The sequence below is a fragment of the Oncorhynchus mykiss genome, chromosome 4, assembly GCF_013265735.2.
Source record: "Oncorhynchus mykiss isolate Arlee chromosome 4, USDA_OmykA_1.1, whole genome shotgun sequence".
NCBI lineage: Eukaryota > Metazoa > Chordata > Actinopteri > Salmoniformes > Salmonidae > Oncorhynchus > Oncorhynchus mykiss.
Genome location: NC_048568.1, coordinates 10,703,894 through 10,764,841, shown reverse-complemented (window position 1 = coordinate 10,764,841; position 60,948 = coordinate 10,703,894). Strand labels below are relative to the sequence as shown.

At 43.5% G+C, this 60,948-nt stretch overlaps 2 protein-coding genes across 4 annotated transcripts; both read right to left on the bottom strand.

The window, feature by feature from the left end:
- Positions 1-325: 325 nt before the first annotated feature.
- Positions 326-16,728, bottom strand: LOC110522062 (grainyhead-like protein 1 homolog). 2 transcript variants are annotated; one of them, XM_021600133.2, is made up of 15 exons: positions 16,429-16,728; positions 15,493-15,685; positions 12,508-12,581; positions 12,020-12,371; positions 11,437-11,519; positions 11,101-11,257; positions 10,802-10,913; positions 10,206-10,300; positions 9,390-9,627; positions 5,694-5,818; positions 3,260-3,288; positions 2,988-3,073; positions 2,346-2,431; positions 1,685-1,749; positions 326-1,440 (listed from the first exon to the last, which is right to left on the bottom strand). In XM_021600133.2, the coding sequence occupies exons 1-15, from the start codon at positions 16,446-16,448 to the stop codon at positions 1,326-1,328; spliced, it is 1,830 nt and encodes a 609-aa protein (XP_021455808.1). In that variant the 5' UTR covers positions 16,449-16,728; the 3' UTR covers positions 326-1,325. The 2 variants fall into 2 exon arrangements, with proteins under 2 accessions (XP_021455808.1, XP_036831502.1); XM_036975607.1 differs by lacking the exon at positions 16,429-16,728 and adding an exon at positions 16,286-16,417.
- Positions 16,729-16,875: 147 nt separating this feature from the next.
- taf1b (TATA box binding protein (Tbp)-associated factor, RNA polymerase I, B) lies at positions 16,876-30,296 on the bottom strand. Of its 2 annotated transcripts, none has more exons than XM_036975608.1 (15): positions 30,168-30,296; positions 26,132-26,230; positions 25,827-25,917; positions 25,639-25,736; positions 25,357-25,449; positions 24,955-25,078; positions 24,625-24,799; positions 24,305-24,404; positions 23,200-23,347; positions 22,788-22,959; positions 21,605-21,648; positions 20,534-20,624; positions 20,268-20,338; positions 18,832-19,066; positions 16,876-17,326 (listed from the first exon to the last, which is right to left on the bottom strand). In XM_036975608.1, the coding sequence occupies exons 1-15, from the start codon at positions 30,183-30,185 to the stop codon at positions 17,083-17,085; spliced, it is 1,803 nt and encodes a 600-aa protein (XP_036831503.1). In that variant the 5' UTR covers positions 30,186-30,296; the 3' UTR covers positions 16,876-17,082. The 2 variants fall into 2 exon arrangements, with proteins under 2 accessions (XP_036831503.1, XP_036831504.1); XM_036975609.1 differs by lacking the exon at positions 30,168-30,296 and adding an exon at positions 29,940-29,959.
- Positions 30,297-60,948: the final 30,652 nt, after the last annotated feature.

Here is a 60,948-nt window from a genome sequence, read left to right as displayed (position 1 = left end):
TTTGAAACAAGTAGCATGGGACAGCCTGACTGCATGATGTTCAGGATAGGACTAAAAGAGTTGTGAGAAAGATGGTTCTCAAGACTCTATATTATTTTTCTAACTCAATTTAAAGGGCAATAAAACACACTTTCTGATGTGGTTCTATTTATATGAAACTCAACTTGCATCCCAAATGGTACCATATTCCCAATATAGTGCACTACTTTTGACCAGAGCCTAATCACCAAATCTGCACACATTCCTGCTTCATGCCTCGTTGATGCAGTTGAGTTAAGTTCCCTCACAAAAACACAATGTGCAAAGAAATACTTAGTCTGAAGAACGACTTTAACAAATGTAATAACCACTGTTGTTAAGCATCTGCTAACAGGACTGATTTCAAACCAGTTCTCGCATGACAGACAAGGTTTTGAAACACTAACGCACACTTCCTGACCCCCACCCCCATTTCCTGTTGCCAAGAAATATTCACATTGTGTCATCACATATGGAGCTGACACCTATATATCTAGATTCAGATACACTCACCACACTTGGCACAAAATGTAAATATAAATACATTTAATTGAATTCATATATTACTTTTTCATGATGTAAACATACAAATAAAAAATATTAAAGTACATACTCAGACAGAAATAGCCCTAACCGGTCACCGCATCATGTTTTACAAGTCCATTTCTTAAAACTGACCACTGCATATCTTTGAAAATAATACATAATATGAACTTTTATGAACACTGACATTCTAAACAACACTCTGCCATCTCGCCTGGAAAATAATTCATTCACAGCGACATATACTGTAAAGTAGTAGTACAAAATGTCTACATTTAAGCAAGGAAAATATAATTGGCTGTTACACAATATTGTTTCCAAATGTTCCTCAAAAATAATTTCAACTTTTAACATGGAGACAGTGAATCAATCAGTCATATTTTAAGTGAAAATGCAACAAGAATCTTGCCAGCGAACGAGGTAGCAATGTTGCGCAACCAGAAAATGGCCTTGTAGTCACTGGTGCAGCAGAAAGGCAGAAGTCATGAAAAGATCTAGTTTTACTTGTAGAAGTATGTTACAGTTGTGTAAACAGGTGACTAATCTTACTGTTCTGGGTCCCTACTCACGCCCTTGGAGCTCAATATGTGTCCCTCCTCCAAGGACCTGACCTTGGAGGCACCAAACAGAAGAAAAATGTATAAAACAGGGAGGTTCAATAACCTGTACTGGTCCAATAAGAAATTGTTATTTTCGTTTTCCATTGCGAAACGTTTCGAAACGTTGCTGGCCCTAATGTATACCCCCCTGTCCAGGTTCAGAGCTCAGATCTCGGTCAGTGTCAGCAGGACCTTTCCCCCCACCTCCTCCATGCGGATGTGGAAGGCATCCTCGTTGGAGTAATGCTTGATGATGTTGTCGTCCATATGAACTAGGATCCTACAGACAAGAGAGTAGAAGTGATTTACTTATTTTCAAAGTGGAGTTTACTCTATAAACATGTTCTAGATTATTTACTTTCCACCCGTCCCAAATGGCACCATATTCCCTATGTAGTGCACTACTTCTGACCAGAGCCTTATGGCCCTGGTCAAAAGTAGTGCACTATATAGGGAATAGGGTGCCATTTGGGACACACCCTATTCCCAGTGACCTACATCATGAGCGGTGACACCGGTCTTACCCTTTTTTGCACCTCTTGTAGACTTTCCCCATTTTTCCAAGCGGCAGCTCATATTTATCAGATACCTAGAGATGTGATGAAAAACATGGGAAACCCCCTATGAGAACTGGGCGTGAACAGTCAGACAATACAATACATTCCACTGAACGTCTGTGTGCCTTCTCTGATGAGTGACTGCTTCCTGACAGACACAAACAGGAAACAAACCTATCTGACTGTGACACTGTGGTTTGCATCCCAAATAGCACCGTATATACACTATACAGTGCACTACTTTTGACCAGAACCCTATGGACCCTGGTCAAAAGTAGTTCACTATAAAGGGAATAGGGTGTCATTTAGGAGGCATCCAGGGTGGCACACTTCACACAAATAGCTATGTCTGCTTACTATGTATTTAAACCCACGGGGGGGAAAAAAATCAAGGTCACTTATATGGCACACACTCAAAACATACAACACTTATCAGACAAAGTCCGACTACAGCTATTTTTGAACTTTGCCAGTTGAGAAATGATATCCCTGGGATAAATACAGTCATGTCAAAGAAGAAGTTCGGAGCTAAATAGATTCATTTTAGACTCATCTCCAAAAACCGAGGAGTTCTGAAAATACTTCTGCAAAAACAAAGGTTCTATGGAACCCAACAACATCTGCTCACAGCCTCCAGTAGTCCTGCCAGAGTGGGCGTCCTCAGCATTAGAGCATCAAACACCTCCTCTGTCTCCTTACGGACGTAGAGCAGCACTAGAGGAACACAGAGAGAGACGAAACCAAAAGTCAGATACCACACTAAAAGATTGCCTACCACACCAACCCCCTCAGTGTGAGGGAGAGGTACATTCAAATTCCACACCAACCCAGTCAGATACTACCACACCACACCAACCCCCAGTGTGAGGGAGAGTTGCCATAAGCAAAAGGAGGTAGGAATACACACAAAGTATGTTTTTCGACATGGGTGTGAGACAGTTTCAAACATTAAAATACTGTGTGGGTTTCTCTCCCAGTCAAGTAACTGAGGTAAGATCTTAGCAACTAATACAGCATTGCCCTAATATCCTGTTGGGTGATATTTCCATGGTTGTGGTGTGTATTCATGCTGAAAAAACTTCCACTCACCCCCCATAAAGATAGTGAATTGGCACCCTATTCCCTATATAGTGCACTACTTTTGACCATAGCCCAGGATAGGGGGCCATTTTGGACACCCCTTTGTTACACTGAGAGCAGGCTGGACCATAATAATGCCTGTCTGCCTGCCTGCCTGCCTGTCTGCATATGTCTCTACTGTTTGATGTACCCTTTTCTGGCTCCTCCCTCCTGGCTCTCTTGTGAGTGGCAGAGTCAAATTCCTCATCATAGTGGAGCAGTCTCTTCTGCCCCAAGCTGCAGAAAAACAAACAATACATGTATGACTCGTGAGTATGGATGAGTACGGAAAATGCAGTTAATCACTTATTATGGGTATGCAGCATTTCCAATTATTATAAAAAAAAATGTTTTTGACATTTATAGCATCTATACATGTTACCTGATATTACAAGTCTTGTCTAAAAGAAGAACTGTACTCACCCATCCTCACCGTCATCTGATATGCATGTCTGATAAAGGATAAAGAGCTAGATTAGATACCCGATATCCGTATCTATACTGATATCTATGCAAATAACGTCTGCTAAAAAGCAGTGGTAGAAAAAGCACCCAACTGTCATACTTGAGTAAAAGTAAAAATACCTTTTAATAGAAAATGACTCAAGTAAACGTGAGTCACCCAGTAAAATACTACTTGAGTAAGTCTAAAAGTATTTGGTTTTAAATGTACTCAAGTATCAAAAGTAAATGTAATTGCTAAGATGTACTTAAGTATCAAAAGTAAAAGTATAAATAATTTACAATCCTTTATATTAAGCAAACAGCACCATTTTCTTGTTTTTCTTATTTCTGGATAGCCAATGGCACACTCCAACACTTAGACATAATTGACTAACAAAGCATGTATGTTTAGCGTGTCCTCCAGATCAGAGGCAGTAGGGATGACCAGGGATGTTCTTTTGGTAAGTGTGTGAATTGCACCATTTTCCTTTCCTGCTAAGCATTCAAAAAGTAATGAGTACTTTTGAGTGTCCGGGAAAAAACGTACATTATTTTCTTTAGGAATTTAGTGAAGTAAAAGTAGTCAAGAATAAAAACAGTAAAGTAAAGTATAGATACCCCCCCAAAAACGATGTAATTAGTACTTTAAAGTATTTTTACTTAAGTACTTTACACCACTGCTAATAAATATAACATGTAAATGACCCAGAGCATAGTCTTTGTTCATGTTTCGGATCGTTAGTACTCTAGTTGTTTACAGGGACAACCACCTTGAGGGGGAAACCCGAGCCCCTACAGGACAATAACAAGGACATCATGTGATGTCACATCTCCAGAATGTTCTTCACCTGGGCTATTTGTTCAGCTGCTATTGTCTCAAGCCAACTACACTGAAACTCTCCAGTCAGTGTAGCACCAGCACCCTTTGAGGGCTGCCGTCTCTTAGCTGTGATAGTCCTTTTGTGTTCTTTATGTTGCACAACACACATTTTCTGAAAAGATGTCTCAAAAATGTAATGTATTTACATGTGATCTCACACAAATTTAAGTAAGTCTTGTTATATGAGCTTTACTCCTCTATTTCAGCTGATTATCGTATTTAAATGAATCAGAAGTATTGTATGCAACCAGGTGTATATTTTTTTATAACTCATTTGTATTACAAATTATTATTAAATGAAATGTTGCTCAGTCCTAGCAAAGGCTAAAAACAAAACGTCCCTAGAGACTATGGTAAGTTTGACGATATGCTGCAGTGTAATATGGGTAGGGTTGCATTCCAGTTTCTTTCCCAAACCTGGGAAGGTTTTTCCAGAAATCCCAGTTGGAGGATTGCCTCCCAGCGTATTGCCTCCCAGCGTATTGCCTCCCAGCGTATTGCCTCCATTCCAGGAATCCTCCAACTGGTATTTCTAAAAAGTCCAGGAACTTTGGGAAAGTTACTAGAATTTTGAAACCCTAAACATGGGTAATGTAAGATTATTTTCTTGGGGGTGGGGTAGATCAGCTTTAATACTTCAGATAGATTGTAGGTTCTATAAATGTAATTGTTTGCATGATTTTCCCTTTACTTATCCCCCCACCCTACCATACCTACCCTACTTGGAGTAAATTAAAGGACAGCCATACTTCTACTGCTACTTACAGTTATTTCGCTCACATCTAACGGTACCTGTAGTTAAATAATTATAAATATCTCCTCTTTCTTCAATTGCTGGATTTTTCACCCACACCGACCCTCCGATGTCCACAGATCAATCCATCTTTCCTAGTATAATGCCATTTAGCTATTTCCTTTAGCAACACATCCCTCCATTTTACTATGATGTCTAACGAGGGTCCTGAACCTCCCTATTCATAACATTTCTACCTAGTATATTGCCCTAAAAATAAATACTTTGATATTTCCCATTGGCTGATTCTGGTTTTCAGGTCCCCTAACGTTACAGTTTGCAGGTCCACCTGAACCCTGATATTATGACATAAAAACCATTCCTGGACCTGACTCCAAAAGAGAGCCACCAATGGACATAATTTTACCATTTTTGTTTACAATGTCCTTCATAAATATGATATCCTTTTAGTAAATCCCCTCCCCTCCCAGATGTGTTTTTCTTCTCTCTCAGTATATTGGAGTTTAGCCATATTATTTGCTGTAATATCAGGATCTGCCTTTTCTGGAGGATGAAATTGAAATGGTAGCCAACTCTGTATGACTTCATTTAAAAAGGAGGATCCTTTAAACAGGGATCCACTGTAAGGTTTTAAGATGCAAAAAAAGCCCACTCTTAAACACAGGATGGGCCTCTCTAAGTACCTTTCTAGAAAACCAATTTGGATTTAGATACAATTTCTGGACAATGGAGGATTTAATGCTTTAATATTTTAACTTGACATGTAATGTAGGACTTACATGGTGGCGCTGGGTGCTGGGGAAGTAAACCTCAGGGATGAAGAGGACCGGCTGGGAGTTCATATCACTCATGGCTTTGAACGATGTTATGTCCACATGCTTCAGCTTCAGAGGGTCTTCCACACCTGCGATAGGACAGCAGGGGGAGGTAGAGAGGTTAACATGGGAGCAGGATGGGACGGTAGTCTCGCTCACCAAAATAAGGGGCCCTCCGTCTGGGCGCTCCACCATCGGTTGTGAGAAGAGACCAATGGGACTTTTCCTTTTCTTCAAGGTGATTTTTATTTGATTGAGGCAGGTCTACTATTGTATGTCAACTCTAGAAACTGAGTTTCTTTACCCTTGACATGCTGTTTCCCTGGCTTGCTTTTTAGGGGTTAGTTGAGGACAGGATTTTGTGAATCACACAAAGAAAAATGTATTCGTTATAAGCACTATATATTAATCTTGGTTAACCCAGAACTAAAGTCTTGCGTAATTGGTCAGATGTTCGATTAAGTTCTGGGTTCATATGTTTTGAGAAGAGATAGAATGAGGATTGGAAACGGACTGAAGAGCTCCACCCTCTCTCTTTGCAAGTTGCGGGCAAGTCTATGGGCCAAATGTCCCCAACCCATCCAAAATTCAAAAGAAGCTAATACCTGCAAAATTGTGATTCGTCCAAAGCACCGGAACTAAGAGCAGGGACACACATAAGGTTGTCTACCGTTCACCAGGCGAGAGTAATTACACCTCTGAACAGTGTAGGCAGTCAATCTCTTTTGTGTTCACACAGAAAATACGTTTAAGTCATCAGCCACAAAGCCTTGTTAAAATACTCCAAACCAAAAGGTGGCAGTAGCCTTGTTTGGTAATGCATGTCCGCGTGTGTTGCTTAGTTTATGGTGTAGATGCCAATGCTAGCTAGCTGAGCTAATGTTGCTATTTTGTAGAAAGCCCTTGATGATACTAGCCAGATGGCCACAGCTAGATAACTATCTAGAAAGATGACAAAGAAACAATTTAATCCACTTTCCATAATCCCATACTGCCAGCCCATAGCTAGCTGGCTAAACATTTCGGCAGTGAGATTGTCGATGTGTTTCATTCTTAAATGCTGCTCGTTATCTCACATGTATCGTGACAGATCTACGGTACCATTTATGTTTATGTTATCTGTAATCGAGATATTCAATTATATATATATATATATATATATACACACACTACATGACCAAAAGTATGTGGAAACCTGCTCGTCGAACATCTCATTCCAAAATCATGGGCATTAATATGGATTTGGTCCCCCCTTTGCTGCTATAACAGCCTCTACTCTTCTAGGAAGACATTCCACTAGATGTTGGAACATTGCTGCAGGGACTTGCTTCCATTCAGCAACAAGAGCATTAGTGAGGTTGGGCACTGATGTTGGGCGATTACACCTAACTCGCTGTCGGCATTCCAATTCATCCCAAAGGTGCTCGATGGGGTTGAGGTCAGGGCGCTGTGCAGGCCAGTCAAGTTCTCCCACACTGATCTTGACAAACCATTTCTGTATGGACCTTGCTTTGTACACTGGGCATTGTCATGCTGAAACAGGAAAGGGCTTTCCCCAAACAAAGTTGTCTAGAATGTCCTTATATGCTGTAGCGTTAAGATTCCCTTCACTGGAACTAAGGGGTCTAGCCTGAACCATGAAAAACAGCCCCAGACCATTATTCCTCCTCCACCAAACTTTACATTTGGCACTATGCATCCGAGCAGGTAGAGCTGGGTGGTATACTGTATTTTACGATATACCGGTATTGATGCATGGACCGGTTTGGTTTTTACTTTACCTTCTATAACAGCATTTGAATGTTTGTTAAATGTGATACGCTGTGTGTAATGTCCATATATATAGTTTATTTGCTACTTGAGTCATCCATCTCCACTCTCTCTCTCCATGCCACTTTCCACACAGACCTAGCCCTGCCCCCTGTCACTCAAGAGACATATATGATCAATGCAGCACATGAAACAATATTGATGGCAATGATGGTGTTTTCAATTTTCTTCTTAATATAAATCCACTAGAGGGGCCTCCCGGGTGGCACAGTGGTTAAGGGCGCTGTACTGCAGCGCCAGCTGTGCCGCCAGAGAGACTCTGGGTTCGCGCCCAGGCTCTTTTTAACATATATATATATATATATAAAACCACTAGCTTGTTAGCCGCTAATGCTAATCACAAGCTAGCTGATAAATGTACTGCGTCCGAGCATATTTTTTGTGCAACAATATCTTCTACATCAAAGAGGAATACACAAAGCAGGAATGTTAACTACATGAAGTAGCTAAGAGAAAACATTAAATGAAGCCAAAGATTATAGGGTCCCCTAGGAAACACTGGTCAACACTTTGGTTCCTACCCTGTCACAATAACTCCTCCCTGGCATTTTCATTTGTGAAACTGTATTTAAAGTCCTTACTAAAATATTCTAACTTTAGAATTTGAATAATAATTACATTTCCATGAATCCAACAGTTCACCCAAGTGTTTTGCTCTAAATCACAAGTCAAATCGCAATTGCAACATTTGGTTAAAAATAAGGCCTAGATTGTTTGCCCATATTGTGCAACCCTACGTGGCAGTGTGGAAATGATCTCAAATGAGTACAGGAAATGCAGAAATATATGGAAATGCAGAAATTTTGTTTGGGTGTAAGTTGTATTGAACAGATTCATCCATTGAACTGCCAAATGGTGAAGTGTGATTCATCACTTCAGAGAACATGTTTCCACTGCTCCAGAGTCCAAATGCGGCTAGCTTTACAACCACTCCAGCCGATGCTTGGCATTGCGCATGGTGATCTTAGGCTTGTGTGTGGCTGCTTGGTCATGGAAACTACTCCCTTCACAAAACAAGTCCTCAACTGGCAGCTTCATTAAATAGTACCTGTAAAACACCAGTCTCAACGTCAACAGTGAAGAGGCGACTCGGAGATGCTGGCCTTCTAGGCAAGTTCCTCTGTCCAGTGTCCTTTTGCCCATCTTAATCTTTTCTTTTTATTGGCCAGTCTGAGATATGGCTTTTTCTTTGTAACTCTGCATAGAAGGCCAGCATCCCGGAGTCGCCTCTTCACTGTTGATGTTGAGACTGGTGTTTTGCGGGTACAATTTCATGAAGCTGCCAGTTGAGGACTTGTGAGGCGTCTGTTTCTCAAACTAGACACTAATGTACTTGTCTTCTTGCTCAGTTGTGCACTGGGGCCTTCCACTCCTCTTTCTATTCTGGTTAGAGCCAGTTTGCGCTGTTCTGTGATGGTAGTATTACACAGCGTTGTACGAAATCTTCAGTTTCTTGGCAATTTCTCGCACTGAATAGCCTTCATTTCTCAGAACAAGAATAGACTGACAAGTTTCAGAAGAAAGTTCTTTGTTTCTGGCCATTTTGAGCCTGTAATCGAACCACCAAATGCTGATGCTCCAGATACTCAACTAGTCTAAAGAAGGGCAGTTTTCAGCTGTGCTAACATAATTGCGAAAGAGTTTTCTAATGATCAATTAGCCCTTTAAAATTATAAACTTGGATTAGCTAACACCAAATGTGTTTTTCTTTTAAAAACAAGAACATTTCTAAGTGACCCCAAACTTTTGAACGGTAGTATATATGTATGGGTGTGTGTGTGTGTGACTTAAAGACTGACTGATTGATTGTATCAGGTGTACTGTACTCACAGGCTGCAGTTGTCTCCTGTCCCCTTCCCTTCCTTTGAGTCTGCTTCCTCTCCTCGTCTCGGATCTTCCTCTCGGCACCTTTGTCACAGAACACCTTGATCTGGCAGTAGGCTCTGTGCACTAGCTTGTCACCATGGCCACCACAGCTGTAGGTGTCAATCTGGAGGTTGAGAGGAAGGCCCCGCACTCCCTTTTGAGGGGAGAAGTCTGTACTCAGACAGTTCACTGACACAAACACCTGATGGGGCAAAGATCAAGGTACATAAGGATTCAAATTCTTAAACACTCTATTGTTCATCCAATTTACATTGGACAGAAAAGTCTATGGCATGAGGCTCACATACAACATTAAATAAACACACCAATAATGACATGAAAACATACACTGTTAGAGTAGTAATAGACAGAATCTTTTACATGTAAATGAACAGTTCTGATGCACATGTATGGGTTTATTTCCATTGAGTCTGACATTTCCTTCATGCTGGTAGAAAACCAAGGTAGAAAATTGTAGACTCTAGAAACTATAGTCGTGGGTTGTTTCAAAGTGTTGTGTATGATTGATTTACTTGTGTATGTCTCCCCCAGCTGGAGATTGTTTGTAACTACTTTATTTTTCTGACAAAGACATACATTTTGCTCCAAATTCTGGTGTAGAGTGAAGTTGCCTCTAGACTAGAGTCTCTAGAGTCTAGACGTTGATCTTGCATTTTTTACACTATTGGTTCAGGTTAAGATTGGGGGAGGGCAAGTTGATCCTAGATCTGTACCCAGGGGAAACTTCACCCCGGAGCCCAAAATATTGGCCTATTTTACCCGTGGCTCGTCCTTAGTGTCCCATGTGAAAGAGATGGCATTGTAGGCAATCTCCTCAATACTGGCAATCGTATTGAAGCTCTCTTTGTAGTCAGCTGGGATGAACAAACAGGGAAGAGATACAACAGATGGTTTACACACAAACAATAATGTTTAGTGACTGTTTTGGTTGTGTGTGTGTGTGTGTGTGTGTGTGTAAAGCAGCATCGTTCTTGTTTGGAACAATCGATTGACTGCATTTGACCTAACACAACAGCATGCAAACGTATAATGAATTTAACAGCGAGGAAGACGGACTGCGCTGCTTGAGTGACAGAGGGCGTGGCTTGATGTGTGCAGAAAGCGGCCACAAGAGCAGAAAAAAAACATAGCAAATTATAAAAACAGACATTGCACACGGCTGAGATGCATTTCAAAATATTGCATGCGATATGGATTTCTTGCGATATGAATATTGCACATGTCAATACTGCGATTTCGATGTGAATTCAATTAATTGTGCAGCCCTAGTGTGAGTGAGAGCGTGTGCATGCATGCGGTTGTGTGTGTGCGTATGATTGCAGTGTGTGTATGAATGCGTGTGTGTAACCCCTTACCAATATCAATGCAGCGCTGCTTGGCTGTGTGCTGTCGGCTGTGCCAGTATCTCCAGTGTTTGAGCTGGTCTTCTGTGAACTTTTCCTCTCCAAACACCAGCATCACCACACTCTGAAATATTCCATCAGTAAGTCATTCCCAAAACATTCCCCAAACCTAGAGACACACTAGATACTTGTAGAATAGAAATAGATGAGAGATGAAAGAGAAGGGAGAGAAAGACACAGAGAGGGAGGGAGGAGAGACAGAAAGAGCGATAAGAATAGAAACAGAAGAGATACAATAGAGAAGCTCATACTCGGAATGCTCCATTGAGGTGGGGTAGGACCGTGGGGCCCCCTAGCTCTCTTAGGGTGATGGGGTAGAACTGGCCCTTGTTCAGGTAACTCATCTGGCCACTGCCGCTCTTGGGCCGGATAGACTGGGGAGCCTCCAGCATGTACTCAAAGTGTTGACTGAGAGAGAGAATATTCTTTGTCATCATACATCCTTGATGTCTGGTGACTATGAAAGCATTTTTGAAAACACACAAAGTTCAGTTCATTTATTCTGCCTTTTAACATGAATGTGTAAAAGGAATGTCTCTCTCAATGTGTCTCCCAGTCTCTATCCCATGTTTGACTGTGTATGTTACCTTGCAGTCAAGCTGTAGTAAGGGTATCCACCGGGAGGGATGGAGGTCATACGTTGCTGGAGCTCCTCCGAGAGAGGGAAGACCTGTGGGTCACAACAAAACATTTCAGGGGAACATTAGCACCATAGACATAGGATACGACCCAAATGGCACCCTATTCACTTGGCTTTATAGTGCACTATAGGGAATATGCCATAATAATCTGTATAGGTGACCATTACATATTATACTACAAGTGAAAAGGCTGTTTTCTCACAAGCCTGCTACTTTTACAGAGCGTGAGACACTCTCATTCATTTCAATGGGGTGGCAGGTAGCCGAGTGGTTAGAGAGTTGGGCCAGTAACCGAAAGATTGGTGGATCGAATCCCCCCCCTGAACAAGGCAGTTAACCCACTGTTCCTAGGCCGTCATTGTAAATAAGAATTTGTTCTTAACTGACTTGCCTAGTTAAATAAAGGTTCAATTAAAAATGTTTTACAAAAAAGAATCCTGGGTGTAAGCAGTACAGCTCCACAAGAGGATTGTGCTGCTCAGTGTAAAATGATGCCCTGGTTCAATCTGGTTCTAGTTAGAGGACCTACCTCATTGGAGCTGTCCTTGTAGGGCTCTGTGTAGGTGGAATCGGGGGTGAGGCTCTTGGCTCTGGGGCTGTACTGGCTGTGGTTGAGCTGGTGACTGAAGGCCATTCCGTCGGACTGAGAACTGTGGGAGCTGTGGGGACCAGGGGGGAGGCCCACTGGGAAGGAGTGCAGGGCCAGGGTCCGCCCTGTGCTGATGGAGTAGGAGGGAGGGCTGGAGAGGCAGACTATGGAGTCTGAGGCTGGGTAGAGAGCCCGGATCTTGTCCCCCCGGCTGGGTTGGCTGCTGCCCTTGGCCGCAGTGTTGCGAGGGACGGCCCTCAGGGGAGAGTCTTGGAGTGGCATCATGACATTTCTGAGGAGATGATCAGAGTAAATGTCATCTCAGAGCGCAACCTTCTTTACTTCAACACACTTTGTCTCAATTTACAGTAAACGTAAAGTATTCCAAGTCATAACTGGATAACAACATAACTAATTATATTCATTACATTTTGTTTGGATCAGTATCGCCCAGGAGCACTTCTGTTTTGGGCTGTCCAGCCGTTCTCCTATCTCGTGGCACCTAGAAAAGTAATACAATACATATGATACATTTATGGAGGTGGAGGTACTTATAGAATCGTTATAGTATAGTAGGTATATAGTAGTAGTACTATAAACTCAGCAAAAAAAGAAACATCCTCGAACTGTAATTTGCATTTATTTTCAGCAAACTTAACATGCGTAAATATTTGTATGAACATAAGATTCAACAACTGAGACAATACTAAAGATACTCTAAATAAGATTTCCCTATACGCAGATGACATTCTCCTCTATGTAACAGAACCCCAGGCTAGTATCCCAGCTATTCTTGATGTGATTAATTTGTTTGGTACCTTCTCGGGATACAGAATAAATTGGAACAAGAGCAAATTAATGCCCATACGGTTGCAAAACACCTCTTGGCTAGAAGATCTTCCAGTTAAGTTATCTTCAGAAAAATGTACCTACCTAAGAATTGTAGTTACCAAACAATACTCCTCACTATTTAAAGATAATTTCCCCTCTCTGATGCAAAAACTCAAGGCAAACATACAATTTTGGAGAACTCTCCCAATTTCTCTGCTCGAAATAATTAATGCCATTAAAATGGTCTTCCTCCCACAACTGCTCTACCTATACCAGAACATCCCAGTTCTCAATCCCATACCTAAATCCTTTCATAAACAACTGTACTCAATTATCAATCCTTTCATCTGGGATTATAAAACACACAGGATAGGTAAAAAAAAAATCTGTAAATCCAAGATGGAAGGAGGATGGTCTCTCCCAAATTTTATATTTGACTATTGGGCCGCTAACCTCCGCACTGTTACGTTTTTGCTGGCTTAGTATGGAGCGTGAGGAGTGTCGCCCCTTCTCTATTGGCGCTGTGATTTTGTCGCCCGTCAATCTGGAGATGTCACTTTATCTTAACAATCCTATTATACATAGCACAGTCCGAATCTGGAAGCAAATTAAAGTCCACTTTGATCTTAGACCAATGTCATTCATGCTCCCTGTCGCCAGGAATCCCTCCTTTGCCCCCTCTAACCTTGATAACACCTTTGAGCGATGGGGAGAGTTGGGGATAAGTACCATAGGGGATTTATACATAGAAGGGACCTTTGCTTCCTTTGAGTTGCTGAGGGAAATGTATAATCTTCCCAGAAGTAACTTTTTCAGATAGTCTCTAATTTGTGGGTATGTTAGAAAACACCTCCCAACATTTGGGAATGCTAAACCTTCCATGTTTGACGGATGCATAAAAATATGCCCCACGTCAGACAAACTGATATCGCGTCTATAGGACCCTTTTCAATCTGTTAGCACGCCTTCTACAAATGCCATTAAGGCAAAATGGTGAGGAAGAACTAGGGACTGACAATTCGGTGGCAGACTGGGAAGAGAGCTTGGAGAATATCCACACATGCTCCATTAACTCCATCGTCTCATACAGTTCAAGGTATTACACAGATTACACTATTCCAAACTAAACTGCATAGGATATTTCCTGATACATCCCCTATGTGTGATAAATGTCAGGCTGCGCAGGGTACACTACTCCACTGCTTTGCCCTATGCTCTAGCTTGTATTGTTATTGGCGTGGAATTTTTAGGATCCTCTCTGAAGTTCTGGAGACTTCAATAGACCCAGACCCGCTTCTGATAATCCTGGGAGTGTCTGATTCCCTAAACGGATTAACCAACCCCCCAAAACAACTAATCTCTTACAGTTTCATTTCGGCCCAAAAAATTATATTGTTATTTTGGAAAAGGAGGGAAGCGCCCTCTACCAAATTATGGCTCAGCGAATTGGCAAACACTGTACATTTAGAAAGAATTAGATATTGTGAACAATAAATTATCAACATTTGATCAAATCTGACAGCCTTTCCTCTCCTACCTGGACAAGTCGGCGCTGTGAATTTGTACTTATTAACGCACTCTCAATTGTAATATTTTAATCTACCTTTGGGCAGCATGTGCTGGCCCTGCCATCTGCACAGTGGGGGTCCATGTTCTCTATGTCTTGTTTTGTATTATTTGTTTTGTACCTAGAACTCTGAGTCTTGTTGTTTCTGTTTGCTCTTTTATGTTTAGATAAGAATTGTATACTTGTCTTTTATACCTATACACCATTCTTGTGTGAGTTCAATAAAAAATATTTCAACAAGTAACGCTCATTTCTTCGACGATAAATGTGAATCCGACCATCACCCCTGGTGAGACAAAACCACGACTTGTCAGTGAAGATCACTTTTTGCCAGTTCTGTCTGGTCCAGCGACGGTGGGTTTGTGTCCATAGGCGATGTTGTTGCCGGTGATGTCTGGTGAAGACCTGCCTTACATCAGAGCTACAAGCCCTCAGTCCAGCCTCTCTCAGCCTATTGCGGACAGTCTGAGCACTGATGGAGAGATTGTGCGTTCCTGGTGTAGCTCGGGCAGTTGTTGCCATTCTGTACCTGTCCCGCAGGCGTGATGTTTGGATGTACCGATCCTGTGCAGGTGTTGTTACACATGGTCTGCCACTGCGAGGATGATCAGCTGTCCGTCCTGTCTCCCTGTAGCTCTGTCTTAGGCGTCTCACAGTATGGACATTGCAATTTATTGCCCTGGCCACATCTACAGTCCTCATGCCTCCTTGCAGCATGCTTAAAGCACATTCACGCAGATGAGCAGGGACCCTGGGCATCTTTCTTTTGATGTTTTTCAGAGTCAGCAGAAAGGCCTCTTTAGTGTCCTAAGTTTTCATAACTGTGACCTTAATTGCCTACCGACCGTAAGCTGTTAAGTGTCTTAACAACCGTTCCACGGGTGCATGTTCATTAATTGTTTGTTCATTGAACAAGCATGGGAAACAGTGTTTAAACACTTTACAATGAAGATCTGTAAAGTTATTTGGAATTTGACGAATTATCTTTAAAAGACAGGGTGAGTTTAGTAGGTACCTTGTAGTAGTCGTAGAGGAGGCCCAGAGCGTTGGCACTGTCCTCATCTCCATTGATGCTCATCATGGCCTTGGAGGCGGCTGTCAGGGGGTTCTCCAGGAAGGCTCTCCATGCCTCGTCATCCTCCGTGAATGCTTGCCGCTGACCACCGCTGTACGACGGCTCATTCTGGAGCACCAGAACACCCCTCTTTCTGCACAGTGAGTGGGACAGTCCAACATTTAGTTCAGAATCCCCCTTTCTACAGTCCCAACTTTTAGTTTCGAATCCCCATTTTTCTGCAGTGGGACAGGTCAACATTTAGTTCAGAATCTCCCTTCCTGCACAGTCCAACATTCAAAGTTCAGAATCTCCCTAATTATGCCCAACAATAGCCATAACCTCTTCCATGTTCCATATTACACGGACAGAAGCAGCTACTTCTAGCAGTAGCACTCTTGACAGATCTATTATCCTGCTCTACCAGCAAGACAGGTATTCAATTCGTTGTCTGTGTCATGGCAATCAGACTAATCACTAATGTCTATTAGTAGTAAATTAATGTAATCGCTTTGTTTAAATATAAGATGTCGGGTACAGAAATAGGACGAGTGTGTCAGTATTTGAGTACATTGTCTTAAATTCAATGCACAATCAAGTGTATTACACAACTGTCATTAATGTAATAGAGTTCTTTCAAAAGTTTTCCAAATTCTAAATATAATTTCAAAATATTTACAGGATCAGCATTAAACAATCTTAAATACATCTGTAAAAATACTAAAAATATTACAATTGTGACCCAGTAACTCACAATAGTTTACCTAGGCTACCTGGAATTAGGCTATGGAAGTTCATCAACCGAATTGCGATAAACATTTTTATCATTCCCGTAAACAGACGTATTCTGCTCAGATTCATACACCCAACACAACTGGACCGTGTAGGCCCACTTACTTGCCAAGCTCCTGTGTCATTTCGCTCTGCCGGACTGGACTTTCGAGTTGGAACGGTAAATCCGATCCGTTCACTATTTAAAAAACACGAGATGCTGGTAGGTAAACGTATGTCAACCGTGTCCTCCAGAACTAGTTTATTCGGCTTTTCTCGATCTGTGAGCTGGAGCCGAAGTTTTACCTGCGTTAGGCCACGCTATTGGCTTCCTATGACAATGGGCGGGTTTCAGGTAAAAGGTACTAGGAAATAGATTGTGGAGGTTCACAAAAACCGATACATACCAGTTTCGTAGAGAGAAGTGCCTGAGACTTGGAACAAAGTATTCCAAAACCACACTAATGGCAGGTAACACCTATTACATGTCCATCACATTAAAAACGGAACAGTTTGTACTTAGCCTAAAATGTCAGGAATTCCTTAATGAACAGAGCAACACAGGGCTACTTATAACATTGTAATAACAGAACAGTTTAATATAATTTAAAAAGTACATTTTCATGAACTTCATATTGCGTTGTAATCACAGGAGCATTGCCATTCATCCTTGGCAATGCAATGAGACAATTTGTACAAAAAAAAGCACAATCAATTTGCATTGATACAAAAACCATATAAATAATCGACAGTTGTTCCCGATGAAGTCACTCTCTTTAGTCACCGAGAACATGTTTTACTGGTTTGTTTGCGTTTGTGTAGTTTTTTGGGCTGTGTCTTTCTGGGCGTAGCTCTTGCCCTGGGCTGGGACTTGCTGCTCCCGAGGAAGCGCCTCTCCACCTTCAGTACCTCTTCGTATACACAGCCAGGTTTAACCCCCAGGAGGAAGGAGAAGAGGTCCAACAGCCACACGTACATCCTGGGGAGAGTGACCTCTACCTCCGCATAGTGGCTCTTACAAAACCTGAGGGGGGGGGGGGAAATAAAACATGACCGATAAAACTCAATGGTGTTGTTTTAAAGAAGGTACATGACCCGGGCTCTTTGTGTGCCTCGTGCAGCGCAATCCCTGTGAGGTGTGCAGTAAAGGCCAATCTGAAAGAGTTGAATTGAACTTTTATGGAGCAATGGAAATTCTGCAAGTAGAACCAAAAAGTTGGCAGATTTGCAAATGGAGTACGTCTCACGCACCTGTGCATGCGACTATTAACCACTGCTAATAACTAGTGTGCAAACAGCATACGACAGACATCCTGGTCCTCTCATCCAGACCATATTTAAAGCAGAGCACCCGTCATGGGCGTTTGGTTTCTATATGTATATTCACAAGTCGCATCTCTACATTGTCTGCCAAAATTCAGAAAACTTCTCTAAAGCATTCTTATGCATGCTGGGAAAACCCATTGCCAGTGCTGTCTCTAGCTGAAACTAGATTTTAAAAGGGATGGTTTAGATACGCCCTATGGAGAGTGGAACCCTTGTGGGACAGGTTAGAAGGGAGTCGGCCTACACAACTAAAAGCATAGACCCCAGGTGTAGATTAATGGTGGGTGCAGTTTCCAATCACTATAGGATTCAGCCTCAGCAAACTGAGGAAGGTGAAAAGGAAAGAGTCGCTTGGTAGATTTGATCAGTGCTGACAGTGAAAACAGGCCCCCATCAGAGGAGAGAGAGAACACAGGCCTGCATTCCCCCTCTCCTTCACCCAGCATATACAACCACCACAAGCTCTCAGCAGTCTGGTAACTGTGCACTGTATGTTTATGTGAGGGCTATCATAGTTTAGAAAAAAAAGACATCAGTTAGGATGTTTAGGTGAGGTGATTCAGGGTAACCCCAACAAGGGAAATATTAACTTAGACTCAGATGCAAGATGGGTACACTTCCCACTCCTGCAAGCTGATAGTTGCGGGATCAACAGAGAAGTTAAATCTTATGCTTGTTGCAGAGGTCTAAGCTGACTCTGCGGTTTACTTTGTGCATCACTGACTACCTTAAAGGTTGTTGTTTTTTTGCAGGCAAGTTGACCGAGAACACATTCTCAGTTACATCAACAACCTCAGGAATAGTTACATGGGAGAGGAGGGGGATGAATGAGCCAATTGGAAGCTGAGGATTAGGTGGCCATGATGAAATGAATGCCAGATTGGGAATTGGCCAGGACACCAGGGTTAACACCCCTACTCTTACGATAAGTGCCATGGGCTCTTTAGTGACCACAGAGTCAGGACACCCGTTTAACATCACACCCAAGCCTGCAAAGGGCAATGTCACCAATCACTGCCCTGGGGCATTGGAATCTTTTTGACCAGAGGAAAGAGTGCCCCCTACTAGCCCTCCAACACCACTTCCAGCAGCATCTGGTCTCCCATCCAGGGTCTGACCAGGACCAACCCGGCTTAGCTTCAGTGGCAAGCCAGCAGCAGGATCCAGGGTGGTATGCTGCTGCAACTGGGTACTGGGCCTTACCTGGGCTTGCAGGCCCTCAGGGCTGGGTGCCAGTATTCTGGGTTGGCGGGCTGGAGGCTTGCCCCTCTCTGCCGGACGCTGCTGTCCAGGGTCAGGTGGTGCAGGCTGGGCCCGTCCCAGACCTCCTCCCCCTCCTCACCCCAGCGGAAACAGAAGCTGGAGGGAGGGGTGGATGGTGGGGCCACAGGGGAACTAGACAGTTTCTGGAAACTCAACTGGAGCTGCTCTGCAATACCTGGAGAGGGAGAAGGAGGGGGAAAAGTGAGGGTGCAGGAAATGGTGAGGGAAAAGGGTGTGGTTAGTTGGTGAGGGAAAGAGAAGGGGAGTAGTGAGATTAGGGTGGAGAAAAGGGAGATCAGCAAAAGCAGATTGACAGAGTACCAGTCAATTTTGGACACACCTCCTCATTCAGGGTTTTTTTTATTTATAATTTACTCTTATCTACATTGTAGAATAATAGTGAAGATGTCAAAACTATGAAATAACACAAAATCATGTAGTAAACTAAAAAAGTTAAAATGAAAATATATTTTATATTTGAGATTCTTCAAAGTAGCCACCCTTTGCCTTGATGACAGCTTTGCAAACTCTTGGCATTCTCTCAATCAGCTTCACCTGGAATGCATGAAGGAGTTCCCACATATGCTGAAAACTTGTTGGCTCCTTTTCCTTCACTCTGCGGTACAACTTATCCCAAGCCATCTCAATTGGGTTGAGGTCAGGTGATTATTGAGGCCAGGTCATCTGATGCAGCACTCGATCACTCTCCTTCTTGGTCAAATAGCCCTTACACAGCTTAGAGGTGTGTTGGGTCATTGTCCTGTTAAACCCTGTCTCACAAAGACATGGCGGTTGGAACCAAAAATCTCAAATTTGGACTCTTTTCTCTCTGCTTATTTGAGTTGTTCTTGCCGTAATATGGACTTGGTCTTTTATCAAATAGGGCTATCTTCTGTATACCACCCCTACCATGCCACAACACAACTGATTGGCTCAAATGCATTAAGGAAAGAAATTCCACAAATTAACTTAAGGCACACCTGTTAATTGAAATGCATTCCAGGTGACTACCTCATGAAGCTGGTTGAGATAATGCCAAGAGTGTGCAAAGCTGTCATCAAGGCAAAGGATGGCTACTTTGAAGAATCTAAAATCTATTTTGATTTGTCTAACACTTTTTTGGTTACTCCATGATTCCATGTGTTATTTTGATGTCTTCACTATTATTCCACAATGTAGAAAATTATAAAAATAAAGAAAAACCCTTGAATAAGTATGTGTCCAAACTTTTGACTGGTATTGTATAGGCCAGTGAGTGACATCAGCATGTTTGTGCCAGCTCTTTTTACAGCCCATTTGCCATACACTAAATAGTGGACATGAGCCAGCTCCGTTTTTCTTCTTTATCTGAACAGACTGATATGAGTGACACCTACGTCTCCTTTTGAGAACGACCGACTTGTCTTTCTTCGAGGTATATAGAGGTTTCTGGGGCTTCCAATGCTTTCTGTAGAAATAAATGAAGTGGGTAAATACATTTACTCTATATACTGACATTTGTGAAATAGAGGAGATAGTAACAAGGGTGGATACAGGAATTGAACCCCAGTTTCCAGTGGGGAGCCAGATGTGTTACCACTAGACCACAGTATCTGCCCAGCCAACTTTAAAGAGAGAGCCAGTTAAAAGTGAGGTGTCTCACCTGGCTATATTGTCCTGCTGTCTCCGTGCAGCTGTGGTCAGGGCAGTCTGCATTGTCCTGTACCACCACCTCAGGTTAAAGCTGTTCCCATCTGTCGCACATAAAGAGAGGGATGAGTGCCAGACAGAATTTAGGACACTTGACTTTTGGAATGTCCAACTGAGAAGACTTCCCAAAATAAGTGTCCATTTCCTAACTAGTTGCAAAAAAAAACAGGCTAGGAACTCATGGACTTCATATAAGTCTCAAAGATTGGCTCTACTTCTTAAGAGAAGTTTGGGGCGGCAGGGTAGAGCGTTGGACTAGTAACCGAAAGGTTGCAAGTTTGAATCCCAGAGCTGACAAGGTACAAATCTGTCGTTCTGCCCCTGAACAGGCAGTTAACCCACTGTTCCTAGGCCGTCATTGAAAATAAGAATTTGTTCTTAACTGACTTGCCTGGTTAAATAATAGGTTAAAAAAAAAGGTCTGAATTTTCCATCTGCTTTTTAATTACAACAGAAAATAGCAAGGGGAAACTCTAGCGCTTCTAAATCACCCAAATATTTCAGCCCAGCCATGTAATCTACTCTCACTTCTAAGCTGTCAAATGGAAGTGAATGAAAAAAAGGCAGTCAGAAATCAAAGGAATGCAGACAAACAGTACATGCAACATTCCCTGTTCCAAAGACAAGACCACACCTCAATGGCCGCTCTTTACGAAAAGCATTACAATGTGTAGGACAATACAAACTATGATTATCTGTGCTGAAAAAGATAAGATCATGTGAAATGTTAAACAGAACATAAGAATCGAAGAAACAGCATTTACTGCCTTTAAAGGCATTCCATTAGCTAAAACCCCTTCAGACACATATGTAAATAACTGTTTAAACACATGTAAATGACTGTTTAATTTATTCCTCTATATGTACTATGCAACTCCTTATAGCCTTGGGCCAACTTCACACAAGACTCTTATTATTCAGATCAATACCTTCACAATGATGCAAAATAAAAAATTCCACATCTATATCAGCCATCAGGGAGGGCTGGTTATTAACTTATCACACCAAAGTGAGTGAGGTTTACCTGGGTTCTCCTTGTTCTTGTCACTTGCATCATTGGATAAATCCCTAAAAACACAAACAGGAGAACTGCGTTAGATATGAGCAGTAGTAAAAACAAATCACCAAAGTGCAATATCTTGCGTAGGCATAGTGACCTAAACTATTTATGACATTTCTGTGCGACTGTTTACATGACCAGGGACATGCAGACTTGATGTTCCAGCCTACATTGAGCTTCCTAAAGAACATTGTGGTTTCAAGACTGTGGTAAAATGTTGACATGGCTGACAGACTATATAGTGAACTAGAATTGCCTACTATGATCACATAGTCTCTCAAAACTACCCGAGCGGTCTACAATGTAGTGTTAAAATCTGTATTATGTACTGTCAAACCCCTTGGAGTGAGACCGTTTTTACATTGACGATAGCAAAAAGGTACATTTTCTAGAGGTTCTCGAGAGACAATACTGTTGTGAGAATTTCACAAATTTACACGTCTCGGGTGCTTCCTCTGGAGGTCGCACCCGACAGTTGCCGCCCTCCGAGCACGGCAGTGTAAACAGAATTGTCTCATTGAGCTCAACATTCCTACAGCATCAACGGTAATAGCAAAGCAATGTTTTTGAAACAGCTGAAATGTGTAGACTAGACATTTTCCTTATATTTGAGACTTGGCGATTTCAAGTAAACTCAATATTTGTTATTTTTTTTACGTCGATACTACCTAAAAATGTGGAGATATTTTTAGATATGCAAGTCAAACTACATAAGTCAACATCTGTGTGTTTGTCTTGAAGATAACATGTGGTGTGTACAGACAAAAAATAAAACTGTCTGTCCATGCTTGTGAATCGTTGCATTATTCAAGAGTGTAATATGGTTTTGTTGCAGTAATTAAGAGTGTAATATGGTAGATGTGTGAAGAGTTGCTTGGTTAACGTTAACTAGTCGCTAGCTAGGAGAATAGTTTGCAATGCTTTAACCTTCTGAGTCCTGGCTAGTGGTTACTGTGAGATTTACGGTACTTTTGAGTGGCGAAGCAAGAACGTCAACCAAACCCCCTGTCGTCTCGTAACATTCCCGTCGCTAATGTGAATTGTAAAGTGTTAGTACATGTAAATTGTACCTATGACTATTTGGTGAGAATAAGCCCTTAAATACATTTCTCTCTCTCTCTCTCTAGTTAACAGACGGCATAGCTACCACTCAGTGTGGTCGTCCAGTTTGAAGAGCAGCTTCATGGCGATGATGATCAGGGCAGCAGCCTGGACATCGTAGTGTGGGAGAGGGGATCTGGACCTCATGGGTTCAAAGGTCACGGACGACTCCATACCAGCCTTCTCCATGATCCTGCACACCCAGTCATGCAGCTCATCTGAAGAAAAAAAAAAAGTACTGGTTGATTGGAATAACTTGTGTTGAGACTAGAGTTACACGTTGTGTAAAGTTAAAATTTTAAAAAAAAATTAATAATAAATAAATGTAAAAGGGGAACACAGGTATAAACAACAAGACAAAAAAAACCTACTGGTGTCCTCTCTTTAAAGTGACTGACACAAATGAACCAACGGACAACAAAAGAGTTAAGAGTGTGTTGTTGGCTTGGCAGACCCACCGGGCAGGTTGGCTTCGGTGAGGTAGCGGAGAGTGAGCAGGGAGGGGTGCAGCAGGCAGTCCAGGGTGATGGGGGGGAACAGGGGAAGCTCCAGGAACACAGCCAGGGCCTGGGCCTCCTTGTGCAGGTGGCTGTAAGAGGGGATAGACTAGGGAACACAGACACACAGATTTAATCTGGTCTTCTATGCAAGGAATCCCTTTGGAGGATCAGGATAAGACTTCAAGACAATATATGCAAATGCAGAGCGGGGCAACAGGTGTCTTGGCATGTGGGGACAAGCAGCAGTTTCTGTTGCACCTGAGCCAACATGTTCTGATGAGCCAACATTCAACATTCATACATGTTTCAATGAGAGTAGTGTGGTACAGTGGTCTGACAACAAAACCACATCTGTCACCATCAGCTTAATGCGCACCCCCCCCCCCCCCCCCCCAGAACACATGTTAGAGTACACAAATTCCAAGCAGTGGATCTGTTGCCTAGATGAAGCTTAACCACATCTATAATACCATTAGTAGTACTGCTCATGACGACTTAGGCTTACACACAGCTGTGTCTCTCATACTCGACCACAACACGGAGAGTCAGTGTGCCAACAGGAAGTAGTACGGCACGGTACTCAGTCTTCTACACTGGGATGTTGCTGTGGAACGCCTATTAAACGGTCTCAGTCCAGGGGTGTTTTTAAAAAAAGGGGACAAGTCAAAGCGAATTTTTGTTGAGTAGCTGAATGACTGAAAGGCATTTATGCCTCTGCTACATCAGAAATGTAAAGACAGAGGTCTGGCCCAGAGGCCATCTTAGCGTTACAGTGTAATTGATAACGATGTAGATTAATTCATGTATAATGCATTTAGAGTCCAGGAGGACAAATGACAGAATCACAATAGGTTGACTTTACTTTTATTTTCCTGCATCTTCCATTTTTGCATTATTTATTTGTTCTATGCTGTGTGATAGAGAGATTGCAGTTCTTTTATTTTGTTTGTATTCCGTCAGGGACCACGTTGGACAAAAGTGGAATTGCTTTAACGTGTTATCGCCTAGGTTGTACTCAGCGCATCTTTTCCACAATAAATCAACAACTAATGTGAGCTCTCACCTCCACTCTGAAGATGAGTGAGTCTCGGCCGTAGAGCTTCATCTCCTCTGGGAAGTCCTCGTAGGCGTTCACATAGGGGATGTGGCCCTCATTCACAAACCTGCCCACCACAGAGAGCGACTCAATAGGCAGGGACGCAAAGCTTGAGACTTAATGTGAACATGTACTTCCTGTTTTTTAGTTTTACACCTTTAACCTATATTTAATCCTGGTTTGTCTTAATGAAATCAAAATGGTAAAATGTTTTTATATTAAATTCAATACAACTTTGTTCATCTTCTCTTCCACCCATGTTTCCGCCACCTCCCCTTGGCCCTAACCTGAGCAGGTCTGCCAGTGTGATGGCCTCTCTGGCCCACAGCAGGGCCAGGTGGCACAGTGCCAGGGTCTTGGGCATGCTCATCAACCCCTGGCTCCTCCTCTGGCGCGGGGTCAGGTACGAGACGGCATCAATAGAACCGGAACACACCGAGGAGGCTCCGTCACTGGTGTGACCTGGGAAGCATGCACACATATTGGAAAACACACACACGTTAGCGTGCACACACACACACACATGCATGTACACTCACATATATATATAATCACTGTGTGTGGCTAGTGTGCATAGGTACATTGGCTGTTCAGCATACTTGTGTTGTTTACTGTACCTGAGACAGAGCCTCCTCCACTTGCCCAATCTCCATCCCCGTCTGTCTCAGAGGCAGACATCATAGAGTCACTCATCACTGACGACTCCGGAGCACTGTCTGACTCCCCAGAGCCCTGAGAACGCTAGGGAGGGCAACAAGAAAAAGAGTGGAAATAAGAAGGGGAGAGAGACACGCAAAATAAACGATACAGCAACCAAAAGGAGGGCGAGGTGTGTGTGTGTAGGTGTACAGTTATCATCTGAGCGCTGCAAACGTGTAACTAAACGTATCCCATCTAAAAGCACACACTGAGTGAATGTCTCGTTGACCGTCCGCCACAAGGGGGCGATAACAGACAGGGAAGGCTTTCGTCACTTCATCAGAAAGTGCCATTTTGCTTGCAGTGATGAGAATACTGACCAGTCTAAATTTCCCATCATGCACAGGATTCTTGGTGTAGGCCTGTCGGCTCTTCTGTAGGTACATTCTCCAAAACTGACACAGCACGTCATCCTACAAAACACAGACCACACAAGACACTTACAGAACATGTCGAGTGTCTTTACATTGATGTAAAATAGCCTCATTTGGTTTTACTTTCCGGTTTCTCGGAGACAGATTAAACATTTCAATAGAGATTCTCTAACTACTAGGCTTAATCTGTGTCCGGGAAACCGCCCTTCTGTGCTCCCTCTGACAGACCTTGAACTGTGGGCAGACTCCCATGGCCAGAAGAGCCTCAGCCTGGTGCTTTAGGATGAACTGAAAGCCCTCACACACCATCCACTCTCGCCCTTGCTCTGAAACACAGTCACAAATAAGTCAGGCACATACAGAACCAACAAACAAAACAAAAAACAGGAGAAAAACACAGGAGAGTGGAGACCAACCTAGTTTTTTCCTTCTGGTTCCCTTGGAGATGGAGGACACTCTGCTGGTACCAACCATAAAAGTGTTTGTATCCACCACTTCTTTTGTTCTCTGTGTAGAGAATTTGAGGAAAAATAAAAAATGGTTGTCCACGTGTGCCTCCCAAATGGCACCCTATTAACTAGTACACTGCCTTGACCAGGGCACATAGGGCTACGGTCCCAAAGTAGTGCACCAAAAAGGAAATACCGTGCCATATGGGATGTAGCCCATGACTACTTCAACATGAAGCAATCTTGAATAGTAGTTAAATGCGAGTGCTTACCTCGATGACATTATGACAGGACCTGCAGTAGAACCGACCCTCATCCGACACCCCCCAGTTCACCTCTCCACACTGGCCACAGATATCGCTGTAGCCCCCCTATAATCAAATCCAATTTTACATGGCACATTATGCATAGTATTACATACACACGGAGACATCAGGTCCATAACAACATATGAGAGCATGTAGCTAGCTGCGGCAACAATTGTAACTGAGGGCCATACTAACGAGACTGTAGGACCCATTTTGAACTACTTGTGTGGTTGTTGTGTTTTCTATATACTTTGCATATTCCACTTAATTTGTACTCTAGAGGGAACTAACTATATGTTGGGTCATGGGTCACTGTCACACGTCTATAGGCACACAGGTGACTAGGAACTGTAACCAGGGATGTTGCAGTATGGAGAGAGCATAGTCACAGAACAATGAGACCAATATTTCACCAGTAGGTGGTGAGAGAAAGCCCAGTGTCTGGCAGTGGAAGAAAATGCAGCAAGATGGATTTTGGCCGACATTCTACAAATTCTCTCATCGATGAAACATTTAATCTCAATACAGTTCTGTTTCCCAAACTAGAATCTGTTACTAACAAAGTGATCAAAGTTTTGTAGACTTTACCCTTTGCATGTTGTAAAAATTGTGTTGTTTAGAAGGAGTGCAAGGGCGAAATTAGTAATTGCACCACACACACTTCAGAGTAGGCGTTCCCTAAAAGAAATATGCAAATGGAGTGCCTTGCAAAAGTTTATCCCTCTTGCCGTTTTTCCTATTTTGTTGCAATTACAACCTGCAATTTAAATGGATGTTTATTTGGATTTCACATAACGGACATACACAAAATAGTCCAAATTGGTGAAGTGAAAGAAGTAAAAATGTTGACAAACATTTACTGAAAAGTTTGCTATGAAGCCCCTAAATAAGATCTGGTGCAACCAATTACCTTCAGAAGTCACATAATTGGTTAAATAAAGTCCACCTGTGTGCAATCTAAGTGTCAAATGATCTGTCACATGATCTCAGTTCTGAAAGGCCCCAGATTCTGCAACACCACTAAGCAAGGGGCACCACCAAGACCAATGAGCTCTCCAAACAGGTCAGGGACAAAGTTGTGGAGAAGCACAGAACAGGGTTTGGTTATAAAGAAATCAGAAACTTTGAACACCCCCAGAGCACCATTAAATCCATTATTAAAAAATGGAAAGAATATGTCACCACAACAAACCTACCAAGAGATGGCCGCCCACCAAAACTCACAGACCAGGCAAGGAGGTCATTAATCAGAGGCAAGGAGACCAAAGATAACCCTGAAAGAGCTGCAAAGCTCCACAGCGGTGATTGGAATATCTGTCCATGGGACCACTTTAAGCTGTACTGTACACTCCACAGAGCTGGGCTTTACAGAAGAGTGGCCAGAAAAAAAGCCATTGCTTAAAGAAAAATAAGCATACACGTTTGGTGTTCGCCAAAAGGCACGTGGGAGACTCCCCAAACATATGGAAGAAGGGACTCTGGGCAGATGAGAATAAAATTGAGCTTTTTGGCCATTAAGGAAAACGCCATGTCTGGTGCATACCCAACACCTCATCACCCCGAGAACAACATCCCCACAGTGATGTGTGGTGGCAGCATCATGCTATAGGATGTTTTTCCTCAGCAGGGACTGGGAAACTGGTCAGAAGTGAAGGAATGATGGATAGAGCTAAATACAGGGAAATTATTGAGGGAAACCTGTTTCAGTCTTCCAGAGATTTGAGAATAGGACTGAGGGTCACCTTCCAGCAGGACAATGACCCTAAGCATACTGCTAAAGCAACACTCAAGTGGTTTAAAGTAGAGGTAAACCGATTATGATTTTCAACGCCAATACCGATACCGATTATTGGAGGACCAAAAAAGCTGAAACCTATACCAATTATTGGAGGAACAAAAAAGTTGATACCGATTAATCGGCCGATTAAAAAAAAATGTATTTGTAATAATGACAATTACAACAACAGTGAGGGAGATGTGTCTCTAGCTTCAGTGATTTTTGCAGTTCATTCCAGTCATTGGCAGCAGAGAACTGGAAGGACAGGCGGCCAAAGGAGGAATTGGCTTTGGGGGTGACCAGTGAGATATATTCTTAAACTATAGTTTTGGCAAGTCAGTTAGGTCCTCTACTTTGTGCATGAAAAAGTTATTTTTCCAACAATTGTTTACAGACAGATTATTTAATTTATAATCCACTGCATCACAATTCCAGTGGGTCAGAAGTTTACATACCCTAAGCTGACTTTAAAGAGCTTAGAAAATTCCAGAAAATGTCATGGCTTAGAAGCTTCCGATAGGCTAATTGACATCATTTGGGTCAATTGGAGGTGTACCTGTGGATGCATTTCAAGGCCTACCTTCAAACTCAGTGCCTCTTTGCTTGGCCCATGGGAAAATCAAAAGAAATCAGCCAAGACCTCAGAAAAAATATTGTAGAGCTCCACAAGTTGGTTCATCCTTGGAAGCAATTTCCAAACGCCTGAAAGTATCACATTCATGTGTACAAACAATAGTACGCAAGCATAAACACCATGGGACCACACAGCCGTCATACCGTTCAGGAAGAAGACGCGCTCTGTCTCCTAGAGATGAACGTACTTTGGTGCGAAATGTGAGAAGTAATCCCAGAACAGCAGCAAAGGACCTTGTGAAGATGCTGGAGGAAACAGGTACAAAAGTATTTATATCCACAGTAAAACGAGTCCAATATCGACATAACCTGAAAGGCCGCTCAGCAAGGAAGAAGCCATTGCTCCAAAACCGCCATAAAAAAGCCCGACTACGGTTTGCAACGGTACATGGGGACAAAGATTGTACTTTTTGGAGAAATGTCCTATGGTCTGATGAAACAAAAATAGAACTGTTTTGCCATAATGACCATCAATATGTTTGGAGGAAAAAGGGGGATGCTTGCAAGTCGAAGAACACCATCCCAACCGTGAAGCACGGGGGTGGCAGCATCATGTTTTGGGGGTGCTTTGCTGCAGGAGGTACTGGTGCACTTCACAAAATAGATGGCATCATGAGGAAAGGAAAATGATGTGGATATATTGAAGCAACATCTCAAGACATCAGTATGGAAGTTAAAGCTTGGTCACAAATGGGTCTTTTAAATGGACAATGACCCCAAGCATACTTCCAAAGTTGTGGAAGAATGGCTTAAGGACAACAAAGTAAAGTATTGGTTAGTGGCCATCACAAAGCCCTGACCTCAATCCTATATAACAGCAGAACTGAAAAAGCATGTGCGCGCAAGGAGGCCTACAAATCTAACTCAGTATTCCCTGTAAAATGTTACAGGGAATACTGAATGAAGAGGTTCCACCGCCCAGTGGGGTTGTTAGAAATTCAGGGTTCGCTATAGACGGGTTGTGACCAGCCTCACATTCCAGTACAGTAGGTGGTGGTGTATGCACCTGTTAGGTGTTTGCGATCTGCGACTACAAACTCGAAGAAAATGACAGACCGTTTGTCTTCGGTTAGTTATAAAAAAATAAATCGTTGATACAGTGTTTACCATAGGAGGTTGGTGGCACCTTCATTGTGGAGAACGGACTCATGGTAATGCCTGGAGCAGTATCAAATACATCAAACATATGTTTTCCGTGAGTTTGATGCCATACTATTTGCTCCGTTTTAGCCATTGTTATGAGCCGTCCTCCCCTCAACAGCCTCCACTGGTTCTTACCGTTAATATATTTGTAACTACTATAGCTGCTACACGCCTATGGTAAAATCTTCCATTAAGGGGTTCTTAAATGCTTTACCTTACCTGCTAATACATGGGAAAAAGAAAGATTTGCGTTTGAAAAGCGTTTCGTTTTGCACGTTCTTTAAACATGTTCAATCCCTACTGTGTTTGCTTGTGGCTAAAAAAAAAAACATTTTGCTAGGTTAGCCACTGACGTTACAACAAGAACATGTTTTTCAGATCAATCTGGCAGGTATAAAAGTTTAAATTAGCAAAAATAGTTTAACACGTCCTACTTGTACAACCTACCGTTTGTTCTTCGTCCATTTTCACACACTTGAGTTTGTTTTACATTAGTGAACTCTCACGTGTTGGTTTATTGTGGTGGAATATGAACTTCCTGTGTGTTACCAATAATTCCACCCGACAGGAATCAACATGATTTTACTGTGCATCACAAGCACATGTGCAAAAGCGTGTTGCCAAGGGGTATACATTCAAAATAATAATAAATACATGTTTGTTTTTTTACTATATCTGAACTACAGAGAATAAAACAATTACAGATATTTAATATCTGAAAAGTATTTTAGCCTGCTCATTCAGGTGGGTTGCAAGTCCAATGTCTGATGTCTCCCTATAGAGGGCAACATTGACTGCAGGAGAATGAGAGCATACTGTTTGTTGTAGCTTGTAGTTATCACCTGAGTCATCCATTACAGTAATTGTAGTGATTTTCCATACCTGAGGCCTCTGCTCTATAATTGACCTGCTTTTACTTGATTATGTCATGAGTTGGTGTATGTGTGTGGGTGGCGTTGGTGCTGATTGTACTGTGTGGTGTGACAGGATTGGAGCTAGCACCATGGAAACCACAAGAAAGAAGAAGAGGGTGTGTAGATGGATTCATTGTTTGGTAAATCCAATTGTAAGTATAAGTATAGCTTGAGTCATACATTCAGACATCAGAATTTGTCTTATATTACTCCAGTTAATCATGCCAAGGTCTATACATACGGCCATCTGTCCCTGAAAACTCATCAGTGGAGGCTGCTGAAGGGAGGAAGGCTCATAATAATGGCTGGAATAGAGTGTAATGGATGAAAACCATGTGGTTGATACCATTCCATTGAGTCCATTCCAGCCATTATTATGAGCCGTTCTCCCCTCAGCAGCCTCCACTGATTCACTACTTGCCACAAATCTGAAAGCATTGGATTGGTGGAGCGAGAGAGAGTTTCCACCATATTTTTTATACCAGCCATTTCCTTTCAAATCAGTCAAGGGAAGTGAACAAGAGCACACTTTGGGAGAAAGGAGATATAACTGGGACGAAGACACAGACCACGATTGCTCTGTTGTTTCTGTTGACAAAGCAACAGAGCCATCTGGAGAGTGTTTATGGGGGCTTTGTTATGTTTTTTCAGATACAGACACTGCGTCCCAAATGGCTCCATATCCCCTATATCCCTCAAACTCAACGCTGGACCTCGAAGACAATTCCACTGCATGTTTTCATTGTTTCCCTCTAATCTGATTTAGACCTGGGAAACCAGATGTGTGCAATTAATTGTCAGCTAGAACAGAAAGCCGGCAGGCTCCGGACCTCGTAGGGTAAGAGTTTAATACCCCTGCCCTACATAGTGTACTACTTTTGACTAGAGCCCTATGGGTCCTGGACAAAAGTACTGTACTTGATAGGGAATATGGTTCATTTGGGAATGCAGACAAAGTGGGATATGCTCCTCTTCCACAGCATCATTATTTCATCAGGTTCGAGTCAGAGCTCACTGTTGCCGGCTGGCTGAATTTAATCCTCCATCCCTAAGAGCAACATTAAACATCAACACCACATTCCCTTGTAATGACACGGGAGTCTCTTTTGACCGGGACCCATAGGGCACCCTATTCCCAAATGGCACCGGCCCGTTCCATAGGGCACCCTATTCCCAAATGGCACCGGCCCATTCCAAAGGGCACCCTATTACCTATATAGTGCCTGTTGTTACTACAATGGTGTGATGGCTGGTGGTGGTGTGTTTTATGTTAAACCAAGCCTACTGTTTTCCCCACAGAAGAGCTACCTGAACATGAGATGCCTGCCTGCCTGCCTGCCTTAGCCTCCAAAGGAACCAAGTTTATGGTTTGCTGCCCCTCAGGCTGACAACAGCATTTATTTATGCAAAGCAAAACCCTGTTGTCTATGGAAATCAGTAACAGTCAGTAACTGCCTGTCTGTGTCCCTGCCGGCCTGTCTTTCTGCCTGCCTGCCTGCCTGCCTGCCTGCCTGCCTGCCTACATACCACAAACACAGGACAGTTTGAAATGCACTGCTGCTGCTCTTGCTTTGTGATTCCTTTTGTGTTTCACAAATGGAGGAGGAGGAGGAGGAGGACGAGGAGATGGGCGTAGGCTGTCAGGTGATGTAGGCTTTGTGATAAGTCTGTTGGAAAACCCCACAGAAAAGGGGCATGCGGAGTCTGCTAGCGTTGCACGCCACAGTCATAAATATTTCTGTCTTTTTCATTCCCTCTCTCTATCACCACCCTCTCCCACTCTGCACAATGATAATGGCTCTACAGCTGCAGCATTGGGCAGAAACTGTGATTTTTATTTTGTACTCTCTTCACTTCAGGCTTTGGAAATGTGTCCTCCTAGTCTCTCAATTGAACATTTAATAAATAAAAAATAACAGAAATATTCTCTGAATCGCTTACATATGTGAACAATACATTCTTTCCACACACACAGTTGTGGTAGGGTGATTTGAGTCACACATTCCAGGGCCCCGAGGTTAGGGTCTGTGTGGCATGTTTCCGGGGTGAGGTAATGTGAGAACGCAACACAACACGGACATCTGTGGCTACGTCCCAGTTATCCCTCCCTTTTCCCAAAGTGTGCACTTGTTCACTTCCCTTAACTGATTTGAAAGGAAATGGCTGGTTTAAGAAATATAGTGGAAAATCCCTCTAGCTCACGCCTCCAGCAATCCAATGCTTTCAGATTTGTGGGAAGTAGTGAACGAGTGCACACTTCAGAAGAAAGCAGATATTATTGGTACCGTGCAGGAACAGGAAGAGAACCATCCCCGGGGAGTCTGCACTGTCTGAAAGAGTAACTCTATTGGAGACTAAAATAGACGTTCAGACTTAGAGACTCAACAACCCAAAGAAGTATTATTGTTCCATCTCTTTCATTTACAGTAAATCACCTTGGAGCAGCTCCAAAACCCACAACATGTACTGTTATTGTTATAATCGGGTTATTATAATAACCCACCTAATTCATCTCATTAGTCTTCTGTTACAGGGCCTTGATGTCAGCTCATGTAATATATACATTGACAAGCACCCTCAGATGTGGTAATGAAAGAGGAAGATCGGCTGGCTGATAAAAGAGGGCGAGGGGTTTTTGTGTGTCGGTTTTCCGTGTGTGTGTTTCCCCATTGGGTATAGCTCCAGCCTGCAGCCCACCACTCTGCTGCTGCGGTCGGGCTGGTCTCCATAGCAACCAGGGCTGGGGAGCTCAGCCTCAGCAGGAGAGGGTCTCTCTCTCTAATGCATAATCAAAACTGATCAGATTCAGGATGCTAAAAAAATACTGTATGTGGTGACTTTATCTAATAGTATCCATTTTCAACCAAATATGTTACAAGTTAGAATTGTTTATTGTAGCTTATTGCAGGAATTGTATCCAAAACACCAGTGTTTGTAACATGCGTGCGGCAGTGAGAACAACATGAACAAAAAGACCCCGTAGTGTCCATCCATACTGATTACGTATGGTAGATTTTATAGTTATGGAAACCTAGCTGTTATACAGTGGGATTACAGGATCACTACAATGGTTTCAGGTCATATTTTGAGTGGTAGTTATTTGTGGCACTGTCCTCTACTCTACTGCATAGAAAGCGAATGAGAGTCCACCATATTTAGAAATCAACCATTTCAGACATTTCAGAGGTGTTTCAGAGGTAGCTAGTAAGTAATGCCAGGTACTGTCTGAAGAGGGAGTTGTCTCTCAGGGATACCACCAGTCACACTCACAATCCTTCTGTTCTCTCTCCAACCCCCCCACCTCACTCTCTCTCTCTCAATTACCTCTCTTCTCTCTCCAACCCCCCTCCATTTACCCCCTCCACCACTCTCTCTCTCTCTCTCTTCCCCTGCCAGACCTGTTCCTTAAAGACAAGACAGGCACATTCCCATCCTGGAGTTCCGGAACAACACAGGAGAAGAAAGTTCCAGAACATTCCTGCAGTCAGGTCTGGACAGGATTCAGCCCCCCTTTAGTGGAAACATTAGCACTGTGCTAGTGTCATCACCAGTAAGTAACACCTCCTCCTGTGACTTCCGATGGCCGACAGAAACCTGTCTTTTTGGTACTATAACTCAACTGTATACACAAACACAAACACAAACAACAATTCCAAATGGAATTGGGTACAAAAAGCGAAGTAGCCATGTTAGGTTGACACCATGTCATTCTCCCCCCTAAAGGAATCTCTCTGCCCCCCCCCCCCCCCACCTCCATTTTTAGGAAATTGATTGTGTTACGTCACTGAGAATCATACAAAGTGCTGATATTCTCACAGTCTACATTAAATATCAACTGGAGGGATGGGTGGGGGAATTTCCCTGCATGGCTGCACTCAACAGCTCCTACACACATCTGGCCCCTGGGCTAAAGGCACAGCAGGCACAGCTTGTTGGAGTAGACCTGAACGCTTCCCTATGGTGTAGAACTGAACTCCAAGGGTACACTGGTCAAAAGTAGGCCTGATAGTAGAAAACCCTTCCCAGCCTTGTCACCTCGCCCCCTCTTTCATTAACATTTCACCCTACTTGAGAACATATAGAACATACGAGTGGACGTGTAGTGGCACAGTGCAGTGACCTCATCCCTGTCACTCTGGAACAAATGAACTCACCTCAGAGTGGCCATTAGTCACTATGGCAGCCAGGCTGTTTGCCCAGGCCTCTACGTACAGTATCTATCACCACCACCATGAGAGACAAACAGATTATAATCTGAAGAGGATCAGACTGACTGCAGGTATTTTCCTCTCTGTCTCTCCATCTCTCTCCCCCGGTCTCTCCCTGGTCTCTCTCTCTCTGTCGCGCTCTCTTTCATTTATACATCGGGGAAGACCACAACTATGATCAATATAAGTCATTAATATATTGAGCGAGACATTTTAGGGCTTTTATTGATCAATTGCACAACAATGTCCACAGTCACCACACAGTTGATTGTGTGTTTTATGAAAAACCATATATTATGAAAAGTGCCATACTCAGTCCAAACATCCCCTCAGTCTGCACACTAAAAGCATTTTGCCTAATGCCTCAGCTAATGAAAGGCTGAATCAAGAAGGGACCCAAATCCCCCTCAACAAGCAATATTTTGGAGCGTGTGGCTGCTGAGCGATATGGGGTAATTCAATGACAATAGGACCAGCCAACACTATTACCATAAATTGTGGTCAGCACAATGGAGTGAATGGGCCTTTCCTTCTCTGTCCCGGTCTGACCTCTGAGGCTCTGCCAGAGGCAGGGTGGTTATTTACAGATGTGGAAAAACCCTATGTACTCACTCTACGTCTTAGACTTGCACTGTATTCAGCTTCTACTTAGCTCGGCTTTCATTTGAGTGGATGGCTTTTGTGGCATTACATGTCGGTGTTTGGAGAGTGCCTTGTAATGTAAACTCAGCAAAAAAGAAACGTCCTCTTACTGTCAACTGGCTTGTGGCAAACTTTAAACAACACTTTTTATGGATATCTTTAAGAAATGGCTTTCTTCTTGCCACTCTTCCATAAAGGCCAGATTTGTGCAATATACGACTGATTGTTGTCCTATGGACAGAGTCTCCCACCTCAGCTGTAGATCTCTGCAGTTCATCCAGAGTGATCATGGGCCTCTTGGCTGCATCTCTGATCAGTCTTCTCCTTGTATGAGCTGAAAGTTTAGAGGGATGGCCAGGTCTTGGTAGATTTGCAGTGGTCTGATACTCCTTCCATTTCAATATTATCGCTTGCACAGTGCTCCTTGGGATGTTTAAAGCTTGGGAAATCTTTTTGTATCCAAATCCGGCTTTAAACTTCTTCACAACAGTATCTCGGACCTGCCTGGTGTGTTCCTTGTTCTTCATGATGCTCTCTGCGCTTTTAACGGACCTCTGAGACTATCACAGTGCAGGTGCATTTATACGGAGACTTGATTACACACAGGTGGATTGTATTTATCATCATTAGTCATTTAGGTCAACATTGGATCATTCAGAGATCCTCACTGAACTTCTGGAGAGAGTTTGCTGCACTGAAAGTAAAGGGGCTGAATAATTTTGCACGCCCAATTTTTCAGTTTTTGATTTGTTAAAAAAGTTTGAAATATCCAATAAATGTCGTTCCACTTCATGATTGTGTCCCACTTGTTGTTGATTCTTCACAAAAAAATACAGTTTTATATCTTTACGTTTGAAGCCTGAAATGTGGCAAAAGGTCGCAAAGTTCAAGGGGGCCGAATATTTTCGCAATGACTAATGATGATAAATACAATCCACCTGTGTGTAATCAAGTCTCCGTATAAATGCACCTGCACTGTGATAGTCTAAGAGGTCCGTTAAAAGCGCAGAGAGCATCATGAAGAACAAGGAACACACCAGGCGGGTCCGAGATACTGTTGTGAAGAAGTTTAAAGCCGGATTTGGATACAAAAAGATTTCCCAAGCTTTAAACATCCCAAGGAGCACTGTGCAAGCGATAATATTGAAATGGAAGGAGTATCAGACCACTGCAAATCTACCAAGACCTGGCCGTCCCTCTAAACTTTCAGCTCATACAAGGAGAAGACTGATCAGAGATGCAGCCAAGAGGCCCATGATCACTCTGGATGAACTGCAGAGATCTACAGCTGAGGTGGGAGACTCTGTCCATAGGACAACAATCAGTCAGTCGTATATTGCACAAATCTGGCCTTTATGGAAGAGTGGCAAGAAGAAAGCCATTTCTTAAAGATATCCATAAAAAGTGGCGTTTAAAGTTTGCCACAAGCCACCTGGGAGACACACCAAACATGTGGAAGAAGGTGCTCTGGTCAGATGAAACCAAAATTGAACTTTTTGGCAACAATGCAAAACGTTATGTTTGGCGTAAAAGCAACACAGCTCACACCACCCCCACTGTCAAACATGGTGGTAGCAGCATCATGGTTTGGGCCTGCTTTTCTTCAGCAGGGACAGGGAAGATGGTTAAAATTGATGGGAAGATGGATGGAGCCAAATACAGGACCATTCTGGAAGAAAACCTGATGTAGTCTGCAAAAGACCTGAGACTGGGACGGAGATTTGTCTTCCAACAAGACACTGATCCAAAACATAAAGCAAAATCTACAATGGAATGGTTCAAAAATAAACATATCCAGGTGTTAGAATGGCCAAGTCAAAGTCCAGACCTGAATCCAATCGAGAATCTGTGGAAAGAACTGAAAACTGCTGTTCACAAATGCTCTCCATCCAACCTCACTGAGCTCGACCTGTTTTGCAATGAGGAATGGGAAAGAATTTCAGTCTCTCAATGTGCAAAACTGATAGAGACATACCCCAAGCGACTTACAGCTGTAATCGCAGCAAAAGGTGGCGCTACAAAGTATTAACTTAAGGGGGCTGACTAATTTTGCACGCCCAATTTTTCAGTTTTTGATTTGTTAAAATTTTTTGAAATATCCAATAAATGTCGTTCCACTTCATGATTGTGTCCCACTTGTTGTTGATTCTTCACAAAAAAATACAGTTTTATGTCTTTATGTTTGAAGCCTGAAATGTGGCAAAAGGTTGCAAAGTTCAAGGGGGCCGAATACTTTCGCAAGGCATTGTATATTTTAGATTCTTCAAAGTAGCCACCATGTGCCTTGATGACAGCTTTGCACATTCTTGGCTTTCTCTTAATCAGCTTCATGAGGAATGATTTTCCCACAGTCTTGAAGGAGTTCCCACATATGCTGAGCACTTGTTGGCTGCTTTTCCTTCACTCTGTGGCCCAACTCATCCCAAACCATCTCAATTGGGTTGAGGTCAGGTGATTGTGGAGGCCAGGTCATCTGATGCAGCACTACATCACTCTCCTTCTTGGTCAAATAGCAGCCTGGAGGTGTGTTTTGGGTCATTGTCCTGTTGAAAAACAAGTTATAGTCCCACTATGTGCAAACCAGATGGGGTGGCCTATCACTGCAGAATTCTGTGGTAGCCATGCTGGTTAAGTGTGCCTTGAATTCTAAATAAATCACAGACAGTGTCACCAGCAAGCACCCCCACACCATCACACCTCCTCCTCCATGCTCGACGTTGGGAATTCTCTTCTTCTTAATGGTGTCCTTTAGTAGTGGTTTCTTTGCAGCAATTCGACCATGAAGGCCTGATTCACGCGGTATCCTCCGAACAGTTGAAGTTGAGATGTATCTGTTACTTGAACTCTATGTAGCATTTATTTGGGCTGCAATCTGAGGTGCAGTTAACTCTAATGAACTTATCCTGTGCAGCAGAGGTAATTCTGGGTCTTCCTTTCCTTTGGCGGTCCTCACGAGAACCAGTTTAATCATAGAGCTTGATGATTTTTTGCGACCGCACTTTTTCCGCATTGACTAACTTTAATTTCTTAAGGTAATGATGGACTGTCGTTTCTCTGTGCTTATTTGAGCTGTTCTTGCCATAATATGGACTCGGTCTTTTACCAAATAGGGCTATTTCCTATATACCATCCCTACCTCGGGCTCCTGAGTGGTGCAGTGGTCTAAGACACTGCACCTTCCACAATAGGCGTCACAGCAGTACCTGGTTCGAATCCAGGCTGGATCACATCCGGCCGTGATTGGAAGTCCTATAGGGCGGCGCACAATTGGCCCAGCGTCATCCGGGTTAGGCCAGGGTAGGCCGTCATTGTAAAATAAGAATTTGCTCTTAACTGACTTGCCTAGTTAAAGAAAATTTCAATAAAATAAAATAATAATACCCAATTGATTGGGTCAAATGCATTAATTCCACAAATTAACAAGGCACACCTGTTAATTGAAATGCATTACAGGTGACCTCATGAAGCTGGTTGAGCGTGTGCAAAGGCAAAGGGTGGCTTCTTTGAAAAATCTAAAACATATTTTGATTTGTGGAACACTTTTTTGGTTACTATATGATTACCTATGTGTTATTTCACAGTTTTGATGTCTTCACTATAATTCTACAATGTAGAAAACAGCAGAAATTAAGTAAAACCCTTGAATGAGTAGGTGTGTACAAAATGTTGACTGGTACTGTCAGTGTTAGCGTTGAAATAGATCCACTATAGATAATATGTCATGTATTGTCATGTTGTGTCCTGTTCCTGTTCTTTCTCTTCACCCTGTCTCCCTCTGCTGGTCGTATTAGGTTACCTTTTCTTCCCCTCTTTCCCCCAGCTGTTCCTTGTCTTCTCTAACTACCTCGTTCACCCCTTTTCCCACCTGTTCCCTTTTTCCCTCTGATTAGGTCTCTATATCTCTCTCTGTTTCTGCTCCTGTCTTTGTCGGATTCTCGTTTGTGTTACTCATGCCTGAACCAGACTATCGTCGTGTTTGCTGCAACCTTGTCCTGTCCTGTCGGAATCTGCCTGTTCATCTAACCTTGTCCTGTCCTGTCGGAATCTGCCTGTCCATCTGAGCCTACGTGTGTTTCATCATTAAAGAAACTCTGTTTTGTTAATTCGCTTTTGGGTCCTCATTCACGCACCTGACAGAAGAATCCGACCAAGAATGGACCCAGCGTTTTCGGATCCTCTCCACTCAGCCGTCGAGATCCAGGGAGCGATGCTAGGCAGACACGAGCAGGAATTGTCTGCTGCTCGACATGCCGTTGAGACCCTGGCCACCCAAGTCTCCAACCTCACAGAACAGGTTCACCATCTCCGCCTCGATCCACCGGCCACTTCCAGGGCTTTCGAATCTCCGGAGCCCAGAATCAATAACCCGCCGTGTTACTCTGGGGAGCCCACTGAATGCCGCTCGATATTATTGTGTTTTCTCTCCAGCCCAACACTTACTCCAGGAGCACTGCTCGTATCGCCTACGTCATATCTCTCCTTACTGGACGGGCTCGTGAGTGGGGCACGGCAATCTGGGAGGCAAGGGCTGAGTGTACTAACCAGTATCAGGACTTTAAGGAGGAGATGATACGGGTTTTTGATCGATCTGTTTTTGGGGAGGAGGCTTCCAGGGTCCTGTCTTCCCTATGTCAAGGTAATCGATCCATAACAGACTACTCTATTGAGTTTCGCACTCTTGCTGCCTCCAGTGGCTGGAACGAGCCGGCTTTGCTCGCTCGTTTTCTGGAGGGTCTCCGCGCAGAGGTAAAGGATGAGATTCTCTCCCGGGAGGTTCCTTCCAGCGTGGATTCCTTGATTGAACTCGCTATTCGCATTGAGCGACGGGTTGATCTTCGTCACCGAGCTCGTGGAAAGGAGCTCGCGTTCTCCGTTGCCCCCCTCTCCGCATCACTACCATCTTCCTCTGCCGGCTCGGGTGCTGAGCCTATGCAGCTGGGAGGTATCCGCATCTCGACTAAAGAGAGGGAACGGAGAATCACCAACCGCCTCTGTCTCTATTGCGGTTCCGCTGGTCATTTTGTCACTTCATGTCCAGTAAAAGCCAGAGCTCATCAGTAAGCGGAGGGCTACTGGTGAGCGCTACTACTCCTGTCTCTCCTTCAAGATCCTGCACTACCTTGTCGGTCCATCTACGCTGGACCGGTTCGTCAGCTTCCTGCAGTGCCTTGATAGACTCTGGGGCGGAGGGCTGTTTTATGGACGAGACCTGGGCTCGGGAACATGACATTCCTCTCAGACAGTTAAGGGAGCCCACGGCCTTGTTTGCCTTGGATGGTAGTCCTCTCCCCAGGATTCAGCGTGAGACGCTACCTTTAACCCTCACTGTCTCTGGTAATCTTAGCGAAACCATTTCTTTTTTAATTTTTCGTTCACCTTTTACACCTGTTGTTTTGGGCCATCCCTGGCTAGTTTGTCATAATCCTTCTATTAATTGGTCTAGTAATTCTATCCTCTCCTGGAACGTCTCTTGTCATGTGAAATGTTTAATGTCTGCTATCCCTCCTGTTTCCTCTGTCTCTTCTTCACAGGAGGAGCCTGGTGATTTGACAGGGGTGCCGGAGGAATATCACGATCTGCGCACGGTGTTCAGTCGGTCCAGGGCCACCTCTCTTCCTCCACACCGGTCGTATGATTGTAGTATTGATCTCCTTCCGGGAACCACTCCCCCCCGGGGTAGACTATACTCTCTGTCGGCTCCCGAACGTAAGGCTCTCGAAGATTATTTGTCTGTAGCTCTTGCCGCCGGTACCATAGTCCCCTCCTCCTCTCCCGCCAGAGCGGGGTTTTTTTTTGTTAAGAAGAAGGACGGGTCCCTGCGCCCCTGCATAGATTATCGAGGGCTGAATGACATAACAGTGAAGAATCGTTATCCGCTTCCTCTTATGTCTTCAGCCTTCGAGATCCTGCAGGGAGCCAGGTTTTTCACTAAGTTGGACCTTCGTAACGCTTACCATCTCGTGCGCATCAGGGAGGGGGACGAGTGGAAGACGGCGTTTAACACTCCGTTAGGGCACTTTGAATACCGGGTTCTTCCTTTCGGCCTCGCTAACGCTCCAGCTGTCTTTCAGGCATTAGTCAATGATGTCCTGAGAGACATGCTGAACATCTTTGTTTTCGTTTACCTTGATGATATCCTGATTTTTTCACCGTCACTCCAGATTCATGTTCAGCACGTTCGACGTGTCCTCCAGCGCCTTTTAGAGAATTGTCTTTTTGTGAAGGCTGAGAAGTGCACTTTTCATGCCTCCTCCGTCACATTTCTCGGTTCTGTTATTTCCGCTGAAGGCATTAAGATGGATCCCGCTAAGGTCCAAGCTGTCATTGATTGGCCCGTCCCTAAGTCACGCGTCGAGCTGCAGTGCTTTCTCGGCTTCGCGAACTTCTATCGTCGTTTCATATCGTCGTTTCATCCGTAATTTCGGTCAGGTGGCAGCTCCTCTCACAGCCCTTACTTCTGTCAAGACGTGCTTTAAGTGGTCCGTTTCCGCCCAGGGAGCTTTTGATCTCCTCAAGAATCGTTTTACATCCGCACCTATCCTTGTTACACCTGACGTCTCTAGACAGTTCGTTGTCGAGGTTGACGCGTCAGAGGTGGGCGTGGGAGCCATTCTTTCTCAGCGCTCCCTCTCTGACGACAAGGTCCACCCTTGCGCGTATTTTTCTCATCGCCTGTCGCCGTCGGAACGTAACTATGATGTGGGAAACCGCGAACTGCTCGCCATCCGCTTAGCCCTAGGCGAATGGCGACAGTGGTTGGAGGGGGCGACCGTTCCTTTTGTCGTTTGGACCGACCATAGGAACCTTGAGTACATCCGTTCTGCCAAACGACTTAATGCGCGTCAGGCGCGCTGGGCGCTGTTTTTCGCTCGTTTCGAGTTCGTGATTTCTTATCGTCCGGGCTCTAAGAACACCAAGCCTGATGCTTTATCTCGTCTCTTCAGTTCTTCAGTAGCCTCCACTGACCCCGAGGGGATTCTCCCTGAGGGGCGTGTTGTCGGGTTGACTGTCTGGGGAATTGAGAGGCAGGTAAAGCAAGCACTCACTCACACTCCGTCGCCGCGCGCTTGTCCTAGGAACCTTCTTTTCATTCCCGTTCCTACTCGACTGGCCGTTCTTCAGTGGGCTCACTCTGCCAAGTTAGCCGGCCACCCTGGCGTTCGGGGTACGCTTGCTTCCATTCGCCAGCGTTTTTGGTGGCCCACCCGGGAGCATGACACGCGTCGTTTCGTGGCTGCTTGTTCGGTCTGCGCGCAGACTAAGTCCGGTAACTCCCCTCCTGCCGGCCGTCTCAGGCCGCTTCCCATTCCCTCTCGACCGTGGTCTCACATCGCCTTAGATTTTGTCACCGGACTGCCTTCGTCAGCGGGGAAGACTGTTATTCTTACGGTTGTCGATAGGTTCTCTAAGGCGGCTCATTTTATTCCCCTTGCTAAGCTTCCTTCTGCTAAAGAGACGGCACAAATCATCATCGAGAATGTTTTCAGAATTCATGGCCTTCCGTCAGACGTCGTTTCGGACAGAGGTCCGCAATTCACGTCTCAATTTTGGAGGGAGTTTTGCCGTTTGATTGGGGCTTCCGTCAGTCTCTCTTCCGGCTTTCACCCCCAGTCTAACGGTCAAGCAGAACGGGCCAATCAGACTATTGGTCGCATCTTACGCAGTCTTTCTTTTCGCAACCCTGCGTCTTGGTCAGAACAGCTCCCCTGGGCAGAATACGCCCACAACTCGCTTCCTTCGTCTGCGACCGGGCTATCTCCTTTTCAGAGTAGCCTCGGGTACCAGCCTCCGCTGTTCTCATCTCAGTTCGCCGAGTCCAGCGTCCCTTCCGCTCAGGCTTTTGTCCAACGTTGCGAGCGCACCTGGAGGAGGGTCAGGTCTGCACTTTGCCGTTATAGGGCGCAGACTGTGAGAGCTGCTAATAAGCGTAGAACTAAGAGTCCTAGATATTGTCGCGGTCAGAGAGTTTGGCTCTCCACTCAGAACCTTCCCCTTAAGACAGTTTCTCGCAAGTTGACCCCGCGGTTCATTGGTCCGTTCCGTATTTCTCAGATCATTAATCCTGTCGCAGTGCGACTTCTTCTTCCGCGATATCTTCGTCGCGTCCACCCGGTCTTCCATGTCTCCTGTGTTAAGCCCGTTCTTCGCGCCCCCGCTCGTCTTCCCCCCCCCCCCATCCTTGTCGAGGGCGCACCTATCTACAGGGTCCGTAAGATTTTGGACATGCGTCCTCGGGGCCGTGGTCACCAGTACCTAGTGGATTGGGAGGGGTACGGTCCTGAGGAAAGGAGTTGGGTTCCCTCTCGGGACGTGCTGGACCGTTCGCTGATCGATGATTTCCTCCGTTGCCGCCAGGTTTCCTCCTCGAGTGCGCCAGGAGGCGCTCGGTGAGTGGGGGGGTACTGTCATGTATTGTCATGTTGTGTCCTGTTCCTGTTCTTTCTCTTCACCCTGTCTCCCTCTGCTGGTCGTATTAGGTTACCTTTTCTTCCCCTCTTTCCCCCAGCTGTTCCTTGTCTTCTCTAACTACCTCGTTCACCCCTTTTCCCACCTGTTCCCTTTTTCCCTCTGATTAGGTCTCTATATCTCTCTCTGTTTCTGCTCCTGTCTTTGTCGGATTCTCGTTTGTGTTACTCATGCCTGAACCAGACTATCGTCGTGTTTGCTGCAACCTTGTCCTGTCCTGTCGGAATCTGCCTGTTCATCTAACCTTGTCCTGTCCTGTCGGAATCTGCCTGTCCATCTGAGCCTACGTGTGTTTCATCATTAAAGAAACTCTGTTTTGTTAATTCGCTTTTGGGTCCTCATTCACGCACCTGACATAATAATACAGATAATAATAAAAAAAGAGATATTGTCAGTACTGATGATTGTTGACCCCAAACAGACTCAAGATAGAGCCCCATTGTTCTGAGTGAATCCTTTACTTGCACAGAGGAAGGTAGACTGTTTGATGCAAGAAGTGAATACACTGGACTTGTGGACCATAGTCTCATTTGAGGGGCTTAGCGTTGAGCCGGGGTGTGGACATGAAGCTAGGGTTAGGGTTATGGGTAGTGTTAGGGTTGAGCCGGGGTGTGGACATGAAGCTAGGGTTAGGGTTATGGGTAGTGTTAGGGTTGAGTCGGGGTGGGGACATGAAGCTAGGGTTAGGGTTATGGGTAGTGTTAGGGTTGAGCCGGGGTGTGGACATGAAGCTAGGGTTAGGGTTATGGGTAGTGTTAGGGTTGAGCCGGGGTGTGGACATGAAGCTAGGATTAGGGTTATGGGTAGTGTTAGGGTTGAGTCGGAGTGGGGACATGAAGCTAGGGTTAGGGTTATGGGTAGTGTTAGGGTTGAGCCAGGGTGTGGACATGAAGCTAGGGTTAGGGTAGTGTTAGGGTTGAGCCGGGGTGTGGACATGAAGCTAGGGTTAGGGTTATGGGTAGTGTTAGGGTTGAGTCGGGGTGGGGACATGAAGCTAGGGTTAGGGTTATGGGTAGTGTTAGGGTTGAGCCAGGGTGTGGACATGAAGTTAGGGTTATGGGTAGTGTTAGGGTTGAGCCGGGGTGTGGACATGAAGCTAGGGTTAGGGTTATGGGTAGTGTTAGGGTTGAGCCGGAGTGGGGACATGAAGCTAGGGTTAGGGTTATGGGTAGTGTTAGGGTTGAGCCAGGGTGTGGACATGAAGTTAGGGTTATGGGTAGTGTTAGGGTTGAGCCGGGGTGTGGACATGAAGCTAGGGTTAGGGTTATGGGTAGTGTTAGGGTTGAGTCGGGGTGGGGACATGAAGCTAGGGTTAGGGTTATGGGTAGTGTTAGGGTTGAGCCAGGGTGTGGACATGAAGCTAGGGTTAAGGTTATTGGTAGTGTTAGGGTTGAGTCGGGGTGGGGACATGAAGCTAGGGTTAGGGTTATGGGTAGTGTTAGGGTTGAGCCGGGGTGTGGACATGAAGCTAGGATTAGGGTTATGGGTAGTGTTAGGGTTGAGCTGGACTGTGGACATGAAGCTAGCGTTAGGGTTATGGGTAGTGATAGGGTTGAACCGGGGTGTGGACATGAGGGTAGGGTTATGGGTAGTGTTAGGGTTGAACCGGGGTGTGGACATGAAGTTAGGGTTATGGGTAGTGTCAGGGTTGAATCGGGGTGTGGACAGGAAGCTAGGGTTAAATCAAATCAAATCCAATTTTATTTGTCACATACACATGGTTAGCAGATGTTAATGCGAGTGTAGCGAAATGCTTATAGTGTAGCGAAATGCTTAGGGATATGGGTAATGTTAGGGTTGAACCGGGGTGTCGACATGAAGCTAGGATTAGGGTCACACTCCTTCACAAGGAACTGTGAGCTTCATTTTTACATTAGTTGTTTTTGTTGTCAAGCAGCTAACAATGCATATTCTCAGTACAATTTTCTCTAAAACACAATGAAGTCGTTCACTTGAATTGAAAACGAAAGAGGTGTTATAGCATTTAACATGTAGCAACTGCACCCACCCACCCACCCTCCTACTATTACCTTCATTTCTGATCTACATTCAGCCCTACACCTGACTACGGTGGAGGTCGTGGTGGTGCAACAAAGGGAGGCGTGGGCAATCTGATGGTGATGGGTCTCCATGGTAACCAAACACTACTGCATGCAGCAAAGAGTAGTGGAGTGGCCAGCCTGCAAGAGAGAGGGGTTTTGAATTGAAGCAATTCATTCAAAGCAGTTCAACCTAATTCAACTGAGACATGAAACATGAAAGTCTTATTCATTTGACAAATATTTTATTAAAAGGATCTGCTACTTATTAATGCAAATAATCCATATACCACTTCAAATATATACCACTTTAGTTTGATTATAACAAAAAAATGGCAAACAGTATTTTTCATTGTCATAAGTTGTTAGATCAGGGATGGGCAACTTCCGTCCTTGGGGGCCTGATTGTTGTCACACTTTTCCCTAGCCCTTTAGCTATCACACCTGATTAGACTCATTGCATTCTAAATTGAAGACCAAGGGTGTGTGCGAGAGGATCACTTTTGTCAGATGGTCACCAACTTTCAAAATGTGTTGCATTATGGGGATAAAAATGGTCAGACTTGCGCCACATGTCAACTGCATGAGCTTTACAAAAATCATGTAATCAAAGGCTGTGACATTTTGACTGCAGTTGCTCTTCACCAACTTCACCCTGCAGCCATTGCCTTCATTGCGGTAGGATGTATTGTCAACCAATCATTAGGGTGGTTTTAGTTTGACCCACGTGAATGTGACCAAAGACATGACTGAAAAAGGAACCAACTTTGCCACAATTCATGTACTGTATATAGTGTATGTACAAATGAATGTGATATTTGAGGTTCTCTCTTTCTCACCAATTGATTGTACAATGCACACACATATTTTTAGTTTGTGAGTGTGTGATATGGGGGTTGGAGACATTGTAAAGAACAGCTTTTATAAACAATGGCAACACTGCCACGTTGCACTGAGCCTTGCTGTTGGAAAACCACATCAGTGTCCAGCTTTCAGCTATCGCAGATGCACCTTCCACAATTTCCCTCTACTATCATCGACAGTCAATTTCTTTCGCCTTACCACGCAACCGAGCCCCATGTTTAGTTGATTATTGAAGTCGGGTATGTCGGCTGGGGCAAAAGTATGTCACCAATCAAGCCACAAAGACTGGAGTTACCCATATATGAGGTCAAAAAATACATTTGTATTGTGATTTCATTTATAGAATAAATAGTAATCTGAATTTCAATTCATTGACTTCCTTCAACTCAAATTCAATTGAAATTCTGCTTCCTGTGAGGTGTGGTCAATTCAAATTCAATTCAAATTCTGCTTCCTGTGAGGTGTGGTCAATTCAGATTCAATTAAAATTATGCTTCCTGTGAGGTGTGGCCAATTCAAATTAACTTCAAATTCAAGAATTGAAATTAAAAGAGCAATTTGCAACTAAATTCAGAATAGACACCAACCCTGCTGCAGAGCCAGAATGGCAAGTCTCTCTAAAGATGAGAGAGAGAGAGAGAGAGAGAGAGAGAGAGAGAGAGAGAGAGAGAGAGAGAGAGAGAGAGAGAGAGAGAGAGAGAGAGAGAGAGAGAGAGAGAGAGAGAGAGAGAGAGAGAGAGAGAGAGAACATGTTTGATGTGTTTGACACCATTCCATTTATTCCATTCCAGGCATTGCAATGAGCCCACCCTCCAATTTAAAGTGACACCAGTCACCACTGTGGCAGATTGCCATCTCTTTAGTACCATTACCACCATCCACAAAGTGAGATCATTGGCTGAAGACCAAACCAAGAGATATGCTGCTGGTCAGATTAAACACTATAACAGAGGGTTTATAATGAAAATTCAGAGTAAATATAATTCTTTCCCATTCACCCTGATAAACCACTCACACATATCAAAAATGTGTATAAAATAAATGTACACTACCGTTCAAAAGTATGGGGTCACTTAGAAATGTCCTTGTTTTTGAAAGAAAAGCATTTTTTTTGTCCATTATAATAACATCAAATTGATCAGAAATATAGTGTAGACTTTGTTAATGTTGTAAATGACTATTGTAGCTGGAAAAGGCAGATTTTTTATTGAATATGTACATAGGCGTACAGAGGCCCATTATCAGCACCCATCACTCTTGTGTTCCAATGGCACGTTGTGTTAGCTAATCCAAGTTTATAATTGTAAAAGGCTAATTGATCATTAAAAAACTATTTTGCAATTATGTTAGCACAGCTGAAAACTGTTATGCTGATTAAATAAGCAATAAAACTGTCCTTCTTTAGACTAGATGAGTATCTGGAGCATCAGCATTTGTGGTTTTGATTACAGGCTCAAAATGGCCAGAAACAAAGACCTTTCTTCTGAAACACGTCAGTCTATTCCTGTTCTGAGAAATGAAGGCTATTCCATGTGAGAAATTGCCAAGAAACTGAAGATCTCGTACAGCGCTGTGTACTACTCCCGTCACAGTTTTATTGCTTATTTAATCAGCATAACAGTTTTCAGCTTTGCTAACATAATTGCAAAAGGGTTTTTTAATGATCAATTAGCCTTTTAAAATTATAAACTTGGATTAGCTACCACAACGTGCCATTGGAACACAAGAGTGATGGTTGCTGATAATGGGCCTCTGTACGCCTATGTAGATATTCCATTAAAAATCAGCCGTTTCCAGCTACAATAGTCATTTACAACATTAACAAAGTCGACACTATATTTCTGATCAATTTGATGTTATTATAATGGACAAAAAAAATGCTTTTCTTTCAAAAACAAGGACATTTCTAAGTGACCCCAAACGTTTGAACGGTAGTGTATATTCAGTAATGACAGTAATTGCTGGATGACTGCTCTACACAGAATGATAACAATTTTGTGTGGGTGGAATTAACAGCTCTCTGAACCCATTCAATAGCCATAATACTGGCTAGGATCATTTGAACAGAATCCAAATGGAAGAGAAGATCCAAAATGGTTTCCCTGTGGCAATGTGCCTTCAGACATTCATGTAAAAAGCCTGTTCATTCTGAGGGCAGACTGATACCTCTAAGACGCCAGTGATATTTTTGCTCTGTTGGACAGCAGGGATGCATCCCAAATACCACCTTATTCCCTTTATAGAACACTACTTACAACCAGAGCTCTGGTCAAACGCAGTGCACTATAAAGGGAATAGGGTGCCATTTGGAATACACCCCAGAAGTGAGGTTCCCTAGGTGACTCCTGCAGTGCTTCCTACCCCTGACCATCTGTCTGATCTTACATGTAATCACTGAAGGTTTTGGTAAACTGGCATGACTGATACAAATCCTCTGCCCCTCACCTTTCTTTATCTCAAAACTGTCAACTTAAAAAAATATATACATAATATATATAAACTCAGCAAAAAAATAAACGTCCCTTTTTCAGGACCCTGTCTTTCAAAGATAATTAATAAAAATCCAAATAACTTCACAGGTCTTCATTGTAAAGGGTTTAAACACTGTTTCCCATGCTTGTTCAATGAACCATAAACAATTAATGAACATGCACCTATGGAACGCTCGTGAAGACACTAACAGCTTACAGACAGTAGGCAATTAAGGACACAGTTATGAAAACTTAGGACACTAAAGAGGCCTTTCTATTGACTCTGAAAAACACAGAAAGAAAGATGCCCTGCTCATCTGCGTGAACGTAAGAAGGCTGCAAGAAGGCATGAGGACTGCAGATGTGGCCAGGGCAATACATTGCAAGGTCCATACTGTGAGACACCTAAGACAGTGCTACAGGGAGACAGGACGGACAGCTGATCGTCCTCGCTGTGGCAGACCACATGTAACAACACCTGCACAGGATAGGCACATCCGAACATCACAACTGCGGGACAGGTACAGGATGGCAACAACAACTGCCCGAGTTACACCAGGAACGCACAATCCCTCCATCAGTGCTCAGACTATCCGCAATAGGCTGAGAGAGGCTGGACTAAGGGCTTGTAGGCCTGTTATAAGGCAGGTCCTCACCAGACATCACTGGCAACAACGTCGCCTATGGGCACAAATTCCCCAGATACTGGGGTGCAAAGGAGCAAGATAAATAAATAAATACAGTATGGGGATGAGGTAGTTGGATGGGCTATTTACAGATGTGCTATGTACAGGTGCAGTGATCTGTGAGCTGCTCTGACAGCTGGTGCTTAAAGCTAGTGAGGGAGATATGTGTCTCCAGCTTCAGTGATTTTTGCAGTTCGTTCCAGTCATTGGCAGCAGAGAACTGGAAGGAAAGGCAGCCGAAGGAGGAATTGACTTTGGGGGTGACCAGTGAGATATACCTGCTGGAGTGCATGCTACAGGTGGGTGCTGCTATGGTGACCAGTGAGCTGAGATAAGGCGGGGATTTACCTAGCAAAGACTTGTTGATGACCTGGAGCCAGTGGGTTTGGCGACGAGTACGAAGCGAGGGCCAGCCAACGAGAGCGTACAGGTCGTAGAGGTGGGTAGTATATGGGGCTTTGGTGACAAAATGGATGAGTCTAGAAGGAGAGTTTACAGTCTAACCAGACACCTAGGTATTTGTAGTTGTCCACATATTCTAAGTCAAAACCGTCCAGAGTAGTGATGCTGAACGGGCAGGCAGGCGCGGGCAGCGATCGGTTGAAGAACATGCATTTAGTTTTACTTGCATTTAAGAGCAGTTGGAAGCCACGGAAGGAAAGTTGTATGGCATTGAAGCTCGTCTGGAGGTTAGTTAACACAGTGTCCAAAGAAGGGCCAGAAGTATACAGAATGGTGTCGTCTGCGTAGAGGTGGATCAGAGAATCACCAACAGCAAGAGCTACATCATTGATGTATACAGAGAAGAGAGTCGGCCCGAGAATTGAACCCTGTGGCACCACAAACTTAGGGAGGAGGCTTCTAATGTTAACATGCATGAAACCAAGGCTTTTACGGTTACAGAAGTCAACAAATGAGAGCACCTGGGAAATAGGAGTGGAGCTAGGCACTGCAGGGCCTGGATTAACCTCTACATCGCCAGAGGAACAGAGTAGGAGTAGGATAAGGGTACGGCTAAAGGCTATAAGAACTGGTCGTCTCGAGAGTAAAAGGAGCAGGTTTCTGGGCGTGATAGAATAGATTCAAGGCATAATGTACAGACAAAGGTATGGTAGGATGTGGATACATTGGAGGTAAACCTAGGTATTGAGTGATGATTAGAGAGATATTGTCTATAGAAACAACATTTAAACCAGGTGATGTCACCGCATGTGTGGGATGTGGAACTAAAGGGTTGGATACGGTATATTGAGCAGGGCTAGTGGCTCTACAGTGAAATAAGACAATAATCACTAACCAGAACAGCAATGGACAAGGCATATTGACATTAAAGAGAGGCATGCGTAGCCGAGTGATCATAAGGGTCCAGTGAGTAGTGAGGCTGGTTGTAGACACTGCGATTCAGAAAGCTAGGGGCTAGCAAGCTAGCAGAAGGGCCTCAGAGGAACGTCGTGACGGAGGAAGTCTGTTTATAGCCTCCTCTTGCAGAGCCTCCTCGTGCGTTTACGTCGGTAGACCAGTCGTGATGGATTAGTAGGGTTCCGTGTAGTAAAGGGGACCAGTCCGATTGGCAACATTAGGTATAGTGGCCCAAGAAATTGTCCGATGGACCTATTCAGCTAACAGCCGATATGCTCTAGACAGCTAGCGGGCCGCGACTAGCAGGCTAGCAAGATGGGCATTCAGAGGACGTCACGACGGAGGGGCCAGTTGAATAACCCAGGAAATGTGTTACCCTTCCTGCAGGATCATCCTGACATGACCCTTCAGCATGACAATGCCACCAGCCATACTGCTCGTTCTGTGCATGATTTCCTGCAAGACAGGAATGTCAGTGTTCTGCCATGGCCAGCGAAGAGCCCGGATCTCAATCCCATTGAGCACGCCTGGGGACCTGTTGGATCGGAGGGTGAGGGCTAGGGCCGTTCCACACAGAAATGTTCTGGAACTTGCAGGTGCCTTGGTGGAAGAGTGGGGTAACATCTCACAGCAATGACTTCTTATGGCTGGGGGCAGTATTTAGTAGCTTGGATGAATAAGGTGCCCAGAGGTGCCCAGAGTAAACGGCCTGCTCCTCAGTCCCAGTTGCTAATATATGCATATTATTAGTACATTTGGATAGAAAACACTCTGAAGTTTCTAAAACTGTTTGAATTATGTCTGTGAGTATAACAGAACTCATATTGCAGGCAAAAACCTGAGAAAAAATCCAAACAGGAAGTGGGAAATCTGAGGTTGGTCGATTTTCAACTCAGCCCCTATCGAATACACAGTGGGATATGGGTAAAGTTGCACTTCCTAAGGCTTCCACTAGATGTCAACCGTCTTTTGAAACTTGAATGAGGCTTCTACTGTAATGTGGGGCTGAATGAGAGGGGAATGAGTCAGGTGTCTGGCAGAGAGCCACGCGCTGGTCACACGCATTTCACATGAGAGTGACCTGCATTCCATTGCTTTTCTACAGACGTAGGAATTCTCCGGTTGGAACGTTATTGAAGATTTATGATAAAAACATCCTAAAGATTGATTCTATACTTAGTTTGAAATGTTTCTATGACCTGTAATATAACTTTTTGAACTTTTCGTCCAACGTTCGGCTGGACCTGCACGCGTGTTTGGATTTCTGTACTAAACGCCCTAACAAAAGTAGCTATTTGGACATAAATTATGGACATTATCGAACAAATCAAACATTTATTGTGGAACTAGGATTCCTGGGTGTGCATTCTGATGAAGATCATCAAAGGTAAGTGAATATTTATAATGTTATTTCTGATTTCTGTTGACTCCAACATGGCGGATAAATGTTTGCTTTTTCTGTAAAGCTTTTTTGAAATCTGACACAGTGGTTGCATTAAGGAGAAGTATAGCTATAATTCCATGTGTAACACTTGTATTTATGTAAATTGATGTGGCTATGCAAAATCACTGGATGTTTTTGGAACTACTGAACGTAATGCGCCAATGTAAACTCAGATTTTTTTATATAAATATGAACTTTATCAAACAAAACATACATGTATTGTGTAATATGACGTCCTATGAGTGTCATCTGATGAAGATCATCAAATCATAATTTTAGCTCTATTTGTGCTTTATGTGACTCCTATCTTTGGAAAAATGGCTGTGTTTTTCTGTGGCTTGGTGGTGACCTAACATAATCGCTTGTGGTGCTTCGCTGTAAAGCCTTTTTGAAATCAGACACTGATGCTGGATTAACGAGAATTGTATCTTTAAAACGGTATAAGACACTTGTATGTTTGAGGAATTTTAATTATGAGTTTTTGTTGTTTTGAATTTGGCGCCCTGCATTTTCATTGGCTGTTGTCATATCGATCCCATTAACGGGATTTCAGCCCTAAGAAGATAACTGGCAAATCTGGTTCAGTCCATGAGGAGGAGATGCACTGCAGTACTTAATGCAGCTGGTGGCCACACCAGATACTGACTGGTACTTTTGATTTTGCCCCCTCCTTTGTTCAGGGACACATTATTCAATTTCTGTTAGTCACATGTCTGTGGAACTTGTTAAGTTTATGTCTCAGTTGTTGAATCTTGTTATGTTCATACAAATATTTACACATGTTCAGTTTGCTGAAAATAAACGCAGTTGACAGTGAGAGGAATTAATTTTTTTGCTGAGTTCATGTTGCTCAATATCAATCTACCGTTCCATAATATGGTGTGTGTGTGGGTAGCTAGTCACCTAACTGTTGTGTAATGGCAGCTAGCGTTCCCTCCTCCGCGCTAGGCCGTAGTGTACTGTGGGCGGACGACTACTTACGGGGGGCTTTATCCTCTCACATTGCTGCTGATTGTCTGTAAGGTAGGAGACTGGTTAACTTGATTAGATCCAGTCCCAGGCTAGCCGCTTCACACTGATATACCTGCATGTTCTGCCTCTGTGGTCTGCAAGACAACTGATTACTGTAGCTTATGACAGTGTGTCACTCCCTCTCTAGCTCTTTGTAGCTCACTGGGAGCGCATTGACCATCAGGCGGAAGAGTTCTACTAGAGCACTCTATCATAAACAGCTCTGGGGTATTTAGAGTGGCAAATAGCATATGCAATGGTGTGGAATAAAGCATGGCAGCTTTATTGTGTGTGTGTGTGTGTGTGTGTGTGTGTGTGTGTGTGTGTGTGTGTGTGTGTGTGTTCATGTCGACAGAATGTGAAAGCAAAGAGAAAAAAATCCATATACACCACACTATTCATCTTTTTATTCATCCCCCAATTCACATCCACCCTTCCTTTTCACTGGTGACTTTATGAATCAATCACGTAATGCACCCTTGTTGTTGTTGTTGTCTGTCTCCTAGCCTCCACCCATTCATGTCATGCTGCCCGTCCCTCCACCTGCAAGTTGGTTTAATCCACTGCTTGTGCATCTCCATAGCAACATACTGTTGGCAAGCTGTCAGATTTCATGTCACATGCATGGTTGCTATGAACACACCTTTGGTTGACAGCTATGGGACTTAACCCAGGTGAGTGTCAGGATGTGGATGGATGTAGTATACATGCTTGGACACACAGGTCCAGTGAGATGGATGAATCAGCCCAAGAGAAAAGCACAGTTCACTTTACAGCAGGAAGGGGTCCAAGGCAGCTGGTGCCACCTTAATTGGGGAGGACAGTACCATTCCATTTACTCCATTCCATCCTTTGTTATGAGCCGTCCTCCCCACAGCCTCCTATGGAAGGGTTAGGATAGCTGAAGAAATGTCAAACCTCATGGTATGAAACATTATTAGACTGTGATTTGATAAGCTGATTTACAGACAGGGTATTACAGTAATGGCAGTTGGCAGGCTGTTCAGCATGGGACCTACTATTTTGTGAGAATCTCAAGCTATGGTGAGGCCTGCAGGTTTGTGTCTCATTATCAAATATGGCCTACTCTGTGTCATTCTCAAAGAGTGCCGTTGAGCTCTGAGATGGAGAGATAAAAAAAAGAGAGATATGGAAGGAGAGACAGAGAGGAGACCATGTTGAAGGTCTCTCTCAGCCTGTCTTTCTCTTTCTCTTTCTCTTTCTCTCTCTCTCTCTCTCTCTCTATTTGTGTCACACACTCTCTCTCTCCCCTCTCTCTCTCTCTCTCTCTCTCTCTCTCTCCCTCCTCTCTCTTTCGCTCTCTATTTGTGTCCCTCTCTCTCCCCCTCTCTTTCTCTCTCTCCCCTCTCCTTCTCTCCCCTTCCCCCCTCTCTCTCTCTTGCTCTCTATTTGTGTCACTCTCTCTCTCGTTCTCTATTTGAGTCACTCTCTCTCCCCTCTCTCTCTCTCTCTTTCTCTCTCTCTCTCTCTCTCTCTGTCTCTCTCTCAGTAGGGGAGGGAGAGTCCACTCAGCTTAATGGAATAGAGCAGTAAGAGCTACAGAAGACGTGGGAGTCATGCTACTGTATCTGAAATCACAGATATAGTATTACTGCAGTATTACAAACGGTATAATAACTGAAGTTACTGGTATTGTTTTTGCAAGCATTTATGATAGAGCAGGGAATTGAAAAACTATTGTGAAATGTACATCCATACCTTTATGTATTGAGAGATTTTAAAAAGCAGAGTGAGGAATTTAACTTTGTGTTTACTCTTGCTGAAAAGTTCATTGGTCAGCTTGTCGGAGCAGAAAATAAACAGGCTACACAGGACGAGAGAGAGCGAGAGAGTGACTTACTGAGTTATTATGAGGTAATGTGGGTGGAGAGATAAATAGAGATTGTCACAACGTGCGACATTTTGATGGATTTTCCTCTTGCTAAAAGCCACCTCTTTGACGAAGAAATCTAATGGCTCTTTCTGTAGGAGCCCCTTTCCAGAATCAATGTCTGCCTCCCAATTTACCCCAATTCAACATCACCACCGGCACCTCCACTACAAACATTGTAGACAAGGCTAGAGAGGACACCCAGGTTATAGTTAACACTCATAATGAAAAAAATATACACTACAGCTAGAGTCTTCCGAACAGCCTTAGAAGGACGTCACAGCGACAGGCCCGCTCATGGCTTTGAGCAGGAAATTACTGGTATTGGCTCCTTAACAGCTTCTACCCCCAAGCCATAAGACTGCTGAACAATTAATCAAATGGCCACCCGGACTATTTACATTGACACCCCCACTCCATTTGTTTTGTACACTGCTGCTAATCGCTGTTTATTGTCTATGCGTAGTCACTTCACCCCTACCTACATGTACAAATGACCTTGACTAACCTGTACCCCCCACACATTGACTCGGTGCTGGTACCCCCTGTATATGGCCTCAATATTGTTAATATTTTACTGTGTTACTTTTTATAATTTTTTTACTTTAGTTTATTTGGTAAATATTTCCTTAACTCTTCTTGAACTGCCCTGTTGGTTAATTAAGGGTGTAAGCATTTCACGGTGAGGTCTACACTTGTTGCATTCGGCGCATGTGTCAAATAAAGTTGAACTTGACTGGAAACTGACTGTCATTGTGGGAGGTTTTGAAAACTAAGGTAGGAACGTTTTTTTTTTCCTTTACAAACTTGTTCTGTACTGTGAAGTTCATTTGAACACGTGCTTCATATTACGACATAGGTAGGAGACCTATATAGTCTCATGTGTGTGTTTCACTGTAGCCTACACTGATTCATTTTGATTTCAAGTTGTATTCGGACATTGTGATATTGGTTCTACTGCTACATCGATGTCTTGAAAATGAGTCTATAAGAAATGTTGACTTGTGTCAGACCCGGAGCTGTACTCAAGTATGTGGGCATACTGCAGTGACGTGGGAAAATGCTTTGAATTAATCAGCACCTCGAGGAGCACTGTGAAGGAAGAAACCACATGGATAAAGTGGATAAGCGAGTTAGGTCCAAAAAAAAAACTGATTTTCACAAAGTCAAATAAATGTATCGCGTTAGAGGTTTCCTGAGGCTTGTAATCTCAACCAAACTAGAAAATGTTAAGATTGGGTTAACACTTTATTTGGATAGTCCCATCTGTAGACCTAAAGTGTGACCTAAGATTGTTCTATACTATCAGTTGGGGTATCTCTTTATACGCTTCAATATGAGTTCTTAAACCTAACATGAAAGTGCATCCTTACAGCTGTGTGGGCTAATATAGACCTGTGTGGGCTAATATAGAAATGTGTGCCTTGGGGTAAGTTGAACCAATGGCCATGGGGTAAGTTGAGCCAATGATTGAGCCAGTAGCAAGTTGAGCAAATTTAAGTGTTTACTTCATGCAAGGTATTATCACTGGGATATGAGGTAACAACAGGGCCTGGCCTACAGTGGGGCAAAAAAGTATTTAGTCAGCCACCAATTGTGCAAGTTCTCCCACTTAAAAAGATAAGAGAGGCCTGTAATTTTCATCATAGGTACACTTCAACTATGACAGACAAAATGAGAAAAAAAAATCCAGAAAATCACATTGTAGGATTTTTAATTAATTTATTTGCAAATTATGGTGGAAAATAAGTATTTGGTCAATAACAAAAGTTTATCTCAATACTTTGTTATATACCCTTTGTTGGCAATGACAGAAGTCAAACGTTTTCTGTAAGTCTTCACAAGGTTTTCACACACTGTTGCTGGTATTTTGGCCCATTCCTCCATGCAGATCTCCTCTAGAGCAGTGATGTTTTGGGGCTGTTGCTGGACCTTGAAATGCTTCTTACGAAGCCACTCCTTCGTTGCCCGGGCGGTGTGTTTGGGATCATTGTCATGCTGAAAGACCCAGCCACGTTTCATCTTCAATGCCCTTGCTGATGGAAGGAAGTTTTCACTCAAAATCTAACGATACATGGCCCCATTCATTCTTTCCTTTACACGGATCAGTCGTCCTGGTCCCTTTGCAGAAAAACAGCCCCAAAGCATGATGTTTCCACCCCCATGCTTCACAGTAGGTATGGTGTTCTTTGGATGCAACTCAGCATTCTTTGTCCTCCAAACACGACGAGTTGAGTTTTTACTAAAAAGTTATATTTTGGTTTCATCTGACCATATGACATTCTCCCAATCTTCTTCTGGATCATCCAAATGCTCTCTAGCAAACTTTAGACGGGCCTGGACTTGTACTGGCTTAAGCAGGGTGACACGTCTGGCACTGCAGGATTTGAGTCCCTGGCGGCGTAGTGTGTTACTGATGGTAGGCTTTGTTACTTTGGTCCCAGCTCTCTGCGGGTCATTCACTAGGACCCCCATGTGGTTCTGGGATTTTTACTCACCGTTCTTGTGATCATTTTGACCCCACGGGGTGAGATCTTGCGTGGAGCCCCAGATCGAGGGAGATTATCAGTGGTCTTGTATGTCTTCCATTTCCTAATAATTGCTCCCACAGTTGATTTCTTCAAACCAAGCTGCTTACCTATTGCAGATTCAGTCTTCCCAGCCTGGTGCAGGTGTACAATTTTGTTTCTGGTGTCCTTTGACAGTCCTTTGGTCTTGGCTATAGTGGAGTTTGGAGTGTGACTGTTTGAGGTTGTGGACAGGTGTCTTTTATACTGATAACAAGTTCAATCAGGTGCCATTAATACAGGTAACGAGTGGAGGACAGAGGAGCCTCTTAAAGAAGTTACAGGTCTGTGAGAGCCAGAAATCTTGCTTGCTTGTATGTGACCAAATACTTATTTTCCACCATAATTTGCAAATAAATTCATTAAAAATCGTACAATGTGATTTTCTGGATTTATTTTCTTCTCATTTTGTCTGTCATAGTTGAAGTGTACCTATGATGAAAATTACAGGCCTCTCTCATATTTTTAAGTGGGAGAACTTGCACAATTGGTGGCTGACTAAATACTTTTTTGCCCCACTGTATGTAAAAAACAACGTTGATTCAGCCAGTGTGTTCCCAGTGGGTATGTAGTCTGCATGACAGACACAGGTTTGGACAATTTGTGGTTGGACTGCTCAATACTGAAAAAAACTAACCATAACCACTGTATGATGACAAGAATGACAATGACAGAAATATACAGCACACAGTTTTACGGATTCCCTGTCTGTATTATTAAACCTTTGTGTTTTCTGTTGTAAACTGTGAATACAGTGGTGAATACAGTTCAGCATTTGAAATAAGAAGAAAGCACTACCTTCTTCCTCAGATCTATCATATACTGTAGATATGCTGGGTTATTTTACAGCTAGGATGGTATTTGGTATTTGGTATTTTATTAGGATCCCCGTTATCTGTTGCGAAAGCAGCAGCTTCTCTTCCTGGGGTCCACACAACCGCTCAAGGACAGAACTACATCAATTTTAAAAAGGCACATGTAGCCTACGTATCAATACATATACACACACGATCTAGGTCAAATAGGGGAGAGGCGTTGTGCCGTGAGGTGTTGACTTATCTGTTTTTTGAAACCAGGTTTGGTGTTCATTTCAGCAATATGAGATGCAAGGGTGTTCCATGCAATAATGCCTCTATATAATATTGTACACCTTTTGGATTTTTTTTCTGGATTTGGGGACTGTGAAAAGAGCCCTGGTGGGATGTCTGTTGGGGTAAGTGTGTGTGTCAGAGCTGTGTGTAAGTTGACTATGGCTTTTTGGAGTGTGAACATCACTTTATTACGGACAGACCTCTCCCCATCTTTACATCCATTGAATCTATATGTTTTCACCATCATGACAGTTTATAATATAAGGTAACACAAAGTAATTTAGTCTCCTCAACTTGTTCAACAGCCACACGATTCATTACCAGATTCACCTGAGGTCTAGAACTTAGGGAATGATTTGCACCAAATGCAATGCTCTTAGTTTTAGAGATGTTCAGGACCAGTTTATTACTGGCTACCCACTCCAAAATAGACTGCAACTCTTTGTTAAGGGTTTCAGTGACTTCATTAGCTGTGGTTGCTCATGCGTACAGTATATGGTTGAATCATCAGCATGCATGGACACACATGCTTTGTTTAATGCCAGTGGCAGGTCACTGGTAAAAATAGAAAAGAGTAGAGGGCCTAGATAGCTGCCCTCCAGTACACCACATTTTACATGTTTGACATTAGAGAAGCTTCCATTAAAGAGAACCCTCTGAGTTATTTTCCACCATAATTTGCAAATAAATTCATTACAAATCCTACAATGTGATTTTCTGGATTTTTTTCTAATTTTGTCTGTCATAGTTGAAGTGTACCTATGATGAAAATTACAGGCCTCTCTCATCTTTTTAAGTGGGAGAACTTGCACAATTGGTGGCTGACTAAATACTTTTTTGCCCCACTGTATAACACTTGTATCTTTCATCAATGTTTATGATGAGTATTTCTGTAATTTGAATTGGCTCGCTGCAATTTCACCAGATGTTATTTGAGACAATGCATTACCGAACCTAACGTGCCAATTTAAACTGAGGTTTTTGGACATAAAGAGGGACTTTATTGAAAAAAACCGAACATTTATTGTGTAACATGGAGTCCTGGGAGTGCCACCAGATGAAGATCATCAAAGGTTAGTGATGATTTTAATCGCTATTTCTGACTTTTGTGAGCCCTCTCCTTGGCTAGAAAATGTCTGTATGTTTTTTTGTGCCTAGGCGCTGTCCTAACATAATTACATGGTGTGCTTTCGCCGTAAAGCCTTTTTGAAATCGAACACTGTGGTTGGATTAACAAAAATTTTATCTTTATAATGGTGTATAATACTTGTGTGTTTAAGGAATTTTAATTATGAGATTTCTGTTGTTTGAATTTGGCGCCCTGCAATTTCACTGGCTGTTGTGTCGAGGTGCTAATCCCAGAGAGGTTTTAAGAAATATATAACTATAAATATTAGGACGAGCAATGCCGGAGTGGCATTGACTAAATACAGTAGAATAGAATACAGTATACGCATATGAGTACCTGGCTAGTGATTGCTATTTAACAGTCTGATGGCCTTGAGATAGAAGCTGTTTTTCAGTCTCTCCGTGAGACACGGATTTAATTCTAGACACATGGAACGTAGGGTGAAT

Bases quoted from the DNA above. Each gene is read 5' to 3' on its own strand.
- LOC110522062 (XM_036975607.1), bottom strand. From the start codon at position 16,392: ATGAATCTGAGCAGAATACGTCTGTTTACGGGAATGATAAAAATGTTT. The intron at 10,301-10,801 runs GTAAGGGGTTAC...TGTTCATCCCAG, and splicing joins GCAGCGCTGCATTGATATTG to CTGACTACAAAGAGAGCTTC. The intron at 2,432-2,987 runs GTACATCAAACA...GTGTTCCTCTAG, and splicing joins GAGGGAGGAGCCAGAAAAGG to TGCTGCTCTACGTCCGTAAG.
- taf1b (XM_036975608.1), bottom strand. The intron at 25,450-25,638 runs GTCTGTCAGAGG...TGTGTTTTGTAG, and splicing joins GAGTCTGCCCACAGTTCAAG to GATGACGTGCTGTGTCAGTT. The intron at 21,649-22,787 runs GTAGCTATGCCG...TTGTGTTTTTAG, and splicing joins CTGGACGACCACACTGAGTG to GGATTTATCCAATGATGCAA.